General features: G+C 39.0%; 2 protein-coding genes across 2 annotated transcripts; both read left to right on the forward strand.

Moving 5' to 3' along the window:
* The first annotated feature begins 24,525 nt into the window (after nucleotides 1–24,525).
* Nucleotides 24,526–47,672, forward strand: LOC104611732 (small ribosomal subunit protein bS16m/bS16c-like). The gene is made up of 4 exons (XM_010278929.3): nucleotides 24,526–24,760; nucleotides 26,642–26,825; nucleotides 33,370–33,415; nucleotides 46,993–47,672. The coding sequence occupies exons 2-4, from the start codon at nucleotides 26,693–26,695 to the stop codon at nucleotides 47,219–47,221; spliced, it is 408 nt and encodes a 135-aa protein (XP_010277231.1). The 5' UTR covers nucleotides 24,526–24,760; nucleotides 26,642–26,692; the 3' UTR covers nucleotides 47,222–47,672.
* A 123-nt stretch (nucleotides 47,673–47,795) lies between these two features.
* LOC104611731 (pathogenesis-related thaumatin-like protein 3.5) lies at nucleotides 47,796–51,905 on the forward strand. The gene is made up of 3 exons (XM_010278928.3): nucleotides 47,796–48,796; nucleotides 50,455–50,719; nucleotides 51,285–51,905. Exons 1-3 carry the CDS (start codon nucleotides 48,307–48,309, stop codon nucleotides 51,424–51,426), a joined length of 897 nt encoding a protein of 298 aa, XP_010277230.1. The 5' UTR covers nucleotides 47,796–48,306; the 3' UTR covers nucleotides 51,427–51,905.
* The last annotated feature ends 20,184 nt before the right edge of the window (nucleotides 51,906–72,089 follow it).

A 72,089-nucleotide genomic window follows, 5' to 3' on the forward strand; every position in this document is an offset into this window, starting at 1 on the left:
CCAAAAGTAGAGAGCCCATGACAATCGGAAGTCAGATCAGGACAGTTAGAGGCAAGACCACTGAACTGATCATAGGCTGAGAACTCCACTACTAGTGTACTACAATTTTACTCCACTGAATGCATTGCAGGCTAAGATATTAATGTAGATTCGTAACTGCAACTTCATCAGGTGGGCCAAGAAGATGAAATTCCAAAATAACAGGAGAAGTCGAGACAAGTGTTGTGTTTTTCATTGAGACCACGACCACGAGACCAAGAGATGCCGCGACTTTCACCACCACTTGGAAGCAAGGTTCAAAGTATTGATACTGGCTGATATGCTGTATCTGTCCTTTTTTTAACTTTTATTTATTTATTTATTTTGGTTTAGAGTGGCCAATTTAAGTCTTGGCTACCCTCTGAAATAGGCCCTAACCCGATACAACCCCTATAGGGTTGTATCGGGCAATACGGGCCGATATGTAACGATTTTTTTAACCTCGCTTGGAAGACCTAGTCCGATGTAGATACCTTGGCGGGTTCATCGACATTAAAGGGAAGAAGCCCAAAGAGGATCAAGGCCATGTTGATGCACCCGCAGTCCGAGCTCCCTCAATTGGGGTCATCACCATCATCTCAAGTGGGATAGCCTCGAGAGGAGAGAGTAGCTCGATCCAAAAGACCTATGCTCGATTGCACCAAATTGACAACAAAGAGCCTAAGAGACCAAAGCAAGGCACCCCAATCACCTTTAACAACGACGACCTCACGGGGGTGCAGGTACCGCACAATGATGCCTTAGTGATATCTTCACAAATCGCCAACTTCGAAGTGTGAAGGGTACTCGCCAACTTTGATGATGACTCAAACAAAACTGTCCAAATAGGATCCCTCCTAAAGGATGGTCTCTGGGACAATATTATCCTGTTTTTGAAAGGTAGCATTGATGGGTTTTCTTAGACCATAGCGGACATCCCGGGGGTCGACCCCAAGGTCATAACCCATCGGCTTAACATTGACCCACGCTACTGACCTGTGAGGCAGAAGAAGAGTTTCACCTTTGAACGGTGGCAGGCGATCAACGAGGAAGTGCAAAAATTGCTAGACGCCAGCTTCATCCGAGAAATGACTTACCCAAAGTTCTAGAGAACATGGTGATGGTAAAAAAGGCCAATGAGAAGTGTAAAATCTGAATTGACTTCGTTGATCTCAACTAGGCACGAGCTCTTAAGCTTTATGGATGCCTTCGCATGCTAAAATCAGATCCAGATGCACCCAAATGACCAAGAGAAGACCACCTTCATCACGGATCGAGGTCTCTATTACTACAAAGTGATGCCCTTTGTACTCAAGAACATGGTGCCACTTACCAAAGGCTAGTGAACCATATTTTTAGAGAACAACTCAGTTGGAATGTGGAAGCGTATGTGGATGACATGCCGATCAAAAGCCAAAAGTTAGAGCAGCACCACGCTAACTTGGTAGAAGTCTTCGGCCTCCTCAAGCACTATCGCATGAAGTTGAACCCGACAAAGTGTGCCTTCGGGGTCAGCTCGAGCAAATTTCTAGGATTCATGGTCACACAGAGAGGAATCAAGGCAACCTTAAAAAAAATCCAAGCCATCCTGGACATGCAGTCATTGCGGACACACAAGGAGGTGCAGTGCCTCAAAGGCCAAATAGCAGCACTGAGTAGATTCATGTCAAAGTCTGCAGACCGTTATCTGCCCTTCTTCCAAGCACTGAAAAAGGTGAAGGACTTCTAATGGACCGATGACTGTGAATGGTCCTTCCAAGAGCTGAAACGATATCTGAGCTCGTCGCCCTTAGTGATGAAGTCGAACCCCGATGATCAACTCTTGCTTTACCTGTCCGCTAGGGACGAAGTGGTTAGTTCAGTTCTAATGAAAGAAGAAGGCCAAACCTAGAAGTCGATTTACTACAACAAGATCCTCACATACGCATAGACGTGGTATTTGAATTTAGAAAAGGTCATTATGGCCCTTGCCACCTTGTTAAGGAAGCTCAGGCCCTATTTTCAAGCACACAGTGTCCTATTATTGACTGACTAACCATTGAAGCAAATATTGTAGAGGTTAGAGACATCAGGATGGCTGATCAAGTGGAGCATGGAACTAAGTGACTTCGACATCGACTATGCACCCCGACCCACCATCAAAGCCTAGGCTTTAGCCAACTTCTTGGCCAAGTGCACGTTCTTAGTTCAAGATCCAACCGAAGACCCTCCAGCATGGACCCTCCATGTCAACGGATCATCCAACCGATGAAGGGAGTAGTGTCAGTTTCATACTCCTTGGACTGAGCGAAATCATTCTTGAGCACGCATTGTTGTTCGAGTTCAAGGCATTGAATAATGAGGCAAAGTATGAAGCGTTGATCATTGAACTCCGGTTCGCACGGGACATTAGAGCAAAACGAGTAGAAGCCTTCAGTGATTCCCAGCTTGTGATCAACCAAGTCATACGTCAAATCGAGGCCTAGGAGCCTACCATGGCGAGATATCTATTGAAGGTACAAGAGCTCATCGGACAGTTCGAGCACTTCACTATACAACAGATCCCCATAGTCGAGAATGTTCACGCAGATGCCCTACCAAGCTTGCGAGCTCACCACGGGCCGACCTTGAGACTATAGCCAAGATGGACACCCTAGTAGCATAGCCCAATATTTCAGAAGCAGCTTTGACAATCTTCCCGATGTAGCAAGAACCATCATGGATGGACCCAATCATGCAATACCTACAGAACATCACCTTGCTTGAAGACTAACCAAAGCAAAGAGACTTGCTCACCAGTCAAGTCAGTTCTATCTCATCCAAGGTCAGCTCTACCGCTTGTCACACTCTCCCCTACCTAAGGTGTCTTCCCCTAAGCGAAGCCAATTACATCCTTAGTGAGATACACAAAGGTATATGTGTATGAACCCTAACACATAAGGCACATTGGCAAGGCTATTTTAACCCATTATGAAGCAAGATGCAACTCAACTCGTTTAAAAGTGTAATTGTTTTCAGAGTCACTTGAACCAACAACACCAGCCAGAGGCCCCTCTCATGCCAATTCCTATCCCATTTCCATGGCCTTTTGCTTAGTGGGGCATGGACATCCTCGAAGCCTTTCCCAACATGGTTGGCCAGAAGAAGTACCTCCCTGTCTCAATAGATTATTTCACAAAGTGGATCGAAGTTGAGCCTTTGGCATGCATCACCATGCAAAATGCCCAGCGCTTCCTATGGAGGAAGATTATCTACCGCTTTGGCATTCATTGAGTCCTCATCACCAGCAATAGCTCTCACTTCATCGATCGGAAGTTTGATGCTTTCTACGCTAAGCTCAGGATAGACCACCAAACTACAATAGTACACTGACATCAGAGCAACGGATAGACCAAAATAACTAACCAAACTCTACTACATGGTTTGAAGATGAGGCTTGACGAGGCCAAAGGCAGGTGGGTGAAAGAGCTACCGAGCATCCTCTAGGCCTACAAGATTATGCTGCGGACAAGTACTGGAGAGACCTTGTTCAGCTTAGCATTTGGAGTCGAGGCAATGATCCTTGCAGAATTAGGACCCTCCACACTCTAAACTGAGCTTTAAAATGATGAGATGAATAACGAGGACCACTGAGCTCAACCTAATTGAAGAAGCCTGTGACAAAGAGAGTTCAAGACAAGAGATCTTGTCCTTTGCAAGGTTATCATGCCTGAGCCAGGAGAGGGAAAGCTCGAACCCAACTAGGAGGGCCCATACAAAGTGACTAGAGTGCTTGGACCAAGCTCGTACAAGCTAAAAGACTTTGATGGGAAACCGCTATTGAGGAGTTGGAATATGGGAAATTTAAGGATGTACTATTAGTAATCGGCACCGAGCTCCAACGGTGGTCACATGTCTTTTGTACTATGATCTAATATGAATAGAGTTTTGTCTTCTCAACCAACTAAGTAAGAAAGTGCACACATAGCCCGGCCGAGAAGCACTTACCCACAACACACGCGACACTGCACACACCAGCCTGACCAAACACTAATGAATGAGGGCACGAGATCACCACACATTAAGGCAAGGCCACTGCCCTTGCTGATCAAATTGAGCTTGAATGGCCTCGATGTGGTGGCAACCTTGTCAAAGACCCAACCAACCTTAAATGGCCGAGGCCCTACACCAAATCTGATTGATAATGCACAGTGGGAATCCACACTACACATGGATATAGGGCAGCTATCAAACTCCGCACTTGGAGTCAACCAGAGACTCCTGAGCACCTACCCATCTTGGGGATGGGATAGAGATAGCCGAAGACCGTAGCTGGCCTGGCCGCAAATGTTATGACAAGACCAAGTGGCACCAAGCCCCCCATTGCGACGATTGTGGGCTAAGAAACACTTTAGCTAGCATAACCCGAACTAGTGTTGATTAGTTTCCACAAAACCAAGTGCCACCAAACTCCCTAGTATGATGAGTGAGGGCTCGGAAGTGGTTTAGTGAGAGCCTTCACACAATTGCAAAACAAGGACCAAGCATAGAAGCACAGGCTCGAAAGGAATGAGTTTCATTACTTTAACCAAAATTTACATAAAACAAGCTCAATATTCTGAGCTAGACAAAAACAAAAAAGGAGGTGCTCATAAAAAAGGATCAATACAATTATAGAAAGCTTGACATACCGAGCTAGAAAGCATAAAAAAGAGTAAGGAGAAAAGCTCAGTGTTCAGCCATCAACAGGGGGTCTCTAGTCCGAGCTAGATCATTAGCTATCTCGATCACTCTGGTGGTCTCTGGAGGCATCTCCTTGGGATCGAAGGGACTGAACTCCTGCACCACACTCGCCACCTCAGGGAACTAGTGCATCACTCTCCTTGGCAAAGAGCAAAGCCCTCCTGCCAAGAGTTAGTGGCATAGTCGTCCAGCTCATTCTGGTGGGACTCCAAAGCTTTGTACTCGTCGATGCCTTCTTCCTATGCCCAAGTTATCTTTGCTTTAGTCTCCTCCAGTCCTTTCTTCAGCTGTTCACGAGCCTCATTCAAATCATGAACATGGCTCCTTAACTTGTGGATAGTTTCGTCCCTCTCTTCAACCCTCTCCCACTTCAGCTCGGATAGCTCAACCTTCAACTGGGCATTCTCAACCTCCCTTGCCTCATACAGCTGCTACAACCCTTGAATACAGTCAACCAGGCCAAAGACTACAACCAAGATAGTTAGTAGGAAAGAAAAAGGAACCAATGAAAGTAACGAGGAACTGATTTTACCACCATGATCTGATGAATGGCTAAACTCTCCAAGAAGTTGTTGGTATGGCTGCCAGCCTCCCTCTTGATATCGGGGAGCATCACACCATGAGCGAGCTATTCAGCCACCCCTTGGTCTCGAGGGTGTCACCCGGCCGGACCAACTAGTGCGACATGTACACGTCGGTCGTCTCTCTACCCTCAGCCAAAGTGTTGCTTGGAGCGTCTTCACTCTATGTTGAAGATTGTCTGAGCTAAGGGGCGGCTTCCTTAGAGTCGTCCACCACCACTTACTCCATCGATCTCAGCCTCTTTGCTTGCCAAGGAGTACCCTCTACTACATGGTGTCGGGACTCTATACCCCCCAATGAAGCACCTGTAACCCTCACTGCTTGGGCTTTTCTCATAGTTGTGGCCTACATGCATCGAGCTCTATTCGTGGTACCAACCATGTCAGAATTTGTGCAAGTTATCACGTCAGTCAATAAAATAGGGGAAGGAAAAGCAGAAAGGCGCTTAGTAGGAGGGAAGCAAGCAATCAACAAATTGGACTGAGACTGGTTGCTTGGTGGCCGCATAATCCTAGAAAGAGTTAACATCTGGGATGAGGTGTACTCCCTGATATGTACCCCTACTATCCTCCCTTATGGTAGTTACCTCCTTCAACAACTCAACCTGAGAAGGACCCTTGTCCTTGGTTCGAGGGATGATTAAGGTAAGAGGGAACAACCAACCTCCTTGACGCTTGACAAAGAAGAAGCCCTCTTTCTAGTGTTTGATTGAAGAGGGGGGCTCCAACGAGCACCTTGGTATTTGGCCTAATTGACAAGTAGTAGTAGCCCTACTTGTGCTTCTTCAGGTGAAGGAAATGCCTAAACATCATTAGGGTAATCTTCATCTTCTTAAGCAAGTACCAAAATGAGTTTGACATCAATTGAATAGGAAGGACCTAAGACCACCTCAGCATGGCTACAACCCTAGGATCTAAAGGGAACCTAAGGTCGGTGACCAGACTATGGATGTATGCATAGATCTCCCTAGGATGAGCCGAAATGGCCCTCTCACCTATCCCCAGGCAACTCAGCTCGAACTCTTCGGGTATGTTATACACTTCCCTGTTTCAAGCCATATCGGCCGAAGAGAGACTATATGGAGTCGAGGAAAATCGCTCCTCGAACCTCTTTTCAAGGACCTGCCCTTCTGACTCCCCATCGGCTTTGGTAGCCTCCTCAGTACCGGCCTCCTCCCGAGCCTCAGTTCCCCCAACCTTGGCCTTGTCTCCTTGATCGACCTCAGCTACATTGGCGACAATCTCCAGTGCCCTAACCTCGGTTGCCTCATGTCAAAGACTACTATCACTCTCACCCCCTAAGGAATACCTAGTGAATAAAGAAGAAATAGAAGGAAAAGTGGAGGATATCTTACCGAGGAAAAAAGGAGTTCAGATCACCTAAAGCACCAAGCGAAGGAAACAACCCAAGACATCAACCAAACTCCCAGGCACAAACACTCTAAAAAATGACAAAGTAAAATGGCTCACCAACCTCCCTTATATAATGGCAACCAACAATCGAGATTGAACCAGATCAACGACAGAGATGCATCGCCACACTCCGCACATGCATAACCTCAGGAAGATGAAACGACACGACTGTCGATCTGTACAGGTAACTGTATAAGGCCTTAAACTACTCAATCCATCTATCATACCAGTCCAACCACAATCCGGCCAGAACAAGAAGAATTGAAGTTCCTCAGCTGAGGACCTCAGAACTCTTCCGACTCACTACGACTAAGCACTACACTCTTCAACTTCGGAACTGAGAGAGTGGTGTTTGGGTAGTGCCTAAGCTGGCCCGGATTGCCACTTGTCGGCTTCTGTGGCTAACCTGCTCGAGCCACATCAGCACTGCCTACCATGGCCACATAATGGAAGGGCGCCCCATGGATGTAGAGTCCTACACGAACAAGGAATCACATCCCACTGAGGAAGAGGCAACCTCCCTAGCTCCTCAAAGGACAACATCATCCCAACAACTCCAAAAGCCTAATCCGATTACAACACGGATACTCGGCTATAAATAGACACCTCTCACTCAAGGTAAAGGACTTTTGACTCTCTACTCACCTCAACACCCATTGCCCTCTCTCACTACTAACTTGAGTGACGGAGTGCCTACCCGAGGAATAACTCCTCGGCTGAGTCCTTTTGTGTTCACAAATCTCTTTGGTGCACAACTTCATCTTTCCACCTTGTGCTCGCCTAGTTGGCAGGACTATCTGATTGCATCATCGGTTTGAGACACATCGGATTAGGCAACATCATTCATGAAAATATAGAAATACAAAAACGTAACAATTCCAACTTAAATTAATTGGATTTGGACTCAATTTGGCTTAATTCTTACCCATTTTATAGTCCTACAAGGGTTCAAGTTGGTACCCAATTTAAAAATTTTGGCCCTGGATTTGAGTTAATGAACTCAAACTTTAACATATACTCAAGCCAAGAGCACCCAAGTGAAACCCCTACTATCAAGTTCAGACCCAACTTATGAGAAAAAGGGTCTATCTTGGACTTGTGTAATAGGTAGGGGTGTCAGCAGTATTCAAAAATCCAATTTTGAATTCAAGATTCGACAAAATCGAATCAAATTTGGATATCCTATTCATACCAAATAGTTAATCGGATTTGAATTCGGATATGACCTAATTCGATTCAATAAGTATCTGAATTCGAACAATTATTTATTTTTTATATATAATATACAAAATATTTAAATGTTTAATATAATTTATATATATATATAATAATTAAATTATATAAATAATTTATATATTTATATACTTTATATAAATAAAATATTTATTATATATATATTAATTACCTAAAATAATTAATTAGTCGAATTCAAGTCAAATCGAATATTCAAATATTTAATCAAATTCAAATATGAATATTAATTCTCAATATCAATTCAATATCGAATCGAATTTGGATATTAAATTTTCTAATCGGATTCGAATTAAGATATTGTCTGATCCAATTCAAATTTATCCATTTATACCCCTACTGTTAGGATCATCAGATTGGTTTGGGTCTATTGGATCCACCTAGCCTATTGACTGGTTTAATTTTGTTGCAAAAAGATAAATACAATGGATCTCTATTTCTTATGTGTTCACCAAAATACTCTGGTTCGTACAAAAGGCAATTAATTGGTTAAGTCAAATTGCAATGAATTCAATTGCAAACTTATGGAGATGGCTAGCTTCAAATAGGGATGACATGAAAGCACTAAGTGCGCCCTTATTTAATAAAAAGGGCACTAAGTGCTGATGGCTAAATATGATCTTTCATCTAAGTGCCATTATTGACATAAAGGCAATGGAAGAACGGTCTCTTGTATTTAACCCACATTAGCGAGTATTTCATGTCAATCACACTTTTGACATTCTTCCTTTATTCTATTGATCATTTTTATATATAGTAAAACTGTACGTGGAGGGTATTTATTGTCGTTCAATTCAAAGACCTAACTTCAAATTTCTTATAGTTTCTATCAAAGTTTTCAACAAGTGGTTGAACCATAGAGTTGGATTTATTGGTTTGTCAATTGGACACATTTGTTTAGTATGTTTTAACATAAACCAATTTATTGCTAAAAAAAAAAGCATTGACTTGGTCAAAAACCAATTTTTTTTTTTTTTGTATTTTAGCTACTTCTATTTGTACTTACAATAATTCTCACTTTTTCAAATATATTTTTGTTTAACATGAAGAATATATAATATTAATACATGTTCAAAATTTTCCATAAAATTTATAAAAAAATCTATATTTTTATTTTTATTATTTAATTTATAACATAAAAAATTACTTATTTAACAAGAGGAAATGCAATTTCAATATATTGTTTGATATTGGTTTTTAATATTGGGGTCAAATAATAGATTGGTTAACTAACTACCCAATTCAAGGTTGTAGGCTCATTTACCACCAAACCACTTGCCTACAGTGGCCTAGCTAATTAAATCATGGAACCATTTGACATGGTTAGTGGAGTCATGTGTTAGACATTAATGCTTTATTCTTTTTCTAATTTTTATCTCATTTCCATCATTAATGAAAATAATTCTCATTTATCACACTTTTTTTATATGATGAATATATATAATATCATAGAACGTACCCAAATTTATCTACATTTTCTATAATTTTGTGTATTTTATTATTTAATTATAACATCATGGGTTGATCCATTTGATATGGACAATTGAACCACTAATCTACTTGGATGGAAAAAACCATTTTACTTTTTTGGTTGATTTTAAATCTTGTATTCCATTTTCATCATTAATAAAAGTAATTCTTATTTTTATATTTATTTTTGTTTAATATTATGAATATATAATATTAGAATTGTATCAAAATGCTTTATACAAAACTTATATTTTTCTTTGAATTTCTATATTTTTTAATATTTATTTTTTAGTTATGACATCATAGATTAACTCATTTGACCTAGAAGATTAGATCGTTAACCTACCATCTAGATATGATATTGGATTCATTTTCCGACTAGTTTTAAATTTTGCATTTAATTTATATCACTAATAAAATAATTATTATTCATCATAGTTATTTTTTATTTATATGATTAATATATAATATTATAGATGTGCCAAAAATTGTTTCGTTTTTTTTGTATTATTAGATTTTAAAATTTTTATTTTTAATTATACATCATGAGTTAACCCATTTGATCTGAAAGGTTGCACCACTAATCTGCCCCTAGATAGGAAAATTATTTCATTTCCCATCGGTTTTAAGTTCTATATTCCATGTCCATCATTAATAAAATTATGTCTATTTTATCATACTTATTTTTTAATATGACAAATATATAATAATAGAAATGTGTTCAAAATTTTTAAAATTTTTTTATTTTCTATTTTTTCTATTTTTCTATTTCTATGTTTTTATTATTTATTTATGACATCATGGAATTACCCATTTGACCCAAATGGTTGAACTACTTACTCACCACCTAGATGGAAAAATATGATTACATTTCTAGGTTTATTTTAAAAATATCAAATTTCATTATATTAATAACTATTGTGTATTGATTTATTAGTGAAATTAAATGATGAGAAACAAAAGTATAAATATTGGATTGAATGAGAGAGAGAGAGAGAGAGAGAGAGAGAGAGAGAATGTGATTTATTTAATGACTTAAATGTGAGGCTTGATGAGAGGTAATAATTGAATGCACTTAATAGTATTATTTTAGTTACATTTTCTACTTAAATCTTGTATTCCATTTTCATCATTAATAAAAGTAATTTTTATTTTCATATTTAATATTATGAATATATAACATTAGAACTATCTCAAAATGCTTTATACAAAGCTTATATTTTTCTTTGAGATTCTATATATTTTTTAATATTTATTACTTATGTATGGCATCATAGATTGACCCATTTTACTTGGAAGATTAGATCATTAACCTACCATCTAGATATGAAAATGGTTTCATTTTTAGGAAGGTTTTAAAATTTGCATTTAATTTATATCACTAAAAAAATAATTATTATTCATCATACTTATTTTTTGTTTATATGATTAAAATATAATGTTATAGATGCAAGGGTGAGAATTCGGTTTATTCGATTAAACACCCAACCGAATAAATTGAAAATTTATAAAACCAAATTAAAAAATAAAACCAAATTGAAACTAAATAATAAAAAAACCAAAATTTTTTATTTGGTTTTTAGTTATTTCAATTAAAACCAAATTTTAATAATGTATATACTATATTATATACATTATAACATATAATATATAATATATATTATGAAAGCAAATTTCATTATATTATACATTAATATATAAATAATATTATATACTATATACTATATATTATATATTATATATTATGTATTGCATACGATATACAAAAGTTTAGTTTATTTAGTTAACTGAATTAACCAAAACACTAAAACAACAAACTAACATTTTCAATTCGGTTTTAACCGAATTATGCTCACCCCTATAACAGATGTGTCCAAAATTGTTTGCATTTTTGTATTATTCATTTTTAAAAATTTTACTTTTAATTATACATCATGAGTTAACCCATTTGACCTAAAATGTTGAACTACTAACCCACCCCCTAGATAGGAAAATTGTTTCATTTCCCATCAGTTTTAAGTTGTATATTCAGTGTCAATCATTAATAAAATTATATCTATCATATCATACTTATTTTTTAATATGAGAAATATATAATAATAAAATTGTGTCCAATTTTTCAAACTACTTGTTTATGACATCATGGAATTATCCATTTGATCCAGATGGTTAAACTACTTACCCACCACCTAGATGGAAAAATATGATTTCATTTCTAGGTTTATTTTAAAAATATCAAATTTCCTTGAATTAATAATTATTGTGTATAGATTTATTAGTAGAATTTAATAGTGAGAAACAAAAGTATTAATGTTGGATTCAATGAGAAAGGATGTGATTTATTTAATGACTTAAATGTGAGACTTAACGAGAGGTAATTGAATGTATTTAATAGTATTATTTTAATTACATTTTCTGCCCTTACAATGGAGGTCAACCAAATTCAAGAGAATGGGTATTTTAGTAAAGAAAATTTTTAGAAGCCAATACCTTATTCACACTTTTATAGGTAACTAATAAAAGTACACGCGCGTTGCATGTGGCAATATCGAATGATGATGATGAAGATAATCAGCAACCAAATGACCTTATTAGTCGAACCATTAACCTATTTAACTAGGTAAACGGACTATGATTAAGACATTAATTCATTTATTTTCTTTGTATTGTAGCCATTTCTATCTTTACTAAAAATAATTCTTATTTTTCAAATATATTTTTGTTTAATATGAAGAATATATAATATTAATGCATGTTCAAAATTCTCTATAAAATTTTCTATATTTTTATGTTTTATTATTTAATTTATGAGATAATAAAAATTACTTATTTACCAAGAGGAAATGTAATTCCAATATATTGTTTGAATATTGGTTTTTAATATTATGGTCAAATTAATTATTTATATATATCATTTACATATAATATATATGTTATTTATATTGCATTTTTGTAAACTTCTTATATGATGAAAATAGTTGAAAAAATACTTATATTTTTTTGTTTTTCTTTATTTCAACTATTATATTTTCTTTTCCTTTTACTAATTTATTATTTTTTAAATTAAATCAGATTGTATCAGATTCGGATATCCAACACCTTGATCATATTCAGATTTGAATCAATATTTTTTAGATCTGATCATATCTTCAGATTGAATCAAATTCGAATATACCCTGATTCAAATCCAATCCAATCTGTTTGCATCCCTAGCTAAATAAATCGTTGAACCATTTGACATTGTTAGCGGGGTCATGTGTTAGACATTAATGCTCTTTTATTTTTTATCCCATTTCTATCATTAATGAAAATAATTGTCATTAATCACACTTTTTTATATGATGAATATATAATATTATAGAATGTACCCAAAATTATCTACAAATTTCTACATTTTCTAGAATTTTATGTATTTTACTATTTAATAATAACATTAAGTGTTGATCCATTTGACATGGATAGTTTAAATACTAACCCTTCACTTGGATGGAAGAACCATTTTTTCTTTTTCGGTTGATTTTAAATCATGTATTACATTTTCATCACCAATAAAAGTAATTCTTCTTTTTGCATGTGGCAATATCAAATGATGATGATGATGATAATAATCAATAAACAAAGGACCTTATTGGTTGAACCATTAACATATTTAACCAGGAAAATGGACTATGATTAAGACATTAATTCATTTTTTTATTTGTATTTTAGCCATTTCTATCTTTACTAACAATAATTCTCATTTTTCAAACATATTTTTGTTTAATATGAAGAATATATAATATTAATGCATGTTCAAATTTCTCTATAAAATTTATAAAATTTTCTATATTTTTATGTTTTATTATTTAATTTATGAGATAATAAAAATTACTTATTTATCAAGAGGAAATGCAATTCCAATATATTATTTGAATTTTGGTTTTCAATATTATGGTCAAATCAATTATTTATATATAATATATATGTTATTTATTATTTATTTATGAATAATTTATTTATATTGCATTTTTGTAAACTTTTTATATGATGGAAATAGTTGAAAAAATACTTATATTTTTTGCCTTTTTTATTTCAACTGTTATATTTTTCTTTTTCTTTTAATAATTTATTAATTTTTTAAAAATTAAATTGGATCGTATCATGTTTGAATATCTGATATCTTGATCGGATTCAGATTTGAATCTACATTTATGAGATCCGGTCGAATCTTTCAATCAAATTAGATTTGAATATACCCTAATTCAAATATGATCCGATCTGTTTGCATCCCTACCAAACCAATTGCCTACAATGACCTACCTAATTAAATTATTGAACCATTTGACATGGTTAGTCGGGTCATGTGTTAGACATTAATGCTCTTTATTTTTTATCTTAATATCTCATTTCTCTCATTAATGAAAATAATCCTCGTTAATCACACTTTTTTATTTGATGAATATATAATATTATAGAATGTACCCAAAATTTACCAACAAATTTCTATGTTTTCTAGAATTTTATGTATTTTATTATTTAATAATAACATCCATTTGACATGGATAGTTTAACCACTAACTCATCACTTCGATGGAAAAACCATTTTGCCTTTTTGGTTGATTTTAAATCATATATTCCATTTTCATCATCAATAAAAGTAATTCTTATTTTCACATTTATTTTTGTTTAATATGATGAATATATAACAATAAAATCGTATCTAAATGCTTTATACAAAGCTTACATTTTTCTTTGAGTATATATATCTATATATATATATATATAATATTTGTTACTTAGTTATGACATCATAGATTGACCCATTTGACCTAGAATGTTAGTCCATTGACCTACCTACCATCTAGATATGGAAATAGTTTCATTTTCAAATTGGTTTTAAATTTTGCATTTCATTTATATCATTGATAAAATAATTACTATTTATCATACTTATCTTTGTTTATATTATTAGTATATAATATTATAGATGTGTCCAAATTGTTTCATATTTTTTTGTACTAATCTATTTAAAAAATTTATTTTTAATTATACATCATGGCTTAACCTATTTGACTTGAAAGGTTGAACCACTAACCCACCCCTATATAAGAAGATTATTTAATTTCCCATCAGTTTCGTGTTGTATATTTGATGTCCATTATTAATAAAATTATGTCTATTTTATCATAGTTATATTTTAATATGACAAACATATAATAATAGAAACGTGTCCAATTTTTTTCAAAATTTCTTTTTTTGCTATATTTTTTGCATTTCTTATATTTCTAAGTTTGTATTATTTATTTATGACATTATGAAATTATCCATTTGACCCAAATGGTTGAAGTACTTACTCATGACCTAGATAGAAAATATGATTTTATTTCTAAGTTTATTTTAAAAATATAAAATTTCATTCTATTAATAATTATTGTGTGTGGGTTTATTAGTGGGATTTAATGATGATAAACAAAAGTTTTTTTTTTATTTCTAAATTTGTATTATTTATTTATGACATCATGAAATTATCCATTTGACACAAATGGTTGAACTACTTACCCACCACCTAGATGAAAAATATGATTTCATTTCTATATTTATTTTAAAAATATAAAATTTCATTATATTAATAATTATTGTGTATGGATTTATTAGTGGAATTTAATGATGATAAACAAAAGTCTAAATGTTGGATTCAATGAGAGAGAATGCGATTTATTTAATGAATTAAATGTGAGACTTAATGAGAGGTAATCAAATATACTTAATGGCATTCTTTTAATTATATTTTTTGCCTTTCAATGGAAATGAACTAAATTCAAGAGGAGGGGTATTTTAGTGAAGAAAAATTCTAGAAGCCAATACCTCCTCATTCGCACTTTTATAAGTAGTATAGATATAAATATATTTTGAAGGGCTATACAACAGGGGTAGCCCATAACCCTCCCCCACCCAGGTGTAGGTGGGATTCGATCCCAAGTCTCTGCTATAACCAGTAGGAGAATTCGGATTAGCTGAACAACCATCACATTCAACCAAACTTTGCTTGTAGCAGGAGACCTACCAACCAATTGGTTGGCACCTTGCTTTCTGTGCTTTAAGTGATGTTTAACATTCCACTATTTGATGGAGGATATACAAATACCAAGGTTACCTACTCAAGCATGTAGAATCATGATTTAAAGTATTGATATGCCCAATATGCATGAACAGGCATACTGGGTCTTTTGATGCTTTGTAACTTCTTCATTTTTAGCTTTTTTTTTTCAAAAGTATTTTAGGGGTCAGTTTTAATTTTGCCTATCGCTTGAAAGTGCCAAAATTCTAAAGCACCTCTTATTTGAGGTTTCAGAAAGCAAATGATATAATATCGTATATGGGGTGTATTGTATCGAAACTTTGAAACTTGAGTAGAATATTACTCCTGTAATTTGGAGCAATACATCCGCAAGTACACATCCCATTTTGAGAATGGGAATGCATCAAAATTTTATTTTAATAGTGTCCCCTTGTTTCTTGCCTTCTAAACAATACCTGCTGGACCATGGAAGAATTTAGAGCATCTATTTTTTTTATAAATGCCATAATGGGTAGCAAATTTTCTCCTCATTCCTCAACCAACATCTGGACTGGTTTCACTATAGGGCACTTCTTTAGAATGTGGCTTGCATCTTCACTACCCATTAACCCAAACGCCTAGAACCAAAGAAGTGTCGCAAAACATGGATGTATTTCCCATGTAAAACGTTTTTTCAGTTGCACCTTGTGTTCTACAAGGCTTAGTCTATATGTGGTGCAATTTCCTTTTTATTAGTGCAAAGGTATGGGGGTTGTCGGCCGGGCAGTAAATACTAGGGGGCACCTAGAGTTCCCCTCCATCCAGGTTCTCTTCTCTGGTTGTAACCTCCCCACTCACCGCCTTCCTTCTCACCCACCGCCCTGCGGTTGAGTGTAAGATTGATTCCCTTCCTCAACTCTAGCTGGAAAATCTCGCCCTTCCCACTCCCCCCTCCTATTCTCATCTACATGGAAATGAATGGAAGTATCGTGGAAGTAGTAGAAGACCCCCAACTGGGAAATGACGGAAGATCGGGTAGTCGATACCCCCTCGTTTGCAAAGTGTTTACCCAAATGTCAATAAATCACTCTGGAGTGAAGAGCATGCTCTTACAAGCCTGGGGCCATATCAAAGGTTTTGAGGTTAGTAACCAGGTAGGTGACCATTTCCTATTTTTTTTCCCTTCAGAAAGAAATAGAGAAGAATTTATAAAGAAAGGGCCTTCATCTTTTATGAACTACCTAATACTAACTTGCAAATATGAAGACGGTTTGGGAATAGATGAAGTGCGGCTCCAACACTACACTGCCTGGATGCAAATCCACGACTTACCTTTGGACCAGTTGGCAGAGTCTATGGCAATAAAGTTTGGCACCACCACTGGTAAAGTTTTGAAAATCCAAAAACAGAAGCAAGACCAGCCATGGAAGGATCATTTGAGGGTTCAAATATAGCTAGATATTAAATCCTCGGTCAAGCCAGGATACTATCTCTATAGGAAAAATAGAGAACCTCGTTGGATAGAGTTTTAGTATGAAAAATTCCCTACTTTCTGTTACCAATGTGGCTATTTGGGGCATGACAAGAAACACTATCAAAGCCCAGTGGAGGAACATGGGGAGTTTGATGAAGACTCGGAAAGTGAAGACTTGGGAGGTTTGAAAAGAAGATACTCCCTTGGGAGTTTTGGGCCATGGATGCATGCTGAGTTTCTCTACAAGAAAGAAAATCGAGCAGCAATGGTCCAAGAAAGAGAAAGGTGGGAGAGAGCACAAAAAACCAGAACAGTGGTAGAAGACCAAAGACAGCATGGCAAACAAGCCGGCACCAGAGACAGGGATGGAGAGGGGTCATCCTCTAAATCCCTGGGAAGCTTCCTCTCTAACCCGCCCTCCCCAACAGAGAGCGGTGGGTACAAGACACATGGAAATATGTTGTTGGTAAATGATGATACACAAGATCACCATAAAGCCATTAAGGAGAGGTATGTGCATCGGAATATTCCTCAACAAGCGCATGACCACCTATATGGAGACAAAAGCTGCAACATGTTGGTGTGCCCCCTCCTTTCATCGGATCAGCCGCTAGGTCAGGAAATCATTTCTTGCATAGAGAACTTATCTTTCCTTTTGCAAACAACTTTACATCATTTCTCCTTTAAAGGCCCCACCAATATGGAACGGAGAATGCAAGAAACTCTTCCAACAATAAATGTCTTTACCTCTATAATCCAAAATCACTTTTCCACTGGCTCGAGCCAAATGGAAGAAAAAGCCCAATAGAAAAAGGAAAGTAAAAGGCAAAAAGTAAACAATTCAAATGAAAAAGGGGCCCAAGTACCTACAAATGGCCAGGCAGGCAATCGAGCAAAGGATAAAGGAAAGCAGATTGCTCCAAAAGTAGGCAGACCTCGCTACATGAGGAAAAACTCCTTGATGATGGATGCCAGGAAAAATCAAATGATGACCATGGAGGAATACCAGGGTTGTCGATCACCATGAATCTCTTAATTTGGAATTGCTAGGGTCTAGGGAAAACCTTGGCAATTCAAGCTCTTTGGGATCATTTATGGACCCACACCCTACAATTAATTTACCTCATGGAAACAAAAATAGATTCTTGGAGACTAAAGCGCCCTTTGGAGGTTTACGGTTTTCACCAGCTTATAGCAGTGGAATCATATGGTACTGCCGATGGTTTTGTTGTAGCTAGGAAGACTGATGTAATGGTTTGTGCCCTCCCAGTCTCAGGAAATATTATCGACACTGAAGTAAATGCAAATGCTACAAAATCATCATGGCGCTACACTTTTATTTATGGATCTCCTGTCAAAAGTCAATGAGGCCAAGTTTGGAATGAGATCAGAGAAATTGGGTCATCTATAACTTCCCCTTGGATGGTGGTGGGAGATTTCAATGAGATACTTTACCCAGAGGAGAAACAAGGAGGACGTTAGAAGAATAGGGCTCGGTTTTATCTTTCAGCTCAATGCTAAATGATTGCAACTTGACGGATTTAGGAAGCCATGGAAATTGGTTCACTTGGTCAAATCGTCATTCAGGAGTGGGCCTTATTTGACAAAGTCTGGATAGATTCCTTGCAAATTCAGAATGGAAGCTAGACTTCCCAGATGCTATAGTGTTTAATGAAGCTACAATTGGGTCAGATCATGGCCTTGTAATTCTCCAGTGCTCTTCCCTCCAATGGCGTGGTTTTAGACCTTTCCGGTTTGAAGTGGCCTGGACCACCCATCAACAATGTGAAGAAATCATCCAACAATCTTGGAATGACTCTGATGATAGAACCTTGGGCTATAAGTTGGGAGTTTGTTGTCGGAATCTGAAATAGTGGAACAGAAGCTCTTTTGGTCATATCCATACAAAGATAAGAAACCTTAAGACACAACTGAGAGAAATTCAATCACTTGATTAGAGCACTGACAAATCCATGGAAGAGGAACATTTGCTCCGGGAATTAAAGGTGGAGATGCATAGAGAAGAACTCTTGTGGAAACAAAAAGCAAGAAATACCTAGCTGAAAGAGGGAGACGGGAATACCAGATTTTTTCATCAATTAGTGATCCTTCGAAGACAGGTAAATCGAATTTACTGCATAAAAAATGAATAGGGACATTGAGTGAAAAATGAAAAGGACAGAGGAGGTCATTTATAATTATTTCAAAAGTGTATTCACCTCAGGGCTTCATAAAATTTTACATAGCATTATGAATGTTCACCTAAATTGTTTAGATGTAGAAACAGTAGATGCTCTGAGTCAACCACTTTTACAAGAGGAAATTCATAAAGCAGCTTTTGAAGTGGGAGCACTCAAATCCCCAGGCCCTGATGGTTTCCCAGGAATTTTTTTTCCAAAAATATTGGAGCATTGTAGGAAAGAAGGTGGTGGAGTCGATCCAGAACTGGTTTCATATAAGCACTACCCCTGAATCGGTAAATTTCACAAGCATCACCCTGATCCTAAAGTGCAATCACCCTGAGGAGGTAAGTCATTTTCGGCCCATTAGTCTTACAAATGTAACTTACAGGATTCTTGCAAAGTGCATTGTAAATAGGCTGAAAAATGTAATGCTAATGTTAATTGATGATAACCAGAGTGCTTTTGTGCAAGGTCAAATGATCTCTGACAATATTGTCATGGCACATGAAGCATATCATTTCCTAAAGCATAAAGTAAAAGGGAGAGCATGATATATGGCGATTAAAATAGATCTTAACAAAACTTATGATCACCTGCAGTGGCCCTTCATCATGGTAGTAATGGAGAAGATGGGTTTCAACTAATACTAGAGAAAACTCATTTATAGTTGTTTATCCATTGTTAACTTCTCTTTCAAGATAAATGGCACTCAAAGGGGTAAGATAAAATCTTCTAGAGGCATTAGGCAAGGAGACCCATCTCCCCTTACCTCTTCATTTTCGCCATGCAAGTTCTCTCGGCGACAATTCATGAAGCCACTTGGAATGGAGTTCTCAAAGGAATCCATATCTGAAGAAGAGCACCTCCTTTATCTCATTTGTTTTATGCAGACGGTTGCATTATGTTCCTCAAAGCTGATATTCAAAATGCCATAAATATTAAATCCATTATGGACTCCTTTTGCAAAGCCTCAGGGCAGCTCATAAATTTCAGTAAATCTGAAATTTATTTTAGTAGGAATACTCCCCAAAAGTTTAGAAGAATCATATGTCGGGTGATGAAAATAAATGAGAAGAAGCTGAATTCAAAGTATTTGGGCCTTCCCACCATTGTGGGTGCAAACAAGAAGGAAGTTTTCAGTACCACATCAGAAAGGGTCCGAAGCAAAGTATAGAGTTGGAAAGGTAAGTTGTTATCACAGGTAGGGAAAGAAACTCTAATCAAAGCAGTCGCAACAACTTCTCCAATGTACTACCTAATTCATTTCCGAATCCCTACAAATATGTCTTCACAGTTCAATAGCCTACTCTCCAATTTTTTTTGGGATCAGAAAGAAAATGAAAGAAAGCTTCATTGGATCAGGTGGGAGAGTTTGTGTGGGGCAAAGAATATTGGGGAGCTCAGTTTCCGAGATTTTAAATCTTTCAACTGGGCTTTGTTGGCAAAGTTGGCATGGCGTCTTATTCAAAATCAGAACACTCTATGGGTACAAATGTTAAAGATGATATACTTCCCAAGAAGCTCCTTCCCCGAGAATCATAGGGGAAACAAAGATTATTGGCTCTAGTAGAGCACCAAATATGGTTTTGAACTATTGAAGAAAGGTCTAGTTTGGAGAATTGGGGATGGTAATTCGGTAAACATATCGGAGGATCCATGGCTTCCTTCATCTACATATTTCAAAATCCAATCCCCCACCCATCAAACTGTGAGATTTTGAAAGTAAAGGACCTAATACTTGAGAACCCCCGCCATTGGAACTTGCAATTGATAGAAAGGGCTTTCACTAATACAGAAGCCAAACATATTGTGACCATTCCTCTAAGCATGGAGCCCCATGAAGACAAACTCGTTTGGTTTTATAACAAAAATGATGAATACAGTGTAAAATCTGGCTACCATGTTGCATGGAAAATAAATAGAGATAGTGGAAGCCATCGGAGATCCACCCATCACCATAGACAGGTTAATCACCAGGTATGGAAAACGATTTGGAGATTAAAAATTTCGTTGAAAATACATAATTTCTTATGGCGAATGTGTTCCCAAGCTATAGGGGTGAATGATCTTCTAAGAAAGAGAGACATTGAAACAACTTCTTCATGCTTGCGTTGTGATCATGACATAGAGGATATTATTCATCTCATCCTCAGGTGTGACTTTGCAAGGGCAGTTTGGTTTCTTTCCCCCGTAGCCCTAAAGGTAGATGAAATCTCATGTAAAAGTATTGATGCTTGGGTAGCAAACTGGTGCAACAATCAATTATATCCAATGGACGAGAAACCGAAATGGGCAACATTCTTTGGGATTTATCTGCTAGAAAATCTGGTTGGCTAGAAATGAATTTATTTTCAGAGGATCTTAGATCACCCCAGGGGAAGTAGTAAAACAGTCAACTCACCTATGGTTGGAACTTTTCCCCCTTGAAGAACAAGAAACCCCCATTGAGACCGTCCAAAACACCATTGTAATTCGTTGGATCCCCCCTCCATCCTTAATGTTTAAGGTAAATTGCAATGCAAGTTTTGACAAATCTTCGGGCTGAACGGGCATAGCTTGTGTCATCAAGAATTCAGACAGGGAGGTCATTGGAGCAAGGGGTTTAAGAATCTGGTGTACTTCAGTCCTAGACGCAGAAACAAGAGCCATAAGACTCGGATGTGAGGAACCAATTAATCAAGGCATTCAGAGGTGCATTTTGCAGTCTTATTCTCTTCAAGCAATAGAGATTATAGCAGCGCCAACAGAACACAGGTTCTCCCCCCTACATGCATTGTGGTCGGACATTGGTAGCCTTTCTCGATGGTTTACTCATGTAACTTTCCAGCATTGTAACTGGAGGGCAGACCGTCTGGCTCATGCCATTGCAAATGCTGTGAGGACTTTAGGAGGTAGTGGCATGGAGTTGTTACTTTTCCCCCGTTGGTTTGGACCGTTTTGGTCAATCTCTTATGAAGACATGTATCCCCCCTAATTGCTTTTTTTTTTTAATGAAAAGCTGCTTATCTCCTATTTACTAAAAAAAAAAAAAAAGTGCAAAGGTATGGGACTGTAAATTCTGGTATCTTTGTTTCAGCTTTTGTCTTGATTTGATTAGAGGTGCAATTTGGGTGAGCCCAGGCACAACCCTAATATATCAAATTTTAGTGCAGGCTGGGCTCATGTTGAAGAGTTGGAGCGGGCTTGAGTTGCATTGAAACCTGATCCAGTCCACCTAACTTGCACCCTTATGTTTGATTGTATGCATCAGAATGAAATAAAATAAAACTTGAAGCAAAAATGAACCGAAATACAAATTCTTCTCATTTACTCATACATATGTACTGATGAACTGAAGCTTGAAGATTAAACCTCAAAAAATATACATACATACATACATACATGTGAGTATGCATATATAACTTCAACTCAATTAAGTCGGGTTTAATATTTTTGAATCATAACACAACCTCCAACCTTTGGGCTAACTTGGCTGGATTGCATCCTGACATGAGTCAGCTAAATTCAGATTGTTAAGGCTATGTTTGGTTTGAAGGAACATGTACAGAAATGAAGGGAAACCTTTACAAACCTTGCATTGGATTCCCTATCTTTCCCTACCTTTTCCTTCAAACCAAACATAGCCTAAAATTATGGGTAATAGGGGTATTCACGGTTGAGTTGAATGCAATTTGGAAAAGATCTGAAATCAAGCCTATAAAATATGGTCTGAGAATTTTTCAGACCAAACAAAACTATTTTGATTTGGAAACCAAACCAGAATAAATCAGACCAAATCAAACTATTTTATATGGAAAGAAACCAGATTAAATCATTTTTATTATGGTTTGGTGAGGTTTCTAATATGTTTTGGACCATTTTGTTGGCTTAACTCTTTAGAAAGCCCAAACAACATCTATGCATAAATAAATAACAAAAATCTTTTAGTTATCATAGTTTTAAATCATCATAATTAATATGCTATGTAAACATTAAATTTGGTTAGAATGAATATTTGAAGACCCTAAAGTGAATTCTATTGAACATCAGATGTAGTTTTAAGAGTTTATTATTACACGCAATTTGGTTTGGTTTATAAAATTCAAAGAACGAACCTAAGTTATAAACCTAAATATAAAAGAATTTCAAACCATTTCAAAGTCTAGACCAAATCAAAGTGCTAATTTTAGTTGGGGTCGGTTCAGTTTAGTGGTCCAAACCAAGCCCATAGATTATAGATTATAGTGTCAAAAAATCAAACCTAGATCTCTTGCAAGCAAAAACTCTGCCACACAGCATTTAACCACACATTGGGAATATCTTCCATATATGTTTGCTGAAATCATAGGAGACATTCCCATTGGATTCCAAGTTCAGATATGCTACCAATATAATGCTCCCAACATTAGGGATGGTAATGGGGCAGAGGGGTCACTCCCCAACCCCATCCCGACGAAAATCCCTATCCCCATCCTTGTTAGCGGGGACAAGGTTATCCCCATTCCTGTGGGGATCCCCAATCCCCATGATTTTTTATGACGTTAATCACTTTGGGTTTTGTTTTTATTTGATTTAAAAGATTAAAAAAGAAGAAGTAATTAATACTATAAGATTCAAATATATTTAAACATCTTTCATCATATTTTAAAAAATATTAATATATATACATATATATAACGGAGAATGAAAATTTACCGATCCATGTACTTGTTGGGAAAAGTCATTCCTATCCCTACCCCATTTGGGATGGATCCCACAAGGGTAGGGAAAGAGTCTAAATCACCTGCCATAAAAAATGTGTTCCAACACCCTACCAACATCATTTGACTCTGCACATCTCATAAATGACAGGTAGACCTATTAATGGGCTGGGCCAGGCTGAGTTTGGGCTGGGCTTTGCCCCTGAATTAATAGAATATATTCAGGCCCGAGCCCGAGCTCAGCTAGAAAATTGGAAAAGATTTTTTTTTTCTTTTTTATTCAATAAAAAGTATTTTATATTATAAGACAACAAAACCTAAAAAATAATGAAAGATCTCACTATTAATTAAAAAAAGAGAAGAATAATAAAGAAAAAATATATTATATATATTTTATTACAAAATATATTTTTATTATCTAATACATTATCAAGTTTGATTGGCCAAAAAAAAGGTTAGGCCCAGTGTTTTAGGCCCGTGCTTAGCCTATGGGCCTGAAATCCTGTCCAGGTCTGACTTACATCAGGCTGGACCGGTCCATCGGGTTACCTGGCCCATGAATAGGTCTAATGGCAAATCTCTCTTTTATGGTGGGGCCCTATTTAATAGAGAGATGTGTGGTGTGAGATCAAATTGGTAGGGTGTTGGAACGTATTTTTTTTGGCAGGAGATCCTAATTTACCATCCCGACCTAACAGTTTCCAAACCAGCACTACAACCGCATATCGGGAACACTTCCCATTAACGATAAAGGAGATGTTCCCAATGTGCAGCTGCAGTCGTCAGTTGGTCTGTTGGAGTTGGGTGCGTTGTATTAGTTGCAGGGTCGTCGCCAAAAACCCAAACACTCTCCCCCCCCCCCTCTCTCTCTCTCGCTCGTTTTCCTTCAAAATTTCCCGTACTTCCTCGCCGGCGAGACGACGACGGGTATCAGCGAAAGAGAAACTATCAAGGTAAGCTTCCTTTCATCCTTGGGTCTTATTTCAACCATGGGCAATCCTCACCTTCTCTGGCGAAACCAGCTCGGCCAAGGAAAATTTCAAGGATTCTTTCTTTTTTAACAAATATAAAAAGAGGTCGCATTCTAGATCCTGTTTTGCATTTCTGTAACGGCACAAAGGCTCGTTCAGATGGTCATTAGTTGGCGTGACTGAAAGCATTACGGTTATTGATCAGCATTTCGGTTATGTTTTCTTAGGACTTAAAATATAATAGATTATTTAAGAACAGTTGAGCTTTTGTTATGATGATTAAATAAGGGTTTCGCCATTCTTGGTGGCTTCCTTTTTCACTTTCTTAGACAAGTTAATTATGAAAACCAAGGAATTTATCTTGCCTTTTGTAAGTGTCACCTTGATTGTTCTTCGATGAATTTGCTATAGTCTTTGTTTTAAACGATTTTTCTTAAAATATGCTCTTCATGGAGTGGAATAGCGAAATATGATTCGTGTAGCTGACCCCATATAGTTAGGATAAGGCTTTTTTGCGTTGAGTTGAGTGGAGAGGAACATTTTGCCTAAATGTCATTAGTAACCAAAAGAAAATCAGTTTCAAATACAGTTTGCTGACAAATGCTCTCCCAATCATTCCATGTAATTGATCTTTAAAGCTTTAGTTTGTTGGATGACTACTCTGTTCTTCTCCAGTTCTCCTTCATTAACTGTCATTTTACTCCCATTTTTTTTTAAAAGAAGAAGTCCAGTTTTGCAAACTGAGTATTATTGACTTGGTTTTGGCAAGAAGAGCAGGTGTCATTGTTTAAGCCTTAATTATTTTCAGGATATTGATGGCAGAAATTTTGACTACTTGGGCTTTGTGGATTATGTTTTAGGTTTTGTTTGGTGTCTTAAGTCTGGAGGAAGCTTAAATTTTGGCATCTTGGTGCTGATTTTTGTTTCTTTTTTAAATAGTGTTTTGTGGACAGAATTTGGATTGATTCTTGTCTTTGAATTGAACTGATTGCCCCCCTGAATCTGGTTGTTGGCAACTTGCTTTTGCCTTGCTTAGCAGCTTGCAGTGGGGCCTCTTGGCTTCCTGTGTTCTGCTGCTAAAAAGCTTCACTTTTATGTTATGTGAACACTTAAAATGGGTGTCATACCATGTTAGACATGCATGGACACCAACCCTTGTAGATTCATTTTTTTTTTTGGGTAGCCTTGTAGTTTTTTTTTTTCCTTCCCTGATAAGGATGATACATACCGTATGGACTTTAGATTTATCCCAGTGTACAGTTTAAACCTATACATATTGTTTGGACACCAACCCTTCTAGATCCCAGTGTACACTTTAGTTTCATCCAAACAAGTGCAATTAGAATATAATCAATATATATATATATATATATATATATATATATAGTGAACTATTTATCCAATATATATATATATATATATAGTGAACTCCAACAATACTGCTTGCCATCTAGGCAATAATTTTATTTTAAATGATGGGGATTCTAATGCAGACCTTTTCCTCATTCATCTGGATTCCCACATGAATTCCAAAAATTCACTTTACTCGATTTCACATTGGTGTTGGATTACCTATTTTCATGATAGACATTTGCTCACTTTAAACCCATGGACAATAGAAATTTCAATTTGCTACTGTGATTATTTTGCACAACCAAGTGCATTTTTTTCCTTAAAGGCATCTAATAGGACAGTCTTGTTCAACAATGGAAACCCAATAGAAGTTATGTATCTGCTCAGCTGAAACCCCCTGTTTATTTACTTTTGCTTTTATGTTGTAAACTTTGATTAGAAAAGATGCAAAAATCTGTCAAATGGCATCCTGAAAGTTTCTCTATTGTACTTCTTTTTCTGCATTTGCAGATATACAGAAGTTTGTGAGATAGTTAAAGAAGAAAGGAATCAAGCCCTAAAATGGTTGTTAGGCTTCGATTATCAAGGTTTGGGTGCAAAAACAAACCATTTTATCGAGTTATGGCTGCCAATAGCAGATCTCCTAGAGATGGGAAGCATTTGGAAGTTTTAGGTTACTACAATCCATTACCAGGTAGGCTTGGGTATAATATTTCACTTTATCCCTATGTATTTGTAATCAACAAATAAAATCATATGTTCAACTTGTATTTTACTGATCTATCTTTTTTTTTTTCAATAATGTGGTTTCATTTTTTTAACTTTTCCTAATGTTGATTTTAGATTGGTCAGGACCACCTGTTAAATCATCTTCCATTCATTTATTTTTACTTCATAAAAACTTGCCTTTGGTATTCTTTTCTGTATATTGGTTTTGTTTCATTCTTACCCATCCGTTAAATATCTAGTTCATAGATTTATATATTTCCATTTTTTTAAAGATGTGACTTTTGGTGGATAATGGATACAAAAAGAGGATGGGGATGATGTTTTAGATCCTCCCACAGTAAATGATCTAGAAAATTCAAAGGTGCTACCCATACATAATCAGATTGAGCAATGTCCTATCTGACTAGATGATCTACTGATATATAACCCTGCCTAAGTGCCTATAGTCCATTCCAGAAACTTATCCAAGCAATCATAAATGAGGTTTTGATGTTCTACGGAAGTGCTGTGTTTGTGACAGCTCCTGTTCTGTTGGCATTTCTACACCACCTCCATTGCCAGCATTTGAATATTGAGTTGGCATTTCTACGGAAGTGCTGTGTTTGTAAATGGTCATATAAAGTTTCTACCTTTGTCACAGACTGAACCATCTCCTGTTTGCCCATCAAAAAAAAAAAAAAAAAAACAGAAAAAGAAAAAGAAAAAAAAGAAGAGGGGTGAATTCAAGTTCTTTTCTGAAAATAAGTCCATTCTTTGTAAACCAAATGAACATAAAGAAAGTGGCAGCAATTTTCTCCACTAGGTTTCAATTTTGGGGGTTAAATTTGGTGAACAGAAAGGTGTGGAATCCTTTGATGAAGGATTCCCAAAGATAAGATGGGGAGGACTAAGAATTTCCCAGCACTCAGACATTGCATAGTGTGACAACTCAAAATCTGGCTTTCCAGTTCATGAAAAGGTAGAATCACCACTCACCGTTTAGGGGAGGTGAGTGAGTACCCAAACTAGTTTGCCCTTACAAAGAAGGTCCTGGGGTTTTAATCTGGGGATGAGAAAGGGTTCTCCCCCAAACACGGTAAACCCCCCATTTATGATCTAAGCTTTCTTGAATAGAGCCTCAAACAATATTTTAACCAAAACAAAAAAGAAAGAAAAGCATGTTCATGCCATTGGGAGGAAAATGGACTGCTACCTACAATCCTTCCTTGCTTTGGTTTCAGTGTGGAATCTAGCAGACTGGTGGTTCTTGGGTACCCCTTTCCAGCTTCTCTGAATCCAAATCTTACAGAGATAGAAAGGATAGTAGGAACAAAGCAAGCCCTGCGTCCTGCATGAGCAATCCTCATATTGAAGAGGCCAAAAATGCAAATATGCAGCAAAGAAAAGAAAAAAAAAAAAAGAAAACAACAGGAAACTTAGAACTTCCTCTGGAATTTACCTGCAAGTTGTGAGGCATCCTTTTTTTTAAATCAATAACTGAATTAGATTCATTAAAATAAGAAAAAGGTACAAATATGTAGAAAGGGAGAGATAAACTCTCTTATCTCTCCCATACTGAACTCATATTACAACAATGCCCAAAATAGTCGGTTTCTTCTCACCCCTTGTTTAGCCAAAGTATCAGCAAAAGAGTTAGCATCTCTTTTCATCTATTGAATTGGGAGGTGTCCTTGTGTTAGGGCTAGATGTTTTGTGAGAGTGTTGCAAGAGAAAAAAAAATGGGAAAAGAGGGAAGGAGATTAGAGGCAATGGTGTGGGTAACAAGAGAGGAGGGAGGTGGGGAAAGGGGCAACACGGCCATGTTAACGAGAGTGGGGGCTTATGTATGTCTTTGTTTGATGCTTCTCCTAGGTGCCCCTCCTATTTATAAGAATCTGTTGGGGACAAACTAGGTTGAGTTAAAAAGGTTAGAGGGTAAAAGCGTCTAGGTAGGTATGAGGTAAGGGTAATTTGGAGAGGAAGGATTTATGGGGTAATTTTGTCTTCATACTTTAGGGGTATGAGGGTAAGATTGGAATGGTTTAGGAAAAGTAAGGTCACTTTAGGGTTTAAGATTGGAAGGTAGCGTATTTAGGGTGTTTTGGGTAAAAGAGAAAAGTTATGGCATATAGAGAGTGCAAGGTAGTCCTAATTGGTTGACCAATCAAAATTCAAGAAATGGAATCTTTTCAAATAGAGGGATGAATGGTAGTATTCTTGGGAAAATTTTGGTGGGCCCACATTTTTGAGGATTCTAGATTTGGTGGTGTCATCAGGTTAGTCTAAGAATGCTAAGTGGATGGAGATTTAATGGGTGAATGGTATTGGCTAGTGAGAGTCTGAAATGGAATCTTGGTTTAATCAAGGGTCAAGCGAGGGAATTTTAAAGTGAAATTTGGTAGGTAGGGTTTTAGGGGATTTGGAATCTAATGGTAGGGTCAGATGACTAGGTGATGTGTCATGATGGAAAATTTTGAAATAGGGGGTTTCGGCAAATGGGAAGGATTGAAATGGAATTTTGGTTTAATAAAGGGGGAAGTAAGGTTGTTTTAGGATGAAATTTGATGTGTGGGGGTGTAGGTATATAGTGTCCGCTCAGACCCTCAGAGAACATCAAACACTAAATTAACACCACGGGGTTGCATGCGGGTAACCCACAGTCAACTTTCCCAATGCGATAAACTCGTGGTTCGCTGCCCGCCTACAAGTCCATTTGCGACTTGAGTTAGGAGGAACCCGGGCTGAGCCCTTTGGCGAGAGAACCACACATGCCCAAATCCGCAATAGACCCATAGCCCTTCAAAAGACGTGGCAGAGCGCCATATAGGGTTAACAAAACGTTGCCCGCTGGGCAATGACGTCATAATTGCCACGCCAATTAAATAAGGTGCACGAGAGGTAGTAGCACATGTGAACAATGAGGGATCTTGAGGGGAAGGAAAGCCGATCCTTAGGAAAATCCTCATGAGACACATGGTGAAACCCCAATGGCACACTTAATGATTAACAACAAATCCAATATTCCCTTTCCTGATAGGAGACAAGCACCTTTATCTCCTACCTTTTGGGATCTTGGGATCTCCCCCATAAATAGAGATCCTCCTCGTATTGAAATTCATCATTTGACGCTCAACATTTGGCATCCAGTACTCAAGCACTCTTTCTCAGCATCCTTAGCCCCAAAAGCCTATTTCCCTACTCACTGGCCTCTCTCTGTCTTTCAAAGAGACCACTTACACCCAAGCCTTACCCAACCTACAGTGGGATTCAAGGTGTTTGGAGTTTAAAGGTAGGGTTTCGTGGATCATAGAAGGGTTAGGGTGTTTGAGAGGGTGTTCAAGCAATTTTTAGGCGGTTTTTAAGCAACTGTTGGGGTGACAGATAGACAAGGTATCTAATCTCAAGGATGCATTTCAGACAAGAAACTTGGATGATTTGGCTCATTTTGAGGGTTTAGATCAAGGAAGGAAGCAAACTTGAGGTCATAGGTATTGGCTAATAATAAAGCTTGATTTGGAATCATGGTTTAATAAAGGGACAAGGGTATTTCTTAGAACTGTAAAGTGGCCTGTGCTGCCCATGGGCTGACATGATATGTGGGCCTTGCTGGGCTTGGCTTGGCCACTGTAATAATTGGGCCATGCTGTGGCTTGGCCTAAATCCCCCAGTTGTGCTAGCTTTGGTTTTGAGGCCCACGAGCCGGCATAACACGGCATGACATGGCCCGCTATGAGCTACTCTGGCCCACTAAGAATATATCCATTGGGGGGTCCCCAACGACTATTTTTTTTGCTTTTTGGGGTGTTTTTTACATAAATACCCCTAATAACTATAATTTCCCCTGTTGTGTAGCTCATTTAACAACAACAAGAAAAAAAGCATTCAGTTAATGATATTGAGTAATCTAATTAGCCATTTTAAGACTTTGATCCATATTGTTGTAGAGCTTTTTGGTGTTTAAATAAATAAGGAATCAAGGTTCTTTGGAGCAGCTTTTTAATTGTCTGTTAGGGTCAATGCAAGTTGGGTACCAATTTGAAGAATTTACACTACATCAGGCCCAGACTTCTGGGTTGGGTTCATTCAAATTTAACAAAATGCAATGCCTGCTCAAGTTGCACCCCTATTGCCTATTGCCCACCACCCCATGGGAGTCTGCATGCAAAGTTATCTCTATGGTACATTATACTTTCCCAGGCTCATGATTGTGATTGTTTGGTGTGAGGATAATTTTCAAGGCGCCAAGGCGAGGCTGGGCGTTAGGGGTAGGGGTGCTCATGGTTCGGTTAACCGAATCGTGGGGTATTTTTTCAAACCGAACCGATTTGATCAGTTTTTTAAATACCCAAACCAAAACTGAACCGATTCAATTGGTTAACCGGTTCAATTGGTTCACTGGTGGACCGGTTAACCGCGGGCAGTTTTTCGGTTTTTTATGCACTTAAAATAAAAAAAATCTAAAACTGTTGGTGGACCGGTGGTTTCTGTCGGTGCTGGCCATCTATTATTCTCCTGTCGGTGCTGACCATCAGTTCAGATCTTGCATCGAGTCATGACGCTTCTAACAAAGTTATTTTCAGAGGTTCTTGTAGGCTATTGCGGTGAGAGCTTGAGGTGGCGTTTGGAGGAGCTGCAGAGAGGGGAGATGAGAGAGAGAGAGAAGGGAGATACAGACTACAGAGATGATGGCAGAGCCACGACCGACGTTGCCGCTTGGTGCTGGTAGTTAGCGCAGGCCACGCAACGGAGATGACAGGCGAGAAGCTGAGAAGAAAACTGAAAACTATCGGCAAGGCGGTGACCGGCATTGCCGCTTGGTGCTGGTGATTGGCGCGGGCTACGCGACAGAGATAACAGATGATAAGCCGAGAAGAGAGACTGAGAGTTAATTATCCCATCACACGTGACGAGTGAAGATTAAATTAGTGAAGATGGAGGTGGGTGGTGGGTTTTGAAGATCCAGGATATACAAATGGAAAGAAGTAATGCCTTCTTTTTCTGACCTATTTCCATGTTTTGATAGTGTAAACTACTTTAATCTTCTTTTTCGAGTCAAGTCAACAGATTAACCAAAGAGACCGAGAGAAAAAGAGAAGCTGAAAATTTTGATTTTCGAAAAGGCAGACTAGTAGTCACCAGTCAACAGTTTGAGACTTTCAGCTTTTTTTTTGAAACTTTTCAGTTTGATTTTCAAAAAAAATAAAATATATAATATATAATACTATATAAATAATATTACTATATATATCGGTCGGTTCGGTTAACCGCCGGTTTTTTAAATGGTTAATCGAAACCGAACTGACCGGTTTGGTTAACCGATTTTTTAGTTCGATTTCAGTCGGTTTTCTCGGTCAATTCGGTTTTTCGGTTTTTTTGCTCACCCTTAGTTAGGGGGGCGCCTAGGTGATGGATTTTTTTATATAGAAAATGTAGATCATAGGGTAGTTTCCTCGGTACCATAGCCATATTTCCTTAATAATTATTCATAACTTTCATAAGAAAAGTCTAGAGTTCATGTTAAAGTATAGAAAATGTGTTGATTAGACAATTTTAAGTTCTTCCTTACTTATTGGTTCAGGTTTTGAAGTCTTTGAGGGTTCAATACAGCATTTAGCAATGTTTGTATTGATTAAATCCTAACAAATAAGAAAATAATAAAAACAAATTAGTATATAAACATAAAAAATGAATATTTTAGTTTAATAGTGCCTATTTTATAATTATAATGTCAAAAAATAAAGAATAAAAAATTATTTTACAATACATAGTACAAAATTGCTTGGCGATTAGGCAAGGCGAGCCTCAAAGGGCGCCTTGTCGCCTAGGCGTCGCCTTGACAACTATTGAGGCCAAAGAATGAATTGTTTCTAAGGCACTTCTCCTGGTAGACCTAGCTGCATTTATGTTCCTCCTGATGAGTTCTCTAGTCTAGCTTTACCATGAAGTCTATGTTGATGGTAGTTGGTTCTTGAATACGAGTCCCCAAAAAGAGACTGATTGATCACCTTTCTCCACTATTACATTAACTCTACTGTTTTGATTTGAATACCTCCTCCCAGGAAATTTATGTTGTGCTGGTTAATTATAGAATTAACAGAAGAGTGAATAAAAAAGTAAGTAGTAATTTAGAATGCTGAGGTTGCTGACTATCTCAAGGTTAAGTGTCCAGCACAAGAGCTGAACTATTGTCACCATCTGCTAAGCTTCAATTCTATTTTGTCCAATATTGGTTGAAGGTTTGTCTTTATTGAATTCCAAGAGGAAAAAAATGATAGACAACTATTTATCAGGTTTGCCTCTCCATCTTAAATGAACTGAGTGACTGGGCTAGAATTCTTGTTCAATCTATAAGGAATGTTGGGACTTGAGAATGGATAAGGCTTCGAGGAGCTAATTCGACTTGATAAATTTGCTAGTCATATTTGTACTTCTCAACATTTATTTGGTGTTTTTCTTTGTTGTTTTGTGATTTTTTATTATGAGAAATTGGATTTTCATATGTTTTTCTTTTTTTTTTTGTGTATTTATAGGACAGGATGGTGGTAAACGAATGGGTCTAAATTTTGATAGAGTGAAGTAAGTTATCATTCTTTCGCTCATTAATTTTTTGGGTGAATGTATGCTTCCTAATATTTTTTATCTTTAATCGTTATTAAGTTTTAGCAGGTTTAATGCAGGAGCTGAAGAATCAAATTAGGAATTTTTTGAAAATTTCTGTATTTTTATATATTTGACAGTATGGGTATTTTCGTCATTTTAAATAGTCCTGTGTGGGCCTGGGCTATAACATCTTATTCCTCTAGCTTAGTATGGCTTATCTTTCAATTTTCAGTTTATTTGCATTAATAGATAGAAAGTTATTGTGTTTCTTGACGCACAAGACAAGGAGTGGCACTTCTGTAATTATGGTGAACAGTATTCCGGGCCACAAGTCACTCTATATAAACAGATGTATTCTCTTCCTTTTGAAACTAATGAATGAATGAAGATTTCTTTAGAGCAATTTTGCTGTATGGAGTGATTCCTACAAACCCTAGAGTAATTCTAGGAGCCCTTGGAGTGATTCCTTGGGATCTCTCTCTCTCTCTCTCTCTCTTCCTCTCTCATTTCTGTCTGCTGATGGTTTGTCCCAGCCCTATTGCATCAGTTTTGGTATATGCTCTCACAAAGTAACCAATTCTATAAGCCTAGGGTATCATTTAAACAATCTCATTGGTCTAGAGTCAATGATGATAGGGATTTTGAACCATATGAAAGGTCTATGCTTGATTTACTTAAGAATTTGGTGGAAGAAAGTAGATCTAGTAATGTCGGCTATAGGAGTAAGGTTTTCAAGAATGTTAGAAGAGAAAGTGAAGTGCCTAATTTCAAGGTAGATGAAGACCAGCAAGCATTCTTTGATTGGATTGCTAAACTAGAAGAATATTTCGATTGGCATTATATCTGAAAAACAAAGATTTAGATTTGCACGCATGAAGCTGAGAAGCTCACGGGTATTGCTAAAGTATGGTGGAGAATTCTTGAGCAACAACTAGAAAATAGAGGTGAATATCCTATTACCACATGGGTAGAGATGAAGAGGTATTTGCAAGAAAAGTGCATTCCGCAATACTTCCTTGATGATCTAAATGTGGAGTTGAGTAATCTCAAGCAAGGTATGCTATCTATAGTTCAATCCACAAGTTTGATGAATTATATATTAGATGTGACATTACAGAAAGTGAATGACACAATTTAATTCGTTTCATGAATGGACTAAGGGATGATATCAAGAATGAATTGTCTACAATTCAGATTTATGATTTAGATCATGCCTTTGAATCGACTCAAGGTAGAGAAGAAGCATCTGGTTACAACAAAGAATTTGAAGCCAATGAGAAGAAAGTACAAAGTTGAAAATAAAGAAGATTTCTTGCATGTTTGATGCCCATCCTAGAGCTAAAGTTGTGAATGAAGAATTTCAACCTATAGAAGTTGTAGACATTGAAGATCAAAAGGGTGCGGGCCAAGAAAAGATTGGAATTGTTGAAGAAGGAACTTCCAACACCCATGGTCAACTTGAGGCTAATGATCAAGAAGAGATAGAAGTGGAGCATGTTGAAGAAATTCAGGTGCAAGATGCATATGTGTTGGTTGCAGTAGATGTTAGTAAGGAAGTAAGTTGTGACTTTACCTTACAAGTTCAATTGGGACCAATTCAAGAATTACAAGTTGACATGGTACAACTCCCACCAACATCAATAATGGCAGAAGTTCAAGAGTTTGTTGAAGAACCAAGGGTAGCTGAACACATAGAGATGGTGATTTCTCAACTAGAGGTTGAAGGAAAAGTTGCAAATGCTGCAGTTGAGATTTTGGATATGAAAGTTCATAGTGATAAGCTATTTATCAAAAAAAAGTTCATAGTGATAAGCAAGGGGAAGATTCACCACAAGATAGGTTGATTGGTGATGTAAGTGTTCAAGAAGCTAATGTTATTGATGATTTAACAATGTAGGTTATGGAAGGCAGTATTTAAGACATACATTGCTTTCAAGATCCATTTATATCTACTATGTCTGTGACATCTACTCTGCAGTCCAAGTGTGTTGAAGCAGCTATGGAATTACTACACCTTTTGTCATTGAGGTACATCAACTCAGTGATTTAAAAGGCGTGCTTAGGTGCACTGGTGAGGCGCATTTTGGGGTATGTGCCTCGCCCAGGTCCTAGGCCCACCCCTTTCAAAAGGCGCATGCTTGGTGTGCCTAGGCGTGTGCCTGATGCGCCTTGCGCTTCAGCCTAGGCGTACGCCTTTTTAAAATTTTGTGCTTTTTGTTTTTTTTTTTTTGAGTCTAACGGCTGGGCCGAGGGGCTCTGCCCTCGGACCCCCAACCACACCTCTCGAGGTAAGCTCGAACAAGTCTATGTTAGGGTCTGAAATTCTTCTTTCTCACATAAAAAATAATGATTTTATAACTTTCATTGCCTTTTAAGAAGATATTTTATTGCAATTAATGAATGAACAACATTAGCAAATAGGGGATTCTCCTCAAGGGGCGTGGTACAAAGGTGACTCATATAATCAAGAATGCAATATATTTTACATCACATTAGCTACTTAATGCAATTAAGGAAAAAAAGAGATTGTGGGTTTTACATGCTTGGAAATGCTTTATATGTTTGCTTTTATTTTAAAATTTAAGTTTATATTTTTCATTAACATTATGTTTAATATTTTTTGAATATTTTTTGCATTTTTTAAAATTTTTTGGCATTTCTTGAAATTTGACTTTTTTTTATTTTTTAGCTTTTTTTTTGTTTGTAATTTTGTGCCTTGCTTAAAAGGGCACACGCCTCAGGTGTAAATTGGCCCTTGCACCTTGTGCTTTTAAAATGCTGCATCAACTTATCATCCTCAAGTTCTTCATTTTTTGGAACCAAGGGAGAAATAATGCAAGAGCTAAAGAATCAAGTTTGGAATTTTTTGAAATTTTCTGAAAATTTCTGTATTTTTGTATATTTGGACCGTATGGGTATTTTTTTCATTTTAGCTAGTCCTATGTGGGCCTGGGCTATAACATCTTAGTCCTCTAGTTTAGTAGGACTTATCTTTTAATTTGCAGTTTATTTGCATTAGTAGATAGAAACTTATTGTGTTTCTTGATGCACAAGACAAGGAGTGGCATTTTTGTAATTATGGTGAAGAGTATTCTGGGCCACAAGTCACTCTATATAAATAAATGTATTCTCTTCCTTTTGAAGCTAATGAATGAGTGAAGATTTCTTTAGAGCAAGTTTGCTCTATGGAGTGATTCCTACAAACCCTAGAGTGATTATAGGACCCCTTGAAGCGATTCCTTGGGATTTCTCTTTCTTTTCTCTTTCTCTACCCTTGCTACTCTCTCTCTCTCTCTCTCTCTTCCTCTCTCATTTCTGTCTTCTGATAGTTTGTTCCAGCCCTAATGCATCAAGGTTATCTCATAAGCTGAAATTACAGAACTATCAAAAACAAAAAAAATATATATATAAGCAACAAGAAATACCATGTATGACTTTAATATAAACATAATAACCAATAAGAAGAGCAGTCAGTTTGGTATCTAAGAGAAATGTGGAATATTCATCTCCATGCATTATTGCATAAAGATTTCTTATTGCTTTCTGCTATGTGACAATGGAAATTCTTTAACAAAATTCTGAAAAGGTGTGATTTGTAAACTAGACAGACATTGAAAAAACATATGATCCAGTTGATTGGATGTTTTTGATAGAATTATAAAAATGGCTTAGAGGAAGTACAGTCTGTTGTTAGGGACCCAGAAAATGGGCTGAAGGTATATTCTAGAAAGAAGAGGAAGAAGCCAACTCAGCCACTGAGACAACAGTTGGCAACTAATCAAGATTCAGTTACATGTAACCAACCAAGAAGCCAAGCAGCAAGTGATTAGTTAGCTGTAATAATGTCACATGACTATTACAAGAAGGAGAACAATATAAATAGAGGACTGTACTCTGAAAGAAGGGAATAGAAGACTTGCATCAAATTCTTTCTCTCTCTCTCTCCCCCTTCCCTCATCAAATTTGATTTAGGAGGTAGCTTCACCCTCAAAGGGAAGCCTGTGTTGTGCAGTAACCCCAACAATTTGGTATCAGAGCTCTGAAGAAATCCTGAAGAACAGAGGATGCCGAGTACCAGGTCTGAAACTGTTGACAAGGGTTGATTGCATGGAAGTGCAACTGCATAAAGTCATTGGAAATTTTACAGGAGATTAAGCATTCTCTAGTGGCGATCATGGCACAACTGGAGAAAAATTTGATTGAAGGAAACCACAAAAGCGAGCAAGAAGGAAATAGTTGAGACTCCGAAGGGAATCAACACGATACCGGAGCTGCCATGAGAAAAAGCTTAACTTCCCAAATTATTCAGGTGAGGATCCCATACTCTGGATTTTTAAGGCTGAGAAATGTTCTGAATACCATTAAATACCTAGCTATCAAAGAGTCACCATTGCCTCATTCCCCTTAGAAGCAGGAGGAAATACTCTGGTTTCAATGGTTCCGACGATCACATCGCTAGGTATCTTGGGCTGACTTCACAAAAGCCTTTATGCATACGATTTGGACCCGTCAGATTTGACAGTTGTGATAAAATATTATCAAAGCTGAAACAAACTGGATCTGTTAAAGATTACCAGATCGAGTTCGAGAAACTTTCAACGAGGGTACAAGGCTGGCCGGAGATGTCATTGCAGCTACTTCATCGGCGACCTGAAAGAAAAAATCAAACTAGAGGTGAAATCCCTCCAACCTATTTCACTGCACGGCACTTTCAGCTTAGCATGAAACCAAGAAGAAAGGCTTACTTGTTTTAAGAGATTAAATTGACCCTCCTTTATGTCTTACCCTAGGTCAAGTTCGGGCCCGCGGTCCACTCCAGCCTACCCAAGCAGCCCAAGTGATCCTGGTCCAATGCCTATTATAAACAATCGGCCCACAAAAAGAATAGAGGGCCCATAGCCCAAGTCCACCGCCTTAATACCCACCCCTGTACCATTGAGGAAGCTATCATGGGCCAAAATGCAGGCCCGTAGAGACTGTGGTCTCTGTTACAACTGTGAGGAAAAATTTGGGCCGGTCACAGATGTAAGGCCTTACATCTCTTCATGCTTCAAACAGAAGAAATGGAACCAGAAGAAGAAGGGAGCCTAGAAGGGCCTGTAGAACAAGATGTGCTGGACCAACCTGAAATATCACAGCATGCTCCTTCATCAGGATCAAATCACCACAAGCAATGAGAGTCCAGTCATCTGTGATTGGTTACAATTGACAGTGGACTTCACAATAAATGGAAAACACTGCCATCTAGCAGGTTTGGAATCAACTCCACCCCAGCCAAACGGGTTGAGGACCATCATCAAAACATGTCAAGATGAAGGTCAAATAATTTTCATGAAAATAGGGGTGGAACCATCGATCATAGTGATAACAACAGAGGAGCCTATCCCATCGGAAGCCCACAGGAATTGCAAAAACTTGTACCAGAATATTTGGATAATCTTCTAGGAACCAAAAGGCTTGCCACCCACAAGGCCCATGGACCATCGGATTGGGATACTTCTAGGTGCACCACCATTGAATGTGAGGCCATATCACTACCTAAGATTAGATTTCAACGAGAAGAAATGGAAAAAATTGTCCAAGAACTGTTGGACAAACAATTTATTCAACCAAGCTCTAGTCCGTACTCAGCACCTGTGTTCTTTGTCAAAAGAAAGATGGGACGTGGCTATTTTGCGTAGATTACCATACCCTAAATCAGACTACAGTCAAAGATCCATCCCTCTCATTGATGAGCTGTTGGATGATTTACAAGCAGCCATAGTATTCTCTAAACTCGACCTCAGGTTGTGTTATTGTCAAATAAGGATCCACTCAGAGGATCAGTGATTTAAAAGGTGCCTCAAGTGCACCTAGGCGCACAAGCAAGGCACATTTTAGGGTATGTGCCTTGCTTAGGTCCTAGGCACAACACTTTCAAAAGGCGCATGCCTGGTGTGCATAGGCGTGTGCCTTTTTAAATTTTCACGCTTTTTTGTTTTGAACCTAGTGACTTTGCCCCCGGACCCCTGACCACACCCCTCGAGACAAGCCCAAAGAAATCCATGTTAGGGTCTTAAAATTCATAATTCTCACATAAAAAATAATGATTTTATAATTTTAATTGCCTTTTAAGAATATATATTATTAGGATGAATGAATGAACAACATTAGAAAATAGGGGGTTCTACTCCACTCTAGGCGGACACCTCCCACACCTTTTAAAACATTGTTCCTATGAACTCCCCTCCGATTTGAAATCATCAACCCTCACAAAAACCCCAAACATAGGCAAGCAAAATAAAAAGAGAAAACATACATTAACATAGCATGAGAACATCGATGCTACTACATGCAATTAGGGAAAGAAGCAATGAGTATGACTACATTATCAACCAAGCCAAGAGCATACTGATTGAGATAAAATTCAGCAAACATTCCCATATGCAAGATGGAGAAAAATGAAAATAAACTACATTATTATATGCAATAAAAAAATACAACACATATTAATGGACCAAAGAAAGATGAAACTAGGGATTTGGGGCACCTTAGACATGCTATTTGGCATGCATTTTCTAAGACGTTAAAGGGATATAGCCTATAAAGTTGACTAACATTTGCAAATCATCAAAAACAAAGCCAATAGAAAGCATAAATTTGACAAAAAGAAATGAAGAAGCACATACCTTGTTAGCCTTTTGGCAAACACCTTGAATGCAATAGAGGGGATCTTTGATAGTCCAAGTGTGGGAGAGAGTTGGGACGTTTTTAGACTTCTAGACTCTAAAGGAAAGCCCGAAATGATGACAAAAAGCTTGACAAGAATCCCCCAATCGTTTGGATCACTTTTCTCTTCCCCTTTTTACTTTTTCTTCTACTTTTGTCTTCTTCTTCTTCTTGCTCTTTGTTCTCTTTACAGTTGTTGGCCGAACTCTAATTGAGTTTCTCTCTCTCTCTCTTTGGGAAGCTAGAAGATGGTGGGAGGTAATGGAGAATGGTAGTGAGGATTTTGTGAGAAGGTTGTAGGAGAATGGAGGTTTAGAGAGGAGGGGAGAAGATGATGAGCGAGGTGGGAGAAGAGATTGTCGTTGGGATGTTTTTTGCTTAATGGAGGGTGTTAGGTTTGAATGGAAGGAGGGATAATGGTTGTCTTACTTGTTCGGTTTGAATGGAATAGGAAGGTAGGGGAATTTCTTTCCTTTTTAGTTTAAGAGAGGGTTTTAGGAAGGAATAGGCTTCCTTTTATAAAGTGAGCCAAAGGGGGGGATTTGGATTTTCCAAAAAGAGTTAGGGGTGCCCTAGGGTTTTAAAAAGAGGGTGCCCCATCCTAGGGCCGAATTCAAAGAGGCTTTAGGCATGGAAATCTAGTGGCGAGGGAGGTTTCCTGTGTTGGGAGGGTTTTTGCAATTTTTAAAAGGTGGGGGGGGGGCTTGTGAGGGAGGACCTAGAGAATAATTTCATTGAATTTTAAAGGTCATGGGTTTATTGGATGTCCAAGATTTAATGAGGATTTTTCATGGAAATCCAATGGCTAGGGGTTTGCCAAGTGTTGGGGGGATTTTTTACAAAATCCAAGGGTAGGAGGGATAATGAGGACTGAAAAAGATTTTTAGGAATATGGAAGGGCTAAAAAAGCACTGAATGCCCAAGATTAAATGAAACTTTTCCATGGAAATCCAAGGGTGGGAATTCAAACCCACATGGCTAAAGTGTGCCCTAGGCCTTAGGGGGGAACTAATAAGATTCAAGGAAACGGAATCTTGGGTTTTTACAAGGGTATGAGGGGTATTTTCATAAAAAAAATCTACGAAAGGGTATTGAGGTGGGGTCAATCATTTGGGGGGGGTAGAAGGTGTAGGGATCTTAGGGAAATTGAGCATCAAGTGTTTTGACCAATGAGATTGTGTGAATTGGAATCCTTTTTTGATGAAAGGGTAAAATGGGTAATTTTGTGATAAAACTTGATGTAGAGGCTGTAAGAGGTCCAAAGAAGGTGATAAATGGGGTTTAACAGTCTTGGGGGGTCCAAAGAAGAAAAGAGGGAAACCCTTAATATGTTTGACTCTACCCTAAGTCCATATTCCCTAATGCTTTTTCATCCTTTTACATATTTAGCCCTGTTAGAACACCCTTAAACCTAGATTATTTGAGGCTACCACCTCAATGATTTTGCGCCTCGAGGCGAGAGACGTATGCTTCACCGAAACTAAGGCTATCGCCCTACAACATCTTGAAGAGGCTACTGAGACTAGGCATTGTTTGGCCGCCTTGTCTTGAAGCGTACGCCTCTTGCCTTGCTTTGGATGCCTTTTAAAATCATGGTCTTGGGGCTGTGTTGCAAAGGTAATCTTTGATTAAGATAATTGCGGCCAATGAAAAGGGTTGGTTCAGAATCTTATTTGTAGAAGGGGCAAAATGGGTATTTTTGGGTCTGAAATTTGTTGGTTGGTCAATCAGGATGTTGAGAAAGGTAGTGATAGGGTTTAGGTGTCTTGGGAGTTAGGCCACGAAAGTGCTTAATTTGGATAATTGCGGCCAATTATCCACGATAAAGATCATGAATTAGGATAATTGCGGCCAATGAAAGTGCTTAATTTGGAATCTTATCTATAGGAGGGGTAAAATGGGCACTTTGGGTTGAAAATTTCATGGATGGTCGACTGGGAGGTTTAGAAAGGTGTTGGTAGAGCTTGGGTGTCTTGGAAACTTTGCCATGATGAAGATATTAGATTAAGACTGTTGTAGTGAATGAGAGGGCTTGATTTGGAATCTCATCTATAGGAGGGGTAAAATGGGCATTTTGGGTCTGAAATTTGATGGATGGCTGATTGTGGGATTTAGAAGGGTGTTGGTAGGGTTTGGGTGTCTTTAGAGTTGTGTTGCGATGAAAATCTTGAATTGGGATAATTGCGGCCAATGAAAGTGCTTGATTCAAAATCTTATTTGTGAGAGGGGTAAAATGGGCATTTTGAGTCTGAAATTTGATAGATGGTTGATTGGGAGGTTTGGAAAGGTGTTGGTAGGGTTTGGGTCTTGGAAGTTGTGCCACAATGAAGATCTTAGATTAGGATAATTTTTTTGATAGATTAGATTAGGATAATTGTGGCCAATGGAAGTGCTCGATTTGGAGTCTTATCTATAGAATGGATGGTGAAATGCTGCATCCAAATGATATTAAGGTCCATTTATCACCATCTTCACATAACAATAAAATGACACATTCACATTCAATAATGCCTTAAAATGATAAAATAGTCCATAACACATTCAAATGATTTTAAAGTCAACTCAGTTCAAATCAGAGAAGAAGAACTAGGAAATGAAAGGGTGTGTTCACCTTAGTCACATGCCCAGAAATCATTAACTTATATATGAACAAGGTTAAGGAAAGGACAGTTGTGCCCTTCTCTTACAAGAAAGAATAAAACAAAGAAAATGTGTACATAAGTTACAACATAAAAGAGTGGTCCCAAGAGCCAAAAAAGGAAAGAAGATGTAAGAGACATAAATCAGCCTCTACATTTAATAGTAACACAGTCCATAACAGTAAATGGCATAATAGTCAAATGTTACATCAACTGATAAAGTCCATAACATTAAAATGATACATTCGAATGACATAACAATCCATTAGCACCATATTCATATATACATTCAAATGGTACATTAAAATACAGTCCATAATAGGGGAAATATGATACATTTGGATGGAGTTTAATAGGGGAAAAATCATACATTTGATGGGATTTAAATAGATAATAGAGGTCGAATGTAGAGAGTTTCAGATGACATACATAAGAAGAGGGGTCTGTACACCAGACTTGTAGAAGAAGAAGATTAGGGTTTACCTAGGGTTTGGAGTTGAGAGAGTTGAGAGTTGAGAGAGAGAGACAAGAGTCAAGGTCGAGAGTTGATGGTTGTTTTGCCCCAAAAGCCCAAACTCTTTTATTATTCTTTTTATTTTTGTACTTTGTGATTTCGTCCCTAAGGCTCAATTTGGAAGGAGTACAAATACAAATATGTACAGTACAAATACATACAAAATAATACAAAATACAAGGTTTTGCGCTCTACACATTTGTATTTGTACTCCTTCCAAATAGAGCCTAAGGCTCAGTTTGGAAGGAGTACAAATACAAATATGTACAGTAGAAATACATACAAAATACATAGTTTTACACCCTACATATTTGTATTTGTACTCCTTCCAAACTGAGCCTAAAGTGGCTTTTGTTTTTTGGACTTTGGCTTCCAGAATTAGTCGCTACCAAGCAAAGAAAGCTAAAGCAAAGCTACTGTAGCCCAACCCCTCAAGATTGAGTCCATAGAGACTTCCTTGAACTCCCTCCTCTATTGGTACCCAGGGTCATGAAAAGAACACAAGAGAAGGGTCTCAAAGAATCTAAAACCCAAATTCTTGAATAGAAAACAACTTGAGATAAGAAAATATCTCCTAGAAGGTTTATCAAATTGAACACATTTCCATTTATTTTTATTTTTATTTTTGATTGTTAACTGTATCAAAATTTTATTGATTATGAGAGAAAAATTTATGCATAATGTGTTATACAATCAAATTGTCCTAGCTAAGCTAGTTAGCCCTGTTCTTTACATCATAATTGTTGCTGCCAATTGTGGAGCCAAGGGCAGCTTGTTAACTTCCAAGGTCTGAAAGCCAAGGGTCCTACCTACTAAGAGTGAAAAGGCATTAGAGGCCCTGGTAATGTTCCCAGGGGCGAGGACTCTGACAGTCAAGTTATCCGAGGGCTGTGAAGGGAAGCCGAGGTCACAGCAAGAGAATAATGATTAGCTCAAGTGTGTGTAAGTGTACCTTTAGGTTGTGGTGCCCCTTTTATAGTCAGAGTCGCCTGAGAGAGGAGTGATTACTAATAAGTAGCCGTCCCGTGAATTGCAGTCACGAAGAGGGCAGCCAAAGAGCCGTCGGCCGATCACTATCCCTTCATAAGTGTGTTGGGAGTAAATATGCCGAGAACGTGGTGCCTACACATTAAATGCTCCCACAGTAATGATTCGTGGGAATTACCCTGTTGCCCTTGGACGAGTGCAAAATGGCGGGAATACTCTTGCGTAGTGCCATGTGTCAGCATCTGGTGAATCGACTGAATATGCCTATATCAATTATGTACACTTCCCCAAAACAAATGTGTTCTGCTTGCACCTTGTTTCACTATTGAATGTGCCAAGCTGTTAGCAGATTTTTGTACCCAATTTACAGTGATCTCCATCTCCAAAAATAGATGCAAAATTTCCTTCATCTCATTCCTATAAAGCCAGTATTCTTGCTTCTTGTATTTTAACTGGCCCAGTATTGTCCTTTGAGTCTCCTATGATCAAACTTCTGAAATCCAGTAGTTTACCTAGCCTTAACCATTGTAATTACAAGCAGTTCTCCTCTAATTGAGTCTCCTCTTCCAACTGGTCCTGAGAAGCATGCATTTCTCCATTACTATTCCTGAATACTCACCGTATACCTGAATTGCCTGGATTTCATCAATTGAAACCATCAAAAATTAACTTAACTCAATTGATGGGTGGCAGTCACCATTCTAGTTGAATAGTTGTTCTAGAGGTAGATGAGTATGCCATCTGCTGCCAGCCCCTTAAGATGTCATCTATAGAGAAAGGTTCAAATATATTTATAGTTTATCAATGGTACCACTTTTACAGATGTTTTCAATCAAACTTTCCTTTGGCTGTGGTTTTTCCATATATATCCTTGCGTTTCTAAAACCAAAGTCCCAAGATTTGGACATGGATTAATATTTGTCCTTTGAAGCTTTGACATATTCATCAAACAAATTCACAATGGCAATGACATCACATATTTGTTGAGATTATGAACCTTATTGATCATTTGGGAGGGCTTCTCTTTCAAAAATTAACTCCTGTAAAAAGAATTTGGACTAACAAGGGGTGAATAGAGATGACTTGTTTTGGGATGGAGAAGGAAATCCATGATGTATGCAGCTTCCGTTTTGGGCATCCCAATCTCTGGGGGGTAGCCATTTCTATATTTATCTCCTTTTTTATATTAATAAACTGTTGTTGTCATTCACAAAAAAAGGACCTATGAGTCTGAGGGGTCCTTCAATAATACCTGCTTTTGTTGAGCCCTTTCACCTTCTAATTCTACTATGGTTTTCTCAGTGAAAGCAATTTGGTTGGTGTCAATTCCACAAAAAATGAAGGCCCTTTTTTGGGATATGATTCACCTTAAACTCAATAACTGTGAGGCCCTCTAATGAGAAACCAAAGACCCCTCCTTTCCCCTCAATAGGTGTACCCTTTGTAAGGTTTATAGAGAAATAACGTATCACTTGCTACCCTCATGCCCATTTGTTAATAATTTTTGGGATCATTTTGCCCTCTCTGCAGAGATTGACAACCTATTTAGAGACCACTTGATAACAGTTGTAGTTGCTGAACTGAACAACAGTGGATAATATAATTTTTTTTGGCAGTGGATAATATAATTAAATAATAGAATTTTAGAGGGTATAGAAATCAGCCCATCTCTAGCTTCAATCATTAAGGAGTTCAAAACCTACATAAGAAAACTCTTTCTATCAGAATAGACAGCAGAAGGATAGATCACTGATCACTTAGAGGAAGAAATATGAAAGCAGGGGGCAGGGGGGGGGACTTGGCTACAATCAGAAATCACTAAACCTAGTCATGTTACAATAGAATATATCTGTGATTTCAAGTTCATTGAGTACTATAATATGCTCATTTTCTACTTTCTTGCTGTACTTATCATTATTGTTTCTCTAATAAAGTTTTTGACCTAAAATATCTATAAAATAAATAAAAAAACATCAACAATACAAGAACTTGGTGCAGGCTTTATATTCTAATGCATTGGCACCACAAGGATAAAAGTTCTGGAACAAAGCAATGTTAGCCATACCAACTTCTCTTAAATGCCTAAGCTTTCCCATTTCTGATTACCTAGAGCTATTCTTCATCCCACCAAATCTTACTTCTGTTCTATCCAAACATCTACAAACATAACCTATTTGAACAGTGGGTAATTAATGTTGTCATATTCAGTGATAATGACAAGACCAATTGCCTAAGGCATCAAGGTTTGTAGACTCTCACTGTAGTCTAGAAGTTGTTGCCGAAGCGAGTGATCCTCTCTTGGGCATGAAACTTATTCTCTATTCATTCAAGTTTGTGAAATTTATATGCTAACAGAAGCAATGACCTTGAAAGGTGTTCTATTCTTTCTAGGAGGGAATCATATAGTCTGTTCTATAGGGCTACAGGATTAAATGGAGATTCTTCAATGCCTTTACTGCATTCTTAAGGGTAGTTTAACAGTCTACAACTCTAGATGGTTGCTATTTTTCTTTTAATTTTCGTAGTTTAGAATATTTTAGTCCTTAATTGGTGGTAGGTTCCTTCAAAAATGTACAGATGCTTGTAATCTATCGTCTGTTTATACATGTTTTATTTTACTTTGAAGTAAAGATAAATATATTTAATTTATGCTTGTTTTTGATTTATTATTTACTCAATTTTTTTCTTTTTTTTTTATCTGTCAGGTACTGGTTATCTGTTGGTGTCCAACCTTCAGAACCTGTTCAGCGCATTCTTTTCAGGGCAGGGCTTCTACCGCCACCACCAATGCTTGCAATGGGCCACAAAGGTGGACCCCGTGATACCCGTCAAGTTGATCCTTTGAGTGGACGCTTTGTTAACCCTGCAAAATCTGATGTTGCTGATCAAGCCGGTGAAGAAATTAATGCAGAAGATGATAGATATGACTCATGATAGGCTCAGCTCTTCTCGATGTGTGTTATTTTTTTGGGATTCTGTGGGGTTTCAGCCACCCTAATTCCTACTCAACTTGCAGGATGAGTGGGTTTAATTTTGTCACCACTTCAGAATATAATATGCTGAAGCGAATCTGAGTTCTGTAAAAGAGAAAACTTTTGAAGGATTTTAGTTCTTCGTGTTCTGCTAATTTGACGGCTTGGTTGAGAATTTGATACTTTCCTCTCTATATAGGGAGATCATGGTTTGTGACTTACTTTTTATATCTTGAACCCACAATCGTCCCTTTGTGTGTGAAAAGGAGGTCTGGTTTCACCTTTCTTTTATCTGATCTGCTTTTTTTTCCCTTTTGGATAAGAGGAATAATCTTATATTTATGATGTCACCTTATGTAGTTATGATTCATTTTCTCCTGCCAAGTGTCAATTATCACAATAGCCTTACTTCATATGACTATTTCCATATTTGGTTCTTATTAGATGTTTTGACTTGTATATGCTATTTGGCTATAGTGTCCATCTCAGAATGACCAATTGATTTTGATGTTTTGAAATCTTGGGTCAGGGCCGAGAGACCATATGATGATAGCCTGATACTGATAGGGTCAAGTTTCACCCCCCCCCCCCCCTGATGAGGGCTTGTTTCTAACCATTCGATTGGTCAGATGAGACTTGGCCAATGGAAGCTGGTGTATGAGTGCAAAGTAGATTCCACTCAGAAAAGCCCCCTCATGTGAAGGATCCTTGTCTCAAATCCCTATGATGATTCTGATGAGAAAGCAGAAAGAGGAATCAATGACTATATCTATCTGTTACATGTGACAAGAAAGGTATTGCTTCTCCTTGAGGCCACCTGAGTTACAGAAATCAGAAAAATACTAAACCCAAATGAGTGAACTTTGGCTGAGGGAATTGGCCAGGCAACGTAAGTCTCATGCTTCCTTACATGGGTAGCCTACTATTCCTTCACCTCACCTGAAAACCTTAAAACTGAAACCAGAGAAATGGTTCCTCCCTCTCAACCAGTTGCTCAAGTCAAGCCAAGGGAACTTCTTGGGCCAGAAAGTTGCTGGAGTATTAACCATGAGAATCATGGCAACCTTGAACCTTGCTGGACTCTTTCTGATCATTGCCATCTCCCTCTTCTCCTTCTCGTTGGCTTGCACCTTCACTGTAACGAACAATTGCCCACACACAATCTGGCCAGGTACACTGGCTGGCGCAGGGACACCACAGCTTCCAGCAACCGGATTTCAACTAGATTCCGGTGGAAGTGTCAGAATTGAAACGACTCCAGGTTGGTCGGGTCGGGTTTGGGCCAGGACAGGGTGCACATTTGATGAATCAGGAGTTGGGACATGTGAGACAGGGGACTGTGGGGGAAGGTTGGAGTGCAATGGCAATGGTGCCACACCACCTGTGTCGCTTTTCGAGATCACGCTTGGAAAGGGCAGTGACAAGGATTTCTATGACGTTAGCATCGTCGACGGGTACAATCTGCCACTAGTTGCGGCACCACGTGGAATCTACGGTGGCTGTAATGCCACCGGTTGCGTGTCTGATCTCAATACAGGTATGATGAACTGTTCTGCTAAAGCTTATGATGAATGGTGAATTATGCTACTGAACTTTCCCAAACAAGAGTAGTGTGGGCCTGATATGTTAGACCCTAAGAAGCCCATCATCGATTAATTCCCTCCATTTCAAGCCACATCCACCATTGAGTATCAGGGTAGGAAGTTGGCCACCTGACCACTGTCTAAAAACCTAACAATGACCTGAAATTGAAGGCAGATCCAGCTGCTTAGTTAGTTTTGATGTTTTATGATCTTATGAAATTACATATCTATTGTTGAAGTTTAAAAAATCAGTAATGAATATTTGCTTTTTTAAGCATAAAAAAAAAAGAAAAATTGCTTCCCATTTTCATACTTGATTGAAGTTTTCTTTATATATTTTTGCTTAATAAAAATTCATAATTTTCATCAATTAACACCTAAAAATAGCAATTTAAATCATACACAAGACCTTTTGTAAGATCTTTTAATCCAACTGCTCATAATTTCATTGTTCTCCTGGTAAAAAATGTAAAGAACTAAAGATTGTGGGTTTGTGATCTGCATGTGCCATTCTTTCAACACAAGTTGTTTTAGTGTTGGTCGATTAGAGTTTCTTTTTATTTAAATAATCACTTTAGTCTTCTTTTCTAGACGGCCCATCTGATTTCAGCCATGAAGAGAGACACGTAGCTGATCTGGACTGTCTAATAAAGAAATCACTTTGTTTCACTTTATCACTTCCTAGTTCACATTAGTTCTAACCCCCAAATGTGGTTGGATGTCTTCTAAGGATGTTTAGCTTATGAACCCTGAATCTTCGGCTTTCCATCTAAATCCTAAACCCCGACAAATAGCTTAGCACCTCTTAAGGGGCTTGGATGTCTTCACCAGCTTTCTGCAAAAGCATCTATTTCATTGCTTATCATCAAGGTTGTCTTTCAGTTTTAATGGAAAGCCCACTTGGCTTTCTGGGTTTTTTCTTTTTATAACAATGATCAAACATGGCTTTTCAGATTTCTAGGCCTTGACATGCCAAGTAGCTATATATTCCGTGTTTCTACTTTCTAGTAATGCGTGCCTTGCTTTCTGCATTTTTCACCAAGCATGGTTCGTCAGCTTTCATGTGGGTCCATCCTGAAAAGCCTTAAAGCCACGTGGAAAAGCCCATCCAGACGTGTTCTTAGTTTATCTAACCACGTGGCACAGGATGTTTGTCAAAAAACTGCAGAATGGATAGGAACTCAGACTTGTATTACCAAATAGAAAAATACCAAATTTTGATCTTCAAAAGAACCCATAAAGAGACTTGCCAAACGCCTCCTATATTTGTTAAGACCGGCTTCTAACAACTTTTCTAAGATATCTTAAATCCTATCTAAAAGATTCAAATTCAACTTCTCTGGTTTCTATTTTAGTCAGTTCAAGAGAAGTCAGTTCTTTGTTTGTTAAGAATAGTTTTAGTTTGAAGTAGAATTTCTTACTTGTAATAACTATATTATTTAGGTAATTCATTAAATAAAATAAATAAAGAGTGCATGTTGTGGGGGGAGTAGAATTTCTCATCCAACTATTCCTGTTGCACAATAATGCATCAAGAGTCAAGAGTATATTCACTTGTTATAAGAACATAATGAGGAACTCTGATCAATCAATTATCTGATTCTGAATTCAGGTTGCCCAAAAGAGCTGCAGGTTGTGGGGGGAGTGGAGTCAGGGGGTGTGGTAGCATGTAGGAGTGCATGTGAGGCATTCGGTCTGGATCAGTATTGCTGCAGCGGGGAGTATGCCAATCCAACAACTTGCAGACCTTCATCCTACTCAACCATCTTTAAGACAGCATGCCCAAAAGCCTACAGCTATGCATTTGATGACAGAACAAGCACTTTCACTTGCAAAGCCTATGAATATGCCATCATTTTCTGCCCCACAGGAAACGGGTACAAGTCTCTCTTCCAACTAGGTGTCAAACATTGCAATGTTGTAGACATGACTGTGCCGGACCGGAAACCGGCAGCCGAAATGGCGGTTTTCCTGCCTGGTTCTTAGAAATGTTGGCTTGGTTAGACTTACCCATTTACATGTGTTTAGAGCTGCAACTTGGGTTGCTCAATTTGAAGAAATTCAATTACATTGGGCTCAGATTAGGGTTGAAAATTTAACAATTTCCCAACCCAACCCAAGTTGCACCCCTAGCTACATGTATTGATATATGATATGGGTAATAGTAAAACCCTCTAATATTTATTTTGGTGTGAAATGGCTTTAAAAGATAATGGAGAACCATTTTTGTCTGAATGAGTCGAGTTGTTAAAGTGTTCAACCATCTGGTTGAACCATTATGACCCAATCATCAAAACGGTTCTCTGTCCGGTCCATGCCATGGATGGCAAACCCAAGTCTTATAAGAAGATGGAATTTTCCATCTTCCCATCCTGATGCCAGTACTCATCTGAGCACTAACTCATCAGTTGAGTTCATCACCTCCATTGTTGTTCTGTGCAGGCAGATGAGATCAAATGGTTTTGTCACTGCCCCTGCAGTCCACAAAAACAGCTATGGCGAAGTTGGGGGGATGGTTTCATCATCAAGCACTCTATCATTCCCGATGTTGATGTTTCTCCTTGTCATCCTAAACTATTTGTAGGCAGCCCTGAGCTTGATGCCTTCCTGTCATGGCTGCTCCGACAGGTCGAGAGAACTTCACATTGTTTCCTGCTACAAGCAGAAACTACTGCATCAAGGCACAACGCAAAGATGGATCTGAAACTGACAAATGGTGTAGAAGTTCTCTAGTCCTGTTTCAAGTGCAGCACTCAATGATTCATTAGGCACAACTCTGTACAATTTTCACCCATTTTAATTTAGTTATATTAATGTCATAAAAGCACATCCGTCAGGTTAGCAAAGAGGAGTTGTGTCAGTTGGTTCGTTTCAAAGCAAAAGCTCAATGTAGTTATTCAGATCAGGGCACCAATGTAGTAAAATATCAGTTTATTAGTTTCTATTTCAGTTCCTCTGAAAAAATTCACTTTCTCTGCAAATCTGAGATTATGTTTAGGCAAAGCCTATGGTGCATATTAATCAATGAAAATTAAGTAAATCATGTGATGTTCTTAATGTGATTGATTGAAATCTTGATTTAATGTGTAATAAATCAATGAAGTCTTATCTTTATCTGACTCAATCAAACATTTTGCAGTGATCCACATGCAAACTCTGTTTACATATTACAGAGCCACATCACTTCAGATTTCAGAACTGCTCAATAGAAACCTGATCCAAGAATACTACTCTTATCAAGATCCAGGCCCAGTTCATAATTGGTCAGACTAGTCCTAAAATTTACTAGAAGTTCATCAAGGATTGATACCGTTACAAATACATATTTGAAAGTCCAATTGCCTAAATCAAGAGGACCAACATTGGTCTTCAATGGAATGGCATTATGGGATAACAAAGGAAAGGCAGTACTACCCAACTTAGAATTTAACATTCTGGGTTTGCGGGGAAAAGTTGGGCTCTGTTAAGTGTTAACTGATCAATTCTCATTTTCAAACGAATTGGGTAAACTATTAATAGGATCCTATGCATAGGGATGCAAATGGATCAGATATTGAACTGATCTGATTGAACCCAATCAATTTATTCGGATATCCTTTAAATCTTAACAAACCGAATTTGAATCTGGAAAATGAGTATGTTTTGTTAATGGATCAAATTCAAATATACCCCTAATTTGATCCTTATGATCTGATTGATCCAATTATAATTATAATTATAATATATATATGTGTGTGTGTTGTATGTATATATGTATATGTATATGTATATGTATATATATACACCTCATCATGTCTGGCCCACCCCTCTTTCCTCTATGTTTATCCCTTCCTAAAACTAGAGATCAAACCAGCCCCCCACAATGTCCCACAGCGCATCCTCGCCGTGTATTGGGAATATCTCCAATGATAATACCAGAAATGATGATGTTATCATTGGGAGATGCTCCCAATACACGGCGGGGATGTGCTGTGGGATGTTGTGGGGGGCTGATTTGAACTCCTAAAACTATTCCTAAAATCTCTCTCTACCAAAATCTAATCTAATCTAGCCAAGTGGCACCACTATCCCTCACTTTCTCCTAAATTATCTATAATTCCTACTTATCTCCTAAATTATCTCTAATCACTATTTATCCTCTCCCCCACTTTTCATCTATATCTATCAAAAGAAAGTTTGAAATAAAAAATTTAAGAATTATTTAAATATTATAAAAAATTATATAATATCTTTAAAATATTTATTAAAAACACAAAAAATATCATAGATTTAATAATATTCATATTATTAATAATTTTATACTTTTACGAAATTTATAATGAAATTATGTACTAACAATATAAATTATAATTTTACAAATTATTCAATTGAAATAATATTCAGATAATAAAAAATTAAAATTTAAAAAATTTAAAAACTAAATATTATATAGCAAAATATTTAATATTATGTAATAACTTTAAAATAAATAAAAATAAAAAAAAAACAAAATTGTGTAATAAACTTAAAAAAATTTATTAAAAGTAGAAAATCGTTATAATAGATCTCATAATAGTTGAATTAATAATAATTTTCTATTTTACAAATTAATAACAAAATTATGTAATAATAGTATAAATTATAATTTTATGGATTATGAAATTCAATAAATAAGTAATATTGAAATAACAAAATAGTGATATTATTTAAATAGATGAATAATATTGTAAATTGCTAATTTTAAATATTTGAGATATTAAAAAAATTAATAACTAAATCATATTTTAAAAATTATTTAAAAACAAATAAAATAGATTAAATACAGAAATTATGTAATAACCTTAAAAATTTTATCAAAAACATAAAAACAATTATAATAGATTTAATAATATTTGATAATATGAATATAAAATATAAATAATTTAAAAAAAAATTTAAATTTTTTTGAAATAATGAAAATAGATTAAATGATTTATAGGTATTTAACCTTTGAAATAACAAAAATAGGTAATAACTTTCAAAAAGAGTTTTTAATAGATATAAAAAAATACAATAGTAAATGCAATTATTAATGTACTAATAAGAAAAACATTATTTAACTTATATGGATTAATAATTCTAGAAAATAACTTTCAGAAAATTGATACTTATTAATAATAATTCCAAAATCTTAATATATATTTATGATATATTTATATGTACTAAAATTTATATTTAGTAACTGTTTATTGTATTTTTGTGATAAATATTTTCAATATTTATGTATAAATATATTTTTGTTTTTAGTATATATATATATATATATACTACAATAGAAACCTGTCACGTCATGGCTTGAGCTTTCTCCCTTACCCTAATTGAGAACTCTCGGGCACTCTTCATTTTGGCCTTTCTTGCTCCCTCGTTAAGCCACCTCATCACTCCCTTCTTTCTCTCTCATAATGAATTATTTAATTTATTTAATTCATTAACAATATTAGTAATACATTATTCAATGGTATTTATTAATCAATTATGTAATTATTTAATTAAATACCATAATTAATAAAAATATTGTTACAAAAAATACAAATAATATTGTTAAATTATTAAATAAATTAAATAATTAAATAAATACTATAATTAATAACAAATATATTATTACAAAAATACCATAATTATGGTGTTTATTTATTTATTTTATGCATTTTGGTAATTTTGGTAAGCTTGGGGGTATTTTAGTCAATTCAGGTTCAAGGAAGCTAAAACAAAATTCTAATCTAATGGTGGGTATTTTGGGTTAAAAATGATGGGTGGAGATGGATTTGAGTTTATACAATGGTTTTGCATGTATAGGCAAATAAGGGTATTTTTGAAAAAAATTTTATAGGGTGGCGTTTTTAGGCATTTTGAATCAATTGGTGGGGTCAGATCGGCCTACATAGGCTCAGATTAGATAGATCTAGAGGAGTAGTGATTGAGTTAATTTATTAACTTTGAAATAGAATCGTGGTGTGGTGGATGGGAAAATGAGGGATTTTTTTTTTTGTTAAAATTTGGTAGGGTTGTGGTTTTGAGCATTATGGGTTGATTGGTATGGTCAAATTGGCCCAATTATGCCAAGATTGGGCAGACTCGGAAAGGACTTGATCCAGTCAATGTGAAGCTATGAAACATAATCTTGGTGTAATAGAGGGGAAAACAAAGGTATTTTGGGCTGAATTTTTGTGGGTAGGGTTTTTAGGGTGTCTAGGATCTTATGGAAACACCTGGTTGATTTTGGAGGGCCAAAATCACGAAAATTTGGGTCAATGAGAATTTATGGATACATGTTCTTGGTGTGTCTAGGGTTCAATTGTATGGTCTAATTATTTCATAAGTGTTAGGATCAAGGAGATTTGGGTTGTTGCTCCTTCAGGCTAATGAGAAGGTTCGAAAGGGAATCTTGGTTTGATAAAAGAATAAATGGAGAGGAATCTAGGGTTAAAATTTTAGGGGTAGATATTTTAGGAGGTCCTAGGTTTGATGATGGTGTTTGGGGATTTTTAGGTACTTCGGAAGGATCAGAACGATCTAATCGGGTGTTCAGGGTAAATTAGGGTTTCGACGACGAATTGAGCAAAAATCAGGTGCTGACAATGGGGTTTCTAGAGGTATTGGTCTCTTGAATCATTTGATGAGGTTTGATTGGTCCATAAGTGGTATGATCAACAACATTTAAGAAATGAATATCTTGGCCAATGAGTAGCCCAAATTAAAATCTTAGTGTGATGAAGGGTTAAATGGGGGATATCTATGATGAAATTTTGTGGTAAGGTGTTTATAAGTATTTAGGGCTCTTTAAAAGCCCATTAACTCTAATTTGCAATTCGGTTAAAAAACTTAAACTTAAAAATTAAGTTTAAATTTAAAAATTATAGTAACATTGTTAAAAAATAAATTAATAAGTTTAAATTTACAATATAAAATATTTTAAACTAAGAAATATGGGAATTTTCCCACTTTCCCGTATTAAAATAATTATATTTAAAATATAATAATAATATATATCTATGGTTGGGTTGGTTCAACTTTGGTTGGTTTCATTGGTTTGATGAACAACCCTAGCTGAAATTAATTATTATTATTATTATTATTATTTTTTTGTATTGCAAAAAAATTACAAATATTATATAAAATATATATAAATACTTATTAATTACTTAAAAAGTTAAAATATAAAACAATTGTTTACTCTTATGTATTTCTATTGCTTAATTTTTGCTTGACAATGCACAGGTCCCTACTAGTATATAATATACTATTAATCAAATCAAATTATTACCAATAAAAATCAAATCAAAATTTAAGGTTAATCTTATACAACCAAATTGAGATGTACCCCTATCCTAATTCAATTTGTTTTATTTGAATCCATACCCATACAAGAGATTTACATGCAAAGAAATGAGATTGAACAATTCAAGGTTGTATGACTTATATCTGTATTTGTTTTCCCCAAATCCTACTTCTATCCAATCTTTCTCAAGTTGCATACGACTCTTGGTATTAGAGCTCTTGGTCATTTCATGCTATGATGACTAAAATTGGCAAAAAAAATAATCACCTTGGCATTAGAGCTTTGTTTAGTATCAACTATGACTATAAGAACTGTTAGGTTATTGTGCGGGGCTCATAAATCCGCAATGTATGTCTTTTTTCTTGGGTGGTCCAATTAAAACGATAGAAAGTACACATATCCAAAAACAAGAAGTTTATAAGTAATAAGTTTTGGCATTAATTTAACCATTAAATAAAATAATAACTAATCAACTAACAATTGTACATAAACATTTTACATTTCATGTAAACAAACCAATTGAGAAGAAAGGAAACAACTAAGTTGATTTGATATATAATAATAATAATAATAATAATAATAATAATAATAATAATAATAATAATAATAATAATAATAATAATAATAATAATAATAACAATAATAATAATAATAATAATAATAATAATAATAATTGTTGTTGCTGTTGTTGTTGTTGTTGTTAAAAAGAAAAAAAGATCCATTAGTAGAAGAATGAGAAAAATAAAAAACTCGGGACAGTATATTTAGAATAATAAGAATAACCTCACTTGTTTATCCAAAAGAAACTAAGAACTTGATTAGTCTTTTTTGCATTGTTTTTCCTATTTTTTAATTTTTTATTTGGCTTATATTATTGAAGTGTTTTTTTATATGTTTTAAATTATGAAAATGCATATTTTTTGCATTAATTCACTAAGTAATCATTGATATTTGGGGCTTATGCTTTTTTATGCCTCTGACTATGCCTTTGCCTTGAGTTTTGAGGCCTATGCTTCATTCTGACAAAGGCTTAAGACTCGCATCAAAGTTGTAAGGCTTAAACCTTGAGGCAAAATTTGTGTACCTTACCTTAAGGCATACACCTCATGCCTCAAGGCTTAAGCCTTTTAAAACAATGATTCCAAGACATACAAGTAGACTTGTTCATGGGCAAGGCTAGGCTGGGATTGGGCTGCGCTTTTTGTCTTTATAAAAAGAAAATTACTAGGCCCGAACCCAAGTTGGACCCTATATAAAGCCCAAGTTTGATAGATATTTTATAATATATTAATTATACATTATTAATAATATATTATATATTATATAATATTTTATATATTTAATATATAAGTGTAAGTACATGTTGTTCACCATGACTATGATTGCAATGAAAGTACCAAATTGGAACCACAAAAACACCCATGGCAACACGCAAGCCGACGTGGATCCGCGACGAGTTCATAACTCATCACGAACCTGCAATGAACTCAAAAACGTCGCGGACCTATGATACACTTAAGAACTGATGTGCATCTACAACAAGCCAAAGACTATTCACAATAGAACAACCAGCCAGTGATAGAACAACTAGGCCAACACATCAGACTAACTTCGATGTCGCCCACGCCACGTCGACAAAGGGGACCCATGAAAAGTCCTTGAACAAAAGGAAATTCTGTCCTGAAAAGATCTTGTGTGACACGTGGCAAACCCCCAACATTGCCCTCTTGATGGCCTATTTCGAATTGATGATCCACTTTCCAAACAAGAGTCAAATCCCTTTTGGCTCCTTCCCTTTAGGGCTTTGGGATCTCCCCTTATAAAAGGGAGAGTAGACCATAACAAACACACAATTATATCAATAGAAGATCCTTGTCTACCCCTATTACCCAAGACTCCTAGCCTTTTTTCGTCCTTCAAGGAGACTACCACTCTTTGCCTTACCAGCCCACCTACAAGAATACTTTTTTTTGCTATTAATTTCACTATTATATAATATAAATTATATATTAGGGCAAATTTCTTAAACAAACCCTACTGTTAACTAATTGACTAACTATATCCTTACTGTTTAACTATTGTCTTGCACCACCTTTATTGTTTCTGACAATTGCCATCTTTGTTAAATCATAGCGGAAAAAGATGAAATGTCCCTTTTGCCCTTAAGTTAAGAGAAAAACTATGGGTTGCAATGTTCCTCTACCGATTTTGTCAAGAAAATGCCTACCTAAAGTAGAAAACACTTGGAATCTAAAGAAAATGCTGATTGGTATTAGGCGAAGGACCTCCTAAACTTTGGTTTGCTCATCATTTAACGGATTCAGAAATGGATCTCCCAAACTTCGAGGAACATACCACTATCTCTAAGTATTTCTACCTAGATACTCTCATAAACTCTTGAGGGATCAATGGAGATGTTAATGCCCATAGTCTTGGCAAAGGTGCCGATGTTGGTGGTGGTGGTGGCGGCTTCTCATATAGGAAACCGAGTTCTCTTAAGCTCCACTCGCTTCCGCCACTCTCTAGTTGGAGTTTTAGGCAGATCATGAGCTCCGCCCGCTTTCACCACTCTCCTGTCAGAGTTTTAGGAAGATACTGAGCTCTGCCCTCTTCTGCCACTCTCTTGTTAGAGTTTTCAGGCAGATTGATAATGCAGAAAATGAAGAAGAGTGGGCTTTTTTCCAGGTTGGAAGGGAAGATGAGGGAGGTGTTTTTGCAGAGAAACAGAGGTTGAAGAAGTGTGGAGAGGGACAATGAAGAAGAAGAAGAAGAAGAAGGGAGAGATTCGCGGAGAAACAGAGCTCTACCTAGACCACAATGAAAGATAGGGAGTGCAATAGTTTCACTGCTGGGGAGTGGTTCGCTGTAGTTGCCACTAGGGAGAGGGACAATGAAGAAGAAGAAGAAGAAGAAGAAGAAGAAGAAGAAGGGAGGGGGAGAGGGACAAAGGGTAATATTTGGTTTTAAGAAAAAATTATGTCACGTGGTGTCATGTGTGTACAGATTTTGATAGAACATTAACGGATGCTAACGACAAGGGTAGAGCTAGTCAATTGTCAAAAACAATAGGGGTAGTTTAAGAAAAGAAATTTGCCCTATATATTATTAATATATATATATATATATATTTCTATTATATATTTAATATTATTGGGCTGGGCTTATTTGGGAAATCTTGAGCCCAACTCGAAAAATAGTCAGCCCAGTTTTTAGAGCCCAAGCCCGAGCCCGTAGACTTAAAATTTTGTCCAAGCCCAATTTAGGATGGGCCAGGCCGGGCCAGCCTATCGGGCTACTCGGTCCATGAACAAGTATACATACATGATCATGGACTAAACTTCAGGCTCAAGCTTTAGATTGGACCTGTTCAAATTTTGGCAAAAGCTAAGCTTGAGCCCAACCCATGAACAAGCCTATATACAAGGGGCACAAGATGAAACTTGCATAATCCCTATAACCTCATAACAACCCCAACCATTGTTGTCCACATGCACAAGCAACACAATATAGTTACTATAACTAGACATCCATGGAATCATAAGTCATAATAAAGCTAACCATTCATACATTGGTTATTAATAAATAACCTACAAATGAGAAAAACATTTCACCAATATTCATGTCATCCCTAATTACTTTCTTTTTTTTTCTTATGATCAATAGAGTTTGAATATAGTCATTAAAATGAAATTCCTTCCTATCCATAAAATCTTATAGAAATGCAAGAATATTTGAAATAGAGTAGCAATCTTTACAGAATGCCACAATATCTTCTAACTTTCTACATGACAAATCACTAGGTTTGTGGAAAGCAATCAATATTTAAACGAAAAGCAATTTCTATTGTGATTTCTCTTTAATTAGGCATTAGTCAAGAGCCAAGTTAAGACTCTCTAGTTATATAATTAGTAAAAGCACAAGCTCCTTAATTAGGGATGGGCATTTGGTTTTTTCAGTTTAAAATCAAAAAAAAAAAAAAACTAAATTTTTTTATAATCGATCTATCATATGCTAAAACCGAACCGAAACCGAAATTTGTTGAAATCGATCAAACCAAACTGAAATTTATTTAGTTGTTTCGGTTATTTTGGTTAAAAGCCAAAATAGAAATCCACCCCAACCAAAAGAAGAAGAAGATATGTAGATCACAAAGAAGAAGAAGATATGTAGATAACAGTGTGTGAATGGTAAGGTTTAAAACTTACAAGTCAACCTTGCAATCTCTATCGTCTAGTTGCAGCAGCTAGCTTGCTGCCTTGCTGATCTCTCACTCTCTTATGAGTTCTGACTGCTGGTTCTGGGTTTCAAAGGTGAGACTTAAGAGTGAGATCATGAGATAAGACTTGAAAGTATGAGATATTGGTTTTTGCCTCTCCCTCTCTTGTTCTGTATTGTATCTGCAGTATGCAGTTTAGGCCGATTGGGAGACTTGGATTCTTTGAAAGTTGGAGAGTTGGAGACTTGGAGGAGTTTGATGAAGAGAAGAAGATAAAGAGGGTTAGAGACTTAGACGTGCTCACAAAGGGAAAGGAAGGACTGAAAATGGTTTTTCTTACTTTTTTTAGTTTTCCCTTTTTGGCTAAACTTCTTACTCTTGACATTTAGTTAAAGTTCTTAGTCTTAGACGTACTCATGAACGGAAAGGAAGGACTGAAAAGTTTCCTTTTATTTGACTTGACAGTTTCCACTTTCTATTAAGTCCCGTGCATCGATTGAGGTATCAAACTAGAAACTGTCAATAATATTAAAAAAATTATATATTTTTTAAAAATAAATCGATTTTTTCGCTTAACTGATTTGTGAATTGATGAAGGAAGATTTGGCCCAACCTCGCAATCACGCCACGCGGCAAAAAACAAGTAGCTTGGCACTCAAAGCAGCATACCCAGGGTGCAAACAACAAAGGGAAGAGACCAGTAGACCGAACTCCCCTCGAGGAGACCAACTCCCTAAGGGGAGCCCGAACTCCCTACAAGGGGCCCGAACTCCCTAAAAGGAGCCCGACCTCCCTACTAAGAGCTCGAACTCCCTACTAAGAAACCAAACTCCCTACGAGGAGCCCGAACTCTCCCTTTGGCCCCGAGCCACACAAAGCAGTGACCCGAACTGGCCCGTCTCATGGCAGTTCGGGACACCCCCCCTATCCGAACTCAAGACTTCGCCTCACACACCGCTCCAAGCACTTCGCCTCCAGAGCATTGAACTGGACAAATCACACCGTACCTGACACCGAAGGAGTCCGTATCCAGGGGCGGCGCACCTGACTGACTTGGGATCTGACGCTTGACGGCCGCACTTCAACGGCCACCTGCCACCGTCACCTGCCACCGCTATCTCCAGTTACAGAGACGGCTCCGACAAAAAGAGCAGTGACGGTTCTGCCCCAGTAGAGGCAATGACACCCGAACTGGCAGAAGCACGGAAGTAATCATTCTCGACCTGACAGAAGTCTAGGAGTGAGTGCGCGAGGTGGTTATAAAAGGCTCTCCACCCCCCCAAAGAGGAGGTATGCAAACTTTGCGCTATTTGGTTTTATCTTGCCTTTGAAGGATTCTAACTTGAGCTTCGGAGCCTTTACACCGGGTTCCCCCCGGAGCTTCCTCATCTCCTCCGTTTCAGGTTCCCTGCTACTCAGTTCAGAGGCAAGGTCGTTGACAGCTAAGACCGGCCGGATTGCGCATCATCAATTGGCGTCGTCTGTGGGAAAACGCTTCAAAAAGCCTCCCTCCAAACTCTCATAACCTCTTTTCTTCAAAAAATCCAATACTCATGGCTTCTTCCAGCAACGTCGGACGTGGCACGGAGACAAACACCACCGGGGAACAACTTCAAGTCCCCGTGGTGTACGTTGGACAGTTCACAAGCAGTGGCGCCCGTAAACCTTCCTGCCACGAGCATCCCCTTTCCTCCCCCTATTGAGACCACCTTTATTGAACCAACTGCCATCCCCTGGCAGCCAGCCAAAACCGGTTGGACGACCTGATGCAGTGCATGCGGGCAATGCAAGCCCAAATGCAACAGTTCCAGCAACACCAACTTCATCAGCACCAAGTACTGCACAACATCTCCCAGTATCACTATCAACAGCAGTTCCCCCAACTGCCACTGAACCAACCACTACTTCCACCTCGGCACCCTGCTCCGAGGCCGGCTAAGGCCTCCCCGCAGGATGGACGCCCCTACCAAGGAAAGGCCTCCCGGCCCCAGAACCCCCCTAATAGCCAGGCCTCGTCCCCAGGCCGAAGGGAGAAAAAAATCATCCCCGCCTCGCAGCTTGCAGGTGGGTCGGGAACCTCGCCCGCAAGATCGGCACCTCGGCGCTCCATGCCCGACTTCCCGCTCACGAAAAACCGATTTGGCGCCCTGGCAGCAAACTACCAGCATTCCGGGCCCATCGAGCTCGGCAACACGGAGGCCAGTAGCGCCAGTACCAGGCCCACTCAACAATGAAGGCGCCGGCGAAGTCACCGAACTGCCACCCGTGTCTTGTCAGAGCTCAGAGGCAAAGAAGAGACGAGCTCGGACGAGGTAGGAGCTGCCCCGATTCTCTCAGTTCCTTCCCCCCTCGCATCAGAACTCCTGGCGGTCCCCTTGCCTAGAGATTTCAAGCTCCCACCTTTGGACAAGTATGACGGGTCCTTCGACCCCAACGACCACGTTGACGCTTTCCAGTCCCAAATGCACCTCGCCAGGGCCAGAAAATTGTGCATGTGCGTGGCCTTCACCACCACCTTCAGGGGGGTAGTTGGTACAGGAACCTGGCCCCCGGGTCGATAAAGTGTTGGACCCAGTTCGTGCAGGTCTTCACCGCACACTTTGTCACCAGCAAGCGGTGCCCCAGGACAGAGGAAAGCATCTTCGGAGTAGTCCAGAGGGAAGGAGAATCCATCCGGGGCTACATCAAGCGATTCAATGAAGTATGCTTACAGATACCGCGGTTAGACCTTGCGGTGCAGCACGCAACGACCAAGAGAGGAGTAACGCACAAAGAGTTCAAGTGGCACATGGTAGCTAACCAGCCCGCAACCGTGGCCGAATTCCTCAAGCTCGCGGACAAGTTCATGAGGACAGAGGAAGAAATCAACCAACGAACCGAAAGCGGGAATGAGAAAAGAAAGAGGGAAGGCGAACCCTCCAACCCAGTCGACAGAAAAAACCCGGCCCGAGAGCGTAAGCCAAACCAGTCGTTCCGAGCTCCCCTAGCAGTTTGGACGGATTACACACCGTTAAACGCGAGGCGGACCGAGATCTTAATGACAATCAAGGATGCCCCATACGTTAAGTGGCCACCTCGCCTAAAGGGAAATCCGAACGCGAGAAATAAGAATTTGTATTGTAGTTTCCATAGAGACCACGGTCATAGTACCGAACTGTGTAATAATCTCCGGGACGAGATAGAGGGGCTCATCCGTCGCGGATACTTAAGAAATTTTGTACAACATAACAATAATAACAATAAGGCAGATCGGCAAAGGGAGCACAAAAAGGATGCCCCCGAGTCTAGTAGCAGACCTGTCGAACCGTTGCAGCGACAGCCTCCGGAAGAGAGGCCAGTTCGGGGAACCATCCATGTAATTGTGGGAGGTTTGGTGGTAGCAGGGTGTACCTCGGCAGCAGCCCGGACTTCAGTTCGCGAAGTGGCCCTCGAGGAACGGAACCCCCCAAAAAGACCAAAGACCGAAGAACCAATCTTCTTCACAGAAGACGACGTGCGAGGGGTCCACTACCCCCACGATGACGCGCTTGTCATTAAACTAAGGATCAACGACTTCGAGGTCAGACGCGTACTCGTAGATTCGGGCAGCTCATCGAATATCCTCTTCAAATCAGCATTTGACCAGCTACAGTTACAGAGGAGCGAGCTAAAGCCCGTGAACAATCCTCTGGTGGGTTTCAGCGGAGAGGAAGTCAGGCCCCTCGGAAAAATAACAGTACCTGTGGAAGTCGGCACATGGCCTTGTGCGGTCAGACTCAACCATGATTTCTTGGTGGTCGCGACCCCCTCCCCATACAATGCCATAATAGGGCGGCCAATCATGCATATCCTACGGGCGGTGGTCTCCACCTACTATTTGGCCATGAAGTTCCCTACGGACTTCGGTGTGGGGGTAGCGCGGGGCGACCAGCTCGAGTCCCGCAAGTGTTATGTTGCCGCCCTGAAGGGAAAAACCGAGGTGACTGACGACCTTGAACTGGAGCGGCCTGCGGAGCAAGGCGAGGAACGAGCTTCGCCCACAGAGGAAACGGTCGCAGTCCCGACTTCGGCTACGGACCCAGCTCGCACACTACGGATCGGTGCTTCCGTCGAGAAACCCCTACGAACCAAACTGGCGAGTTTTTTACTTCAAAATTTAGATATTTTTGCATGGTCCACGGCCGACATGCCCGGTATTAGCCCCGGCCTGATAACTCACAAACTTAATACTAACCCTATAGTCAGACCCGTTAGACAGAAGAAACACAACTTAGCCCCAGAGCACTGGAGGGCGGTCAACGAGGAGGTCGAGAAGCTCCTCGCAGCAGACTTCATAAGGGAAGTCCATTACCCAAGCTGGGTGGCCAACCCAGTGCTGGAAAAAAAGGTGAACGGAAAGTGGCGCATGTGCGTCGACTACACCGACTTGAACCGAGCTTGCCCGAAAGATTGCTTCCCCCTCCCCAGAATTGACCGCCTAGTGGACGCGACCTCGGGACATGAGTTGCTAAGCTTCCTGGACTCCTACTCGGGCTACAACCAAATCAGGATGGACCAGTCCGATGAGGAAAAAACCAGCTTCATAACCAAGTTCGACCTGTACTGCTACAAGGTCATGCCCTTCGGATTAAAAAATGTCGGGGCGACCTTCCAAAGACTTGTAAATAGGCTGTTTCGGCCCTTGATTGGCACGAAGATAGAATGTTATGTAGACGGCATGGTCGTCAAGACATAGTTTTCACAGGAATTAATACAACTTAGATTATGTCTTCCAAATCCTACGTCAATTTATCATTAAATTGAACCCTAACAAATGTGTCTTCGGTGTCACCTCGGGCAAATTCCTAGGGTACTTTGTCAACCGGCGCGATATTGAGGCCAACCCGGACAAGATAATAGCCATCCTAGATATGAGACCACCCTGGAAAGTAAAAGAAGTTCAGAGGCTAAACGGCCGCATAGCCGCTCTAAGCCGCTTCATGTCCAAATTAGCAGACCGCTGCCTACCTTTCTTCAAAGCAATCAAAGGCAAAGGTTCAAATGGACCCAAGACTGTCAGCTCGCGTTTGACGAGCTAAAAAGTTACCTCGCTAGTGTGCCAACCTTAGCCCGGCCTGAGGAGGGCGAGGTCTTAGAACTGTACCTCTCGGCAAGCGACGAGGTGGTCAGTTCGGTACTAATAAAAGAAGCAGACCGGGTCCAGCAACCCATCTACAATGTTAGTAAAATTTTGCAGGGAGCAGAGACAAGATACCCGCAGATAGAAAAACTAGCATATGCACTGGTGATAGCAGCTCGGAAACTCCGCCCGTACTTCCAGGCTCAGACCGTCATCGTCCTGACTGACAAACCTCTGAGGCAAGTTTTACTCAAACCCGAGGTTTCCGGTCGACTGACGAAATGGGCCATCGAACTCAGCGAGTACGACCTCCAGTACAAGCCAAGAACTGCTATTAAGGCCCAAGCCTTGGCAGATTTTATCGCCAAGTGCACATTTAGCCTCGAAGCCCCTGAGCCGGTCGAGCCCGAGATCCCCAGTTCGGGCGAGCTCGGAGCTCCCAAGCCAATAGAGTCTGAACCCCGTGAAGTAGCAGCAAGTGTAGCATCTCTCCTGGTTAGGCCAAACGCGAACTGGGATGAGGAGCCCTGGATCCTTCACGTAGATGGCTCCTCGAACCAACAGGGCAGCGGGGCTGGAATAGTGCTACGCGGCCCGAGCGGAACAAAATTGGAATACGCACTACGCTTTGAGTTCGCAACATCCAACAACGAGGCGGAGTATGAGGCACTGATAGCCGGGCTGAACCTAGTACACAAGGTCGGAGCAAAGCATGTAGTTATCTGCAGTGATTCCCAGCTCGTGGTCAACTAAGTTACAGGCGAGTACGAAGCACGCGAGCTCACTATGATTGTATACTTGGCAAAAGTAAATGAGGCTCTACTCAATTTCCAGTCACACTTCATCAGGCAAATCCTGAGGTCAGAGAACACTGAGGCCGACGTCCTGTCCCGGCTAGCCAGCACGAGTCACAACGCCATGAGAACTGTGTACATAGAGGACTTACCTCGACCCAGCATTCTCGATGGGGCAGAAGAGGTCGCTCCCGTCTTTGAAGTAGAGCCGAGCTGGATCGACCCACTCGCGAGCTTCCTACTAATGGAACCCTCCCTGCGGACCGCAATGCAGCTAAGAGGGTGCAGCGCCAGGCAGCCAAATACGTCATAATAGACGAACGGTTGTACCGACGATCCTATACGCTCCCCTACTTGCGTTGCTTGCGACCTGCCGAAGCCGAGCTCGTACTCCACGACACTCATGAAGGCTTGTGCGGTGGACACCTGGGGGGCAGAGCCCTCGCTCAAAAGGCACTTCGACAAGGATACTACTGGCCAACGATGAAGGCAGAAGCCATCGAGCTCGTCAGAAAATGCGACAAGTGTTAGAAGCATGCCAATATCCACCATCAGCCTGCTGCCGACCTCAAGTACCTCACCAGTCCATGGCCCTTTGCACAAAGGGGCATCGACCTTCTGGGGCCATTCCCGCCAGCAACAGGTGGGAGAAAGTTCCTAGTGGTGGCAGTAGATTACTTCACAAAGTGGATAGAAGCTGAACCTCTGGCAACAGTTACAGCCCGAAACATACAGAACTTCTTTTGGAAGAACATAGTATGTCGCTTTGGGCTACCTCGGGTACTGATCTCCGGCAATGGCAAACAGTTCGAGGATATCAAGTTCCAAGAATGGTGCCAAAGTATGCGAATTCGTCAGAACTTCACGTCGGTTGCACACCTGCAGGCAAACGGTCAAACAGAAGTAATGAACAGGGCCATCCTCCGTGGACTGAAAACACGACTAGACCGAGCTAAAGGGTTGTGGGGGGACGAGCTACCAAGTGTTCTATGGGCTCACCGAACCACGGAAAAAACCGCCACAAGAGAGACCCCCTTTAACCTCACCTACGGCACCGAAGCGGTAATCTCGACGTAAATCGAAGTACCTACGCTGCGAATAGAAGCATACGACGAGCAGACAAATGGAGACGAGTTACACATCAACCTCGACCTACTGAACGAGGTAAGAGACATCGCGCACATCCGAACTACGGCCTACCAGCAAAAGGTAGCTCGGTACTACAATGCTAGAGTAAAGAAGAGGAGCTTCCGCATCAGCGACCTAGTTCTCCGTAAGATCATGGTACCCGAACCCGGCGTGGGAAAACTCGGACCAAATTGGGAAAGACCCTACAGAGTAAAGAAATCACTCGAGGGGGCATACGAGCTCGAAACCTTAGAGGGAAAGCAAGTACCCTGAGCATGGAACATCGTCAACCTAAAGCGATACTACCTATAGACCGCCAAGCAAAGTGGATAAAATCACCACCAAAACAAGCCGCGCGAGTGCGGCAGCCCGGACAAGAAACAGATCGGACATATGATTAGTTCGGCAAATATGCTTAGTTCGGGAGAAAGAACAACCAACACTTAAGCAAAAGTCATTCCATTTCAAAAGTAAGGTAGTACATAAAAAAAAAATTTACAAACCCGGAGCTATTTCTTCATTATCAGAAGGCACTTCCACCTGAGCCGCCAAGGCGTGAATAGAAGAATTCACCTACCAAAAGGAACCGAGTGATCTAAAGAACCAACAAAATGAAAGCCAAAGAGCTCTAAAAAAGGGAGAACACTTACCACCATGGCATGGGTAACGGCACGACAGACCACTTGATGCAGAGGGAGATCAGTCCACACCGCGACCTCCTCGGGGAAAATAGCCTCCTTACTCTTTTGAAGAGCATGGGTCGGCGACAACACACTCCTGAAATCCCCCGGGGCCCCCGAGCCCGAGGGCCCAGCTCGCGTATGAGCAGACCCGGAGTAAGCAGGAGCACCGGAGTATGTAGGAGCCCCTATGTAGGTAGTCTCAGCATAAGGGCCCCCTGCCGGTCCTGCATTGGAGGAACCATCTCGGGCTCCCTGGGCAAATCTTCTGGCTGATAGTCCGGCACCTCGGGCTCCACATCCCGGGGCATCTCGGCACGAGTTCGCTTGGCAAGCCGCTTTCTCCTCTTCATGCCTTGGAACAAGTGCCCACCCCGGGTCCCTCAAGAATCCATCACACCTGCGAAAAGAAGTTCGCCATCAGTTAAAAGCAAGAAAGACAGCAAGACAGGATCTCTAAGTGAAGAACCTACCCAAACTCAGGCCAGCCGCAATGAGCTTGGCCTCCGTTAGATACTGTTGACACTTCAGCCCAAGCCGCGCCCATTGCCGGAGGCCCTTCGCCGTCTCTTTGTCAAGCGTGACCCCGGAGTCAGGAGCGGCCATCCCCCACCCGGTCTGAAACGGCCACCCCAGCACACTTCGCACCCCGAAATAGTCCTTCTTCCATGCTAGGACCTTGTTGGGGAGCTCATGTAAAAGCTTAAAGCCCGGGCGAGGAGACAGGTAGTATGCCCGCCTACGCCCGGGGAGGGGACCCGCTTGCTTCTTAAGCATCAAGATTGAAGAAAAAATCTCCAAGTCCAACGGAAAGCTCTCTTCACAAAATAAGGAGATTGTCCCCACCAAATTTCGAATGGAGTTCGGGTGAAGCTGGCCGACCGTCACGCCAAAGTGGTTCAGGACTTCGACAAGGAGGGGATGGAAAGGCAATCGCAGCCCCGCAGCGAGCTGCTCCCGGAATATCACAATCTCATCAAGACCGTGTTCCCAAGGAAAGCTACCCGAAGGTATGAAATAAGCGTACTCCCCGGGCAAGTTGTAGTAGGTAATGAAGGATTGGAGCCCCTCGAGCGTCATGGTCGAAGGACCAAACTTGTCTAACATCCGACCCCGATGAGAGGTGGACGCCAAACTACCCAAAGCGCCTCGGCCTACGAGTTCGAATTCTTCCTCGAGTTCTACCTCCGGCTCGCTAGGGCTATCGGGGGATGCAACTCAGTTCGTAGAACCTGCATCAGACCCGCTGAAAGGATTATCTGAGCCATCCAAGCTAGACATCGGGGAGTGAGATGGCATCCAGGAAAGTACTCACCCAAAAAAAGGCTGTAGACCACAGGAGCTCGGACGAGCGGAAGACCTTGAACGCGAACTGAAAAAAACCTGGACGCGAACTGGATGCGAGCTGAAACTCGGACGCGAGCTCGAGAGATATAGAAGTGACAACAACTGGGGTCCCCTCCGCTATTTATACTCACAGTGACCAAAAAGCGACGGCTTAGATCAAAGCCAATTCGACGGCCTACAGCCGCACTGACCACACGTCCCCTGAGACTGAGACGTGATTGGCGCACGTCTTTCTGAAACTGACAGAGCGCCGACACACATCTTTTCAAAACTGACGGAACGCCAGCGCACGTCTCCTCAATAAAAGCGGCAGCGGCACGTCTTTTTCAAATTTGAAAAGACGCCCGCTATCGTGCATCCCAAGTGGCGCGCTTTTTTGAAATTTCGAAATATAAAGTGCGTGCCGCCACATCTATCAGCGTTTAGGCAGGCCGGCGCGCTTCCCGCCTAATGGACGCTCGAAGAAACCCAAGGAACCTTGACAACGCACCTCACGCCATCAGAACCAAGATTCAAAGTGCATGGCAAATCTACCTGACACCTTGCGAACTCCCCGCGCCAGGGCAAGACCCTTAGTACAAGGAGTGGGGGACAACTGATGAAGGAAGATTTGGCCCGACCTCGCAATCACGCCACGCGGCAAAAAACAAGTAGCTCGGCACTTAAAGCAGCATACCCAGGGTGCAAACACCAAAGGGAAGAGACTAGTAGACCGAACTCCCCTCGAGGAGACCAAATCCCTAACGGGAGCCCGAACTCCCTACAAGGGGCCCAAACTCCCTAAAAGGAGCCCGACCTCCCTACTAAGAGCTCGAACTCCCTACTAAGAGCCCGAACTCCTTACGAGGAGCCCGAACTCTCCCTTTGGCCCCGAGCCACACAAAGCAGTGACCCAGACTGGCCCGTCTCATGGCAGTTCGGGACACCCCCCCTATCCGAACTCAAGACTTCGCCTCCCACACCGCTCCAAGCACTTCGCCTCCAGAGCATTGAACTGGACAAATCACACCATACCTGGCACCGAAGGAGTCCGTATCCAGGGGCGGCGCACCTGACTGACTTAGGATCCGACGCTTGATGGCCGCACTTCAACGGCCACCTGCCACCGCCATCTCCAGTTACAGAGACGGCTCCGACAAAAAAAGCAGTGACGGTTCTGCCCCAGCAGAGGCAATGACGCCCGAACTGGCAGAAGCACGGAAGTAATCATTCCCGACCTGACAGAAGTCTAGGAGTGGGTGTGCGAGGTGGTTATAAAAGGCTCTCCACCCCCCCAAAGAGGAGGTATGCAAACTTTGCGTTATCTGGTTTTATCTTGCCTTTGAAGGATTCTAACTTGAGCTTCGGAGCCTTTACATCGGGTTCCCCCCGGAGCTTCCTCATCTCCTCCGTTTCAGGTTCCCTGCTACTCAGTTCAGAAGCAAGGTCATTGACAGCTAAGACCGGCTGGATTGCGCATCATCATGAATCATGACAACTGAAACTGAAAGTTTAAATATAGGAAAACTGATTTTTACAACCGAAACTGAACCAAAAACTAATTAAACCGAACCAATTGAACCAAAACTAAAATTTTGGGTTAGTTTTTTCAATTTTAAACGAATTATGCACCCCTATCCCTAATGTTCTAAAATTATGAATGACAATACTAAGTGTTCTATAAGATGTTGATCAGATTTAGTAGTGGTGAGGCTTATATGTGATGACCATCCAACTCCGGTCACTAGATTATGGACAAGTTTTATGTTTTCTAGGTTTAACTCCATTCCTATAATAGTTATCATATATTCTCTTTGTCTTTTCACTTCCTTTTTCTTTCTTTTACTATTTCTTTTCATCTTTATTTTTAACTTGGTGTCATACAAATTTCGTGTTAAATTTGGAGTACAAAAAAAATACGGACAAATTCAAAGAAATTTATTTATTTTTTTTTTGTTTTGCAGAAATGTAAGTGGGATACAAATTCTTTTTCTGTTATTTTGCAAAGAAAACCCTCTGATTCTCTTGTACACAACCTGAATTTGTACTTATAGCTTGTCATGGACAAAATCCAAAAAGCTTGTTGTAGAAATAACTTGCAACGATCAATTATATGTGCACAAGACATGCGAATTTCCTTCCTTTCTTTTTGACTGTAGTAATTTGATGAAGCTTTTGATTGCAGTAACTCAAAAGTCAGAATCCTTTAACGGACGTTGCATGGAGCTGTAACGGTTTCGGAGCTTCAATGCATGGTTGAGGAACCAAAATTCCGATTCTTCTTCCCTTGATTTTGGTGCAGCCGCCCCTTCTTTTTCCCCCTTTATTTTCTTTGAAACAAATAAGAATAGGTAAAGGATTTGAGAAGCTGAAGTGTGTGCACCGGAAAAAGGACCGAAGGGGAGCTAAATGGGAGCTCCAAGGAGGATAGATCCGGCCAAGAATTTGAATTCAAATAGTTGGTGTAAATGATATGGGCCTACTAAGATTGGTGATCAATTTGTGATCCCCATTTATTAGGGGAATGGATTGGATTTCCTTCCAATTATTTAGAGCCAAGTGACACTTGGCAAAGGAGGTGGGCCTATGAAGAATTCAGTCCATTAACCAGCCATTAGTTCCTTCCATATTCGATCAATTAAGCCCATATCGAATCCCATATCAAATTCTAATTGCCTTTTTAAATGAGATCTACCAAATCATAATTA

The sequence above is a fragment of the Nelumbo nucifera genome, chromosome 8, assembly GCF_055504915.1.
Source record: "Nelumbo nucifera cultivar China Antique chromosome 8, China Antique-T2T, whole genome shotgun sequence".
Taxonomy (NCBI): domain Eukaryota; kingdom Viridiplantae; phylum Streptophyta; class Magnoliopsida; order Proteales; family Nelumbonaceae; genus Nelumbo; species Nelumbo nucifera.

Excerpts from the sequence above, each read along its gene's own strand:
- LOC104611732 (XM_010278929.3), top strand. The coding sequence starts at position 26,693 with ATGGTTGTTAGGCTTCGATTATCAAGGTTTGGGTGCAAAAACAAACCA. Across the intron at positions 26,826-33,369 it reads TTACTACAATCCATTACCAG|GACAGGATGGTGGTAAACGA; the intron begins GTAGGCTTGGGT and ends GTGTATTTATAG. Across the intron at positions 33,416-46,992 it reads CTAAATTTTGATAGAGTGAA|GTACTGGTTATCTGTTGGTG; the intron begins GTAAGTTATCAT and ends TTTATCTGTCAG.
- LOC104611731 (XM_010278928.3), top strand. The coding sequence starts at position 48,307 with ATGAGAATCATGGCAACCTTGAACCTTGCTGGACTCTTTCTGATCATT. Across the intron at positions 48,797-50,454 it reads CGTGTCTGATCTCAATACAG|GTTGCCCAAAAGAGCTGCAG; the intron begins GTATGATGAACT and ends TTCTGAATTCAG. Across the intron at positions 50,720-51,284 it reads TTCTGCCCCACAGGAAACGG|GCAGATGAGATCAAATGGTT; the intron begins GTACAAGTCTCT and ends TGTTCTGTGCAG.